Raw genomic sequence first — 72,089 nt, 5'->3', positions numbered from 1 at the left:
TATTGTTCCTTTGCTATTGACCAGGCAGTGCAGCAAGTAATGCAATGCAGCCACCCTGCTCACAGGGAAAGTTTCCATACAGATTTATAGGGCTGTGGTGGAAAGTTGTTACTATGAATACTTATGTGGTACTTCTGTACATTTTGTTTCTGCTTTCCTATTTATGAAAAAGGAAGAAAGGTGATCAAGAAATGTCTCAACAATGAAATGGCAGGCGTGAACATGAGGCAGTGTATGAGAATTTAATTTACAAGGTAAAATTGCAAAATAAAAACTGCATCTTGTTTTCCAGAGCAAAGATAGAAGCATCAGGAGAGGGAAAGCAATTTGTGGGCTAATGATCTCAAGGCTACTGCAAGACCAAACAAATGTGCCCATTAAGGAAAGCACTAGACTTTATATATAGATTGTTAACATCACTTTTGTTGCTGTTTTATTTTTATTCTTTGTCTCAATGAGAAAGTAGAGATGCAAATGTTCTGGGCCTCTGTGGGTGTTCAAAGAACAATTTGCATAATAATAAAGAATTTACTCAGTTCATTTTTAGGTGGGCAAAGAAGGTAAACACTATCAATAAAAAAGATTCCATTTTGAAGAGATATTTCCCTGTTCTCCTTCTGGATCACTTGATTTCTTTTCCATTTTTTTATTTTAAATATTTTTCCCCATTATACACGCTGTCATTTGTATCATTATTCCTTCATTTTGTCTTGATGTCACATCTGAAGTGATAATTGGCTATGGAAACAAGAGTGTAGAGCAGGAATGTGGAATCTGTGGTCCTCCATATGCTGTGGGGTTGCAAATCCCATCAGCCCCTGGCAGCCAGCATGGTCACTGGTGAAAGTTGATAGCATCTGGAGAACCATTGGCTCCCCATTCCTGGTACAGAGTCTCCACCCATTCTTGATGCAGAGGTTCCACCCACAAGGGCCTACCCTGCAGATCTGGCTCCAGCTTTGAAATGATGCTGTCAGTTGTGCCCCCTCCTACATCAATTCTAATCTGATGGATTTGCTTGCAGGCAGGCAGGAAGGCACCTGCACAAGGTGGTTATGGGAGATTCCCATCAGCATAACTGCCCACACTTAGAAATGATAGAAATCAATTTTCTCCACATTTTAATGTGAGTTTCTGGAGAAATTGCTTGCAAAAAATGCAACTGCTAAGCAGGCAAAATTGCATATCAAAATCTATTCATGAAAGTGTATTTTTTATCATTGTTGTTGTTTAGTCATTTAGTCGTGTCCGACTCTTCGTGACCCCATGGACCAGAGCATGCCAGGCACTTCTGTCTTCCACTGCCTCCCGCAGTTTGGTCAGATTTTTATCATTATTTAATCAAATCAATGGGGGGGGTAGGGAATGGGGCAGCCCTTACTTAGGACTGGAAAGATGAGAAAGGGAGAGAAACCCAAACTGACATATTTATCCATCCCTACCCACAATATCCACAATTTCTCCAGGATATGTGGAGGAATCCAGATGGTTCATTGCCCACAGTGCCCTGTATTTTCTGACTAAGTGCAGAGACTGAGGGCTATCATCTGTCCTGGTAGCTGCCTTGTCCCTATTCTGTCCCATCACTTCACAACCATATCAGGCTTTCTTTGAGCTTTAGTCTAAAAATGGTTTTGTTTGTTCGTTCTTTAATTAGAAAATACAACACTGTGCGAAGGTTGTGGTGGGATTGCATCACAATCAGGTTAGAGCATCAAGGCAACTGGGGAGTTGGGTATTAACAGGAGGGTACATCTTATGATCAAGCAGAATTGAGAAAAAGGAGCTCATGGAAAGTGCCTGTGTGACAGGAGTCTGCAGCCCATAAGAGGAAGAGCTGCACTTGTCCAGTTGAACATTGGCTCATAATGGAAAGAAGAAGAAAAATCCTCTTGTCCTTTTCAATGATCAGATAATGCCCAGAGGCATGAAAATGCAGTAACTCAGTGTCTCTGTGGGTAAAGCTATAAATGTTACGGATGATCATAAAATTACCCAGCACCTTTAAAATGCAGGTATGGTATTTGACACCTTGACCTCCTCTGCAGTGTGAATAAATGCTCAATGAAGAAGTATTTCATTTCATTTGTTTTAAATTTGCCTGCCATTAACTTGGAGTGACCTCTTGTTCTCTAATTAGGAGGAGACTGTAAAATGCAAAGGCTGGCTGGGTTATTTTATTTTATTTTTTACTGTGGCTTTCGAGAGATTCAGCACCTCAGTTGAGTCACTTCTTCTGAGGCTAAATAATCCTAAATTTCTACAAAATGTCAGGGAGCACTTTATTTGTTATGAATTAACATTTAAGCAGCTATTCAGCTCTGTGGTGGTTCACAGACCTGGTATGAGTAATGAGCTTCACTAGCTAGTACTCTTTTCTTTTCTTTTCTTTTCTTTTCTTTTCTTTTCTTTTCTTTTCTTTTCTTTTCTTTTCTTTTCCTCTTTCCTTTCCTTTCCTTTCCTTTTGCCCAATGCAAAGATTTTTATAACTAGCTGGAAAACATCCACAGTGGTTATGCAAAGTTGGTATAAACAGGTTGTGCTATTAAGAACAGAGGCATGTTGTAACACATCTCACATAACTTCTTAAAAGTTATACACTTTAATTGTTTTCCAGAGGGGGTGTCATAATGACTCAAAATATTTTTATTTTGTACTGAAACACCAAAGTGGAGGAGGATTTTCAGTGGAATTTTTAATTGTTTGATGAAGAACAGACAAATGGGACAGTTTTCCAAAGCTCTTCTTGAATTGACTCGGAATTTATCCAAGCCCCCTCCCCCAAAATGGAAAAGTAATTGTTTCAAGTGAATCCAAAACTTCAGGAATCTATTTTCCATTCTCAAAGGAACTATATGGTCATTAGCTCCCATGCAGAAAGCTTTCAGCTTCCATCCCTGATTTCACCCCTAAAAGCTTCTGTTTTCTGCCATAAAGTACCGTATTTTTTGCTCTATAACACGCACCGGACCATAACATGCATGTAGTTTTTAGAGGAGGAAAACAAGTAAAAAAATATTCTAAACGAAATAGTGGATATATGATTTTTGTGGTTCATGCTGTGGCCACAGACATGTGATCTGGCAGTGAGTTTGGAGTAGCCCAATGCAAAAATCCTGAGGATCCATGTGGATCCATGCTTTGTAACTACGGAGGAGGGAAGGAAGGGGAACCATGGATCCTCTGCTCATGACTGCAGCAGACACCCCCCCCCCCCGCCACCCGCAGGCATTCGCTCCATAACACGCACAGACATTTCTCCTTACTTTCTAGGAGGAAAAAAGTGAGTGTTATGGTGCAAAAAATATGGTAATTAGGGGGAGCATTAGAATCATAGAATTGTAGAGTTGGAAGGGAGAAAATTTGAAGGCTTGTATAGTTTACCCCAAACATGCTTGCACATTTCAGGTAAGCTATGCATGCCTTCCGATTTTTGTATATCGAGTGCAGTGTATCCATATCCAGGGCATATATATTGAATAATCCATACCTGAGCCTTAAAAAAAAAAAATCACACCTGGAAAACCTGGGATTCTCAAGAAAGACCTGGGATATGATGCAGGGGTCTATGGTGTGAAGGCGGGAATCACCAAAATTGGTAGAGGCAGCTTGCACCAAGTGGAATGAGAGCACCGTTCTCTGATTTGATTCTACTTAATATTTAAATTTTTAATCTGTAATCAGTGCTGACATAATGAAGGAAAAATAGATTGCAAACATTCAGGGTACCTGCATGAGAAATAGTCCATGGCCAAAAGTGATAGAGACTGAGAGAATCAGTTTCACCTCTCTCAGACAAAATAAGGAGTTTTAGAACAAATGCTTAAAGAGCCAAAATCCTTTCAGAAAGGCATGTTTTAAGTGCATGTGGAATATGTGGATATTTGCTTCATGCATGTCTATTACCACGGGGGGGGGGGGGTTACATTTGTAATTATAGGCAAGGAGTTCTATAATGCTTAGGGTTTCTCCTATTGTAGCTCTATTTAGGGCAATAGCATTCTCCTGTCAATCTACATATTTTCAAGAACTTACACACACTGTCACTTCATCTTGGCCTCTGTGTGTGTGTGTGTGTGTGTGTGTGTGTGTGTGTGTGTGTGGTGCTGGGAGACTGAGCATTAGCATTGCTTCATTACCATCCCATGAGACCTGGACCACATCATGATTCCAAACCATCAAATCACTTTTGGTGGTCCAGCTGCACTGCTCTCCTGCCATCTGTATACCAGCAGGAAAGTGAATATTGATGCTTTTATAATACAATATGGTGTCGAGTAATATCTTTGCTGCAGAGCAGGAGACCATTGGTCTCTAGTTGACTCTGATCCATGAACCAGCAGATGGATGAAAACCAATGAACTATAGAAAATGCCCGGTGTTTCAGCCACCCTAACCAATGTATGATTTTATGAGGCACTTGAAGACTGTGATTGTGAAACCATTTATAAGCCTGTAAGCCCTAGTGACACCAGTGTTACTTACAGTCCTGTAAATTGCAGAGCCTTTAACAATAATTATCCAATGCATCCTGAAGATAATACGGAAATATTCACTGTATTCATAAACAAGTCACGCTGGACTGGTGACAGTTTGTCAATGTACCATCTTCATATTTTATAAAATGGGGCAGCACTGTTTTCCAAATCGTTGGTTCACGGATTATTAGTGAGCTGCAAAACCATTCAGAAAGTTTAATATTCTACCATTTTCCCAAGGGGAAGCCTCCTACCAATGTTTAGATGCCTGTGTTATCAACAATAACTGTTCTGTGAATTGCCAGTTTTCCATAACGTAATTATCACTGACTACACACTCTCTGTATTTCATTTCCCTTTGATCTCCTTATTTACAATCCCCATTTCACCAATCATGTGTGAATATTCCTGTAACTCAGGATAATACTTCATGCATCTGAGGAAGTGGACAGTGAGCTACAAAAAAGTATGTCATAATTTACATAATTTATGCAAGTTACACATTTAACTTAATGATGTAATTACTCCACATTGTTCATTTCAGTGCAAAGGAAATACAATTTAAATTGTTAGGGGAGGGGATTAATCAATTACACATCGTTTTTGGAATGAAAAAAATGTGAAATCAGTATTGCTGGATCATATTGTGTTCTGGACACGGGACAAATAAGTAAATCTCTGCATTTTTGCTTCTGTTTTCATCAGAATTCTCTGACATCCCTAGCAAGAAAACAGATCAGTCTCTGCCAAAACCAACATATATCCTGGCTAATATGTCCTTGTGTGCCACCTAAGTGAAAAAGTCCAATAGAAATTCAATGAGCTTATAGAAATGGTAGGGTGCCCTGCACATGTTGCTAGACTACAGCTCCTATCATTCCTTACCATTGGCTATGATGGCTGGGGCTGATGGGAATTGGAGTCCAGCAGCTTCCTGCATCATACTTCCCACCCCTGGACTATAGAATAAAAAATGTCCTTATAGAGCAAACCAGACATATTTCTGGGCTTATTTGTCAATGACTAACTGAAAGACAGAAGACATGCTGGAACACCATCTATTAGTGGACAATAATTCACAACTATCCTGTTGCTCCATTTATTCATGCATCATCTAATAAGATGACATTTAATACAAAATAAGAATGATGAAGTTTGCCTGAATTTGCACAATTTATTATTGGTGTCAAGCCATATTAGTTTTGCCAGCACTTGACATACTTTGCTTAGGATTGCTGTCTCCCAGAGTAAAAAGTTATTATTACCTAGTGGGATTTCATTTTGCACTGAGACTAATACAATCAAGAAGACTGAGCTAGCTGCACATTTCTCTCTGAGTCTTAAGTGGAAGACTGATTGTTTCTTGAAAGGCATCCCCATTTAATGCTCCCACTTGCATCTGCAGTGCTTGATGATCACCATTACAGAAATGCAGAGACAATGGGATACTTTACACCCTAACTAGTCTCTCTGTTATCCACACTTACCTTTTGCCCCACTCTTTTCAGCCACAGATTTCCACTTAAAAGCTCAGTGTCCAAGCAATTTTAATTATTATTTAGAGCAAACATCAATTCAGTTTTTTCACAGATTGATATTTGCTCTGATTGAGCTTCAAAGAGTTGGGTTTCATGGGGAAAAGGGAAAAGGGCACCCTCTCTATCCTCCCTCCAGTCAAGCGAGAGGCTTCATCAGAGTTCAGTGACACACTGGAGCCAGGCAAGAACACTTAAAGAAGGTACAGAGTGCAGCCAGGGAGGGGTGTGGCCTCAGGAAAGAGGGTGTGGCTGAGTGGGAAGTGTAGCAGAGTCCTGAGGACCAGATAGAGAGACCTGGAGGGCCACTTGTGGCCCTGAGGCCTGATATTTCCCACTTGAGTTCTTCAAGTATCCCCATCTACTAGTGATGCAAAGCCCCTTCTTCCAAAGGGCCTTACCAAATATTAAGTGTTACTGAAAGCCATCTGAGACTCAGCCTTGGAGGGCTTACACACTCTATCATCTATCTATCTATCTATCTATCTATCTATCTATCTATCTATCTATCTTTGCCAACACCCTCCTCTAAGTATTCTGAATAAAATACAGGAAGCGTAGAACAAACTATTGGTATACTTTGGAGGGTCAGGGAATGGTTGCGTTTGCATAAGGCTGAAAACACATGCCAGAAGTGTGCCAGAGATACTTGTATAATTTATTTTACAGACATAGGAAAGATGTAACCCACAGGAGCAAAGCATTTTCAAATCACTCCTGAGAAAAGGACACATCAATTCTGAGGCTGCCACCAGGCTCTCGAGTTCAGATATTCCCAGGCTTTTTCCCCAGACAACCGCCCTACACATCCTGTCAAAATGAATCAGGATTCAGCAAGTTTATGCATGTCATGCTGTCAAGCTACAGATGCATTAGAAAGGAAGCGGGGTGACTGTTAAAAGTAGCTCTGAAAAGATGGAAAATTTGTCTGTTTGGGAGCAAAAGAGATGCAGCAGGTGGATTATTGTCACAATGCTGTGAATGGGACTCAGTGCCGGCTCTGCCATTAGGTAAAGGGAGGCAATGAATGTAAATTCTATTCTTTTATGGTAGGCTAGCTTCTACAAACACTCGCAAATCCCTTTTCAGCAAGAGGCATTATCAGAGTTTAAGAACACATTCCAGTCAGATAAAAACATTTGAGGAGTAGGCAAAGCAGGGCAGGGGAGACGTGTGGTATGGGAAGATGGGTTTGTATCTGAGGAGAGAGTTTCACTTGAGGATTGTCCCAAGGGATAAATAGAGAGGCCTGGAGTACATCCAGGCCTGAATTTCCTTGCCCTTGTGTCTAATCTTTATTCAAGAATATTGCAGTTCCACTGAATGGGATGAATGTCCCAATTTCAGATCGTAACAGTTGGACAGAAGTCTACAAATCAACAAGTCTACAGCTGTTGTTTTGCTACTGTTTTTGAAATGCTGGCCCAGTGAGGGATGAATTAATACTATATGGAGACTCTTAAGGCCAATCTAATCCATATTCCTGCTTCCCATGGTGGGTTTCCTGTTTCCAGGAAACCCATAAGAAGGGAAGCCTTCTGCTCTTGTTGGTCTCCAACAAGAGATGTTCAGCTGCATGCTGTCTACAGTGTTAGAGTTAGAATGTGCCCTTCTTCAAAGTGTGGCAAGCCAGCCCTGTTGCAATTGGAGGCCCCTCTGCTCATTCTTTTGGATGAGGCCCTTAGATGTCTGCCCCAGAGTCCTGCCCTGATGGTGCATACCCTCCAACATTCTGCTGAAGAAAATTGGGACACGTGCCTTTTAGAGCAGTGTACTCATGCAAGTCAGATGGCGCATCTTTCAGTACTGAGCTCTTGTGGGAGCCAGCGTGAGAGTGCAGCAGCACTGCAGGCACCAGTGATAGCTGCAAGCTCATCCTCCCCCAAGCTCAGTGGCATGCTGGAAGGAGAAAATGGGACATTCCAGGATCCAGTCAGAAACCTGGGTGCCTTCTGTAATTCCAGAATGTCCTGGGAATATTGGGACAGTTGCCTGGTATGATGGTGCCACTGCCAGAACTGACATGAAGCCATTATGACCTATAGGCATTGATTGACCTAAGCCGTACTTCCTTTTGCCTTATTATTTCTTTTGTTTTAATATTTTTGGAGCACTTCATTAGGATCAGTAAAATGGCTTAAGGCCCCACCTGACCCTTTGCCAGATTCCTATGGAGCCTGATGCTCAGCCAGTCATGCCTCTGTACTTCATTTTCCCACCACACAAAAGTCTGCCTTAAAAAAAGGCAAAGAGAAAGCTTTTAGAAGTCATGTCAAGATGCTTGCTGCTTGTTAATATTCTTGTTGTCTTCCATTTTTAAGCCATTGGATATGGCTGATGTTTCTCATTTACAAAGAGATGACATCTTTAATTGATTTTATCCTTTTGTCTTCCCAGTATATCCATTGCCACTTATTGATTCCCGTTAACATATTCAAACGCAAGTCTCCAGCATTAACAAGACCTTGTCAGAATACATTCACTTCCTGTTTCGTTCTAACTCCTGCCCCTGGGTATCTATTATGATGCGACTAGTGATAAGACATTTTGCTTAGATTGCTGTCCACCCACTAAATTAAACCTGCAAGGCATGCAGCAAAAAATGTAATGATTTTTTTTAAAAAAAATCTGCCCTGAAGGATGGGCAATAGGAAACAAGATAGCTGGATGAATGGTAATAGTATTCAGTATCAGTACTGGAAACATATATGGACTCAAAAAAGTGGGGGTGTCTTCTTTTCCTGCAACCCTTCCTCAAGCTGAAAATAACAGTAGCTAAATTCCAACAGCTGGCAGGCAGGATATTTCATTGTAGCTGGTGGCTGACTGATAAAAAGTGTGTGACACAGCACGCTTGAGACTTTATCACAATTTCAGATGAAGGGAAGAGCTCTTTGACAGTGGAACAACCAGCCTCATGATGGGTTGGGATCTCCTTTGCTGGAGATATTTGTGTCTCTGTCTGCATTTCTCTCCACATCTTCTAATCAATCTATTTTAAATGCAGAGGTATATTTTGGGTGGTATGAACGGTTCTGCCACACTGGGAGCTGGTCCTAGGGGGTGTCGCAAGGTGCCACAACTATAATGTAATGCATTGAACAGAACAGGAGGTGAGAGTGGGGATGGGTGGGGTGGAATTGACCTCACAAAGGGTGCCACTGAAATCTGAAAGACCAAAGTCTGCCCCTGTATAAATAAAGTTACAAAAGAAAACAGTTCCTATCAGAATTCTGTATTGTGGTTAATGAAATACAAAAACAATAAATTCAGACAGCGCTTTTCATTGTAAGATAACAAAGTGCTTGATTGAAGTAGTCTGTGCATATTGTACTTAAATGTGTTGCCAAATCATATTGATTTTAATTGTATTTTAATTGTTTCTTTTATTTCGTATTGTATTTTACTGTGTTAAAATTATTGTCTAGCACAGTGCACTACAATAGATAAACAAGAGGCAGAAATATCATTAAGCAGCCCACCAAGACCCTCGGCAATTTTCAAGTGGTCTGTGGAATGGGAGGTTGTTTGAGAAGCCCTGGACAGAAGGCACACACAATCTGTGCCTTCTTGCTGAAGCTAAGCAGGTCTGAGTCTGCTCAGATTCTGGATGGGTGACTGCCTGTAAATCACATGTATGTGGCTTCGGATTCCAAGAAAAGTGGGACATAAATATAAGAAAACAAATGGATGTAAGAATATCAGTAAATGAATGCAAGAGATAAGCCTGAGGTGATATATCTTTGTGGTTTGATTTCACACAAATAGATCATGTTGAAAACAAATATTCATTTTCACTTTGGGATGACACCAATGCAGGCAGCACATGCTGTTCAAAAACCTCTCCCCCTTTCTGTCCATAGGCTTCCAGTGAAATTTGAAATTCATTGTTCCAGTGGGTAAATACAGGAGCTAAGAATTCCCCTGTGGGGAGTTAAGTATTAGATATTCTCTGCCTGCCTTGAGCACAAGCAAAGGATTTCAGTCTCCAACTGTTGTCAGCTTGGCACCTTTTTATGAACACAAGATAAGTTTTCTTTATATATAAAAAGTATAGCTCCTTGTGCTCCTGCTGCCTCGGACTTCATAGAAATCACTGTCTCCTTGCAGAAATTGCCGTCTCCTTTTAAATAAGCCAAGGTACAAAATAATGTAGCTCAAAGACTTCAGAGCATCTCAAATCTCAAAGCCTGCTACTTTGTTACTAAATAATGCAGTGAAAGGAAAACCTTTCCTGCACAGCAAGGTAAGACAGGACTGGAGGATTTGAGCCAAAGGAGTCAATTAAGGTAAGGATGGCAGCAGTCCCATAGGATGAATTTTCAATGTGCAGCAATAGTGTCCTGCAGAGAGATATCACCAGCAAAGAAGGTCTGATGGGTCTGTGAAGGCAGCATTGCCTCACCCCCATCACAGTCCCTCTCTAGAGCAGGAGCAACTGGGCATAACCTAAGTTGATGCAGCCTCCCCACGGTTTCTGTGAGTGCTGCCTGCAAGACATCTGGCAGCCTCTTGTTAATTTAGGGCTCCGTTTTTGCAACTGATGCTCTCAAGGATGCTTTTAAGATGAGAAAAGTGGCAGCGTAGGATCTCCTATTAGGACAGCTGCTGAATCAGCATGCCACTTTCCACAGGCGATTAGGAAGGAGAAACTCAGAATGCTGTCATGCACACTTGAATCTGGCAGCCATTTGCCAGAGATGGATTGCAGGTGAACACGCACAATCTGTACGGATGGGGCTATAGCACAGTGGCAGAGCACATATTCCCATGCAGAAAGTTCCAAAGTGGTTTGGTTCTTCTGAGTTGGAAGATTCCAGGCAGCAGGGCTGGGCAAGTCAAGAGGGTTCATGGAGCTGCTGCCAGTCAGAAGACTAAGAACTGGTCTTGATGGATTAATGGTGTAATTAATTCAGCTTTGCTTATATTAGCATGTCACACAACTTGTGGCATATTTGGTTGTAAACAGATGGAAGGAAATAACAAATGGAAGGAGGGCTCGTATCTTAAGAACATAGGGAAACCTCTGCTAGATCAGGCCAAGACCCATCTAGTTCAACATCCTGTTTTTACAGTAGCCAACCAGATGCCTATAAGAATCCCTTAAGCAAGTCCTGAGTGTGACAGCCTCTGCTGCAGAGAAGGCGAGAAAGAGTTGCAGTGGCAGAGCATATGTGCTGCATACAGACCCCCCCCCATTCCCACTACCTGTCACCTGCAGGGAGGACTGAGAAAGATCCATGCCTGAAACCCTGGAAGCTGTGACCGGTTGGTGTAGTAGACAATACCTAAGATCAATGGAACAATGGTCTGATTCAGGAGCATCCCATTACAGTGGTACCTCAGGTTAAGTACTTAATTCGTTCCGGAGGTCTGTACTTAACCTGAAACTGTTCTTAACCTGAAGCACCACTTTAGCTAATGGGGCCTCATGCTGCAGCCACGCCACTGGAGCACGATTTCTGTTCTCATCCTGAAGCAAAGTTCTTAACCTGAAGCACTATTTCTGGGTTAGCAGAGTCTGTAACCTGAAGTGTATGTAACCTGAAGCATATGTAACCTGAAGTACCACTGTAATCCAATGCCTCAATGCATATCTGAATATTCCACATGCACACAATGACCTTCATATTGCGGTTTACTGTGTCTAAAAGGAATAAATCGCAGTCATTTGTTTATATGGGGGAAAGGAAAATGGGACCAATACTGTATGGAAGCAAAATTTGCCTATCTAGTAAACTCTTGACTCACTGACCAATCTCAGTGGTATTACAGACTACAGCTGTTTTCTTCTGTCCATAGACCTAAAAGGTAGCCACTAAGAACCAAGACAGCCCCAGTCTGCATAGCTTCTGGAAGTGTGATATAAGTTTAAAATATGGGGTGGATGGGTGGGTGGATGAATGGATGGTTGGCTAGATAGATAGTCCTCCAAGGAAAGTATATGCTAGCATGGTAGAATGGATTGTAGGGTGGCACTTTGGTGCAGTTTGCTGGACTGAGCAAGATATTCATTTAGAAAATGGCAGCGATAAAAATCTTTTAGTTAAAATATAAACCTTTGACTGCAAGAGACCTAAAGCAGAGCAATTTGCTTCTTCTTGGAAGGTCTTCAGCATATTGCTGTCTCTTACCTTTAATGGAATAATGAAGACTTGCCTCACAGGTTTCTTATTAAGAGAAATAAAATAAGAATATGAAAGACATGTTCCACAAATTATAAATAGAAAGTGTCCATGAACTGCGGTATATGTAATGGCTAATTGCAATAGTGTGTAGGCGACAGAGGGCTTTGGGTTTTGGACTCCACCTGCAACAGGAAATCACCAGACAGATCTCTAAAGCAGATATAAGAATGCTCAGCCTGTATTGCTCCTGCATTTGTATTATATCTTTTTTAAAAGGAAAGATTAGCTTGGATCTCCTCTTGGGTCCTATATCTGGGCATGCCTGGATGGCGGCCAAGAGCAGATGGTCTGGTTAAATTAACACATTTCCCACAGTCCACAGTGTGCCTGAGAGAAAACAAAATGGCTCTGAATGGTTACCATATCCATAAAATATGTTTCTTAATAGCAACAACAAGAGCCAAAATGACAGTGCAACCCTGCCTCACATATTTATATTGTTGATGGTTGTAGAAATTTCCTTCAAAGGCTGGGCAGATGTTTGTTAGGAGGACTGCATTTTTGTACAAGATATCTCATCTCAGTGTACACTTGGACTTGGGAGACCGCTGGGTCCCATTCAATTCAACGGTTCTGTGAACAGTGACATAGATATCTCATTCTTGGGAGTCTGAGATATAAACCACATAGCATCTCATGGGGAAATAGAGTTCTGCACATGGATGACAATGAGATTCTTCCATGCCAAATACAAGCCACATCATCAGCATTCCCATATGAATTACTTCCAAATGTGACTTTATCCTAGGGACAAGTGCATCAGTCTGTTTCTTTCTTTCTTTCTTTCTTTCTTTTTAAAAAATAGTTTTTAAAGGGTTTTTTTGTGTTACAAAGCAAACAGATAAACAGGAAGCAGTACATCTATTGTCTCCATTTTCAGTTCATATTCTTTTTCACAGTTCATTTACATTTGGTGAGAGACACTTCTGTCATAGACATCTTGCAGTTGGAGCAGAGGAACAGGGAGAGAAATGGGGGTCTTCTTTCATTTTATTGCCTATTTTTAGTGTGGGGGTTTGTGTCAGCATCACATGGGTAGGTCCTTTGTTTGCATATTTATTTATTTTTGTTGATGTTGATGTTGCGAGAGGTTAGGGGTTCCCGAGCTTAGTTGGTTGTGTTCAGTTGATGGTGGTGTGGCTTATTTATGTGAGGGGCATCAGTCAGTTTCCACCCTTCTGCAGGTATTTATCCATCAGTTCACTCTAGCTCATTTCTGCACTAATCTGCAATGTGCTTTTTAAATTTATAAACCCATGTAAAAAAAAAAATGCATTCACATGCATATTTAAACATTTTCTCTTACAATCACTTTTTAAATGTACATATTATCCCTAGAAATATAGATTTTGAAATGAATAAGGAAGTGTGAACACCCAGCGCATAACAATATTCACACATTAACCCAGATAGTGTGAATCAGGTCAGCTCATAATGGAATTTGCAATGAATGAATTCCTCCAGCAGAGGATCCTAAGAACATAGAAAGAGCCCTGCTGGATCAGACAAAAGGCCCATCTAGTCCAGAATCATGTTCTCACAGCGGCCAATCAAATGTCCATGGGAAGCCCAGAAGCAAGGTAGGAGCACAACGACATTCATTAGCATATGATCTGCAGTAGGGTACCAGGCAAGGCATGACTTTACAAATTTAACTATTCAGGTAGGTAGCCGTGTTGGTCTGACGCAGTCGAAATATATTTTTTTTAAAAAAATGTCCAGTAGCACCTTAGAGACCAACTAACTTTGTTCTTGGTATAAGCTTTGGTGTGCATGCCAAGAACAAACTTAGTTGGTCTCTAAGGTGCTACTGGACATTCCCCCCTCCTCTTTTTTTAACTATGTTCTGCTTGCTTCAGCTGCCATACTCTGAGCTGTATCAGCAGCTGTATCAGACACATCCCAACTGTCCTGCCTTTGACAACCCCAAATGCCTACTTAGGGGTGCCATATTCAAAAGAGGGTCTTGATGTGTAAAATCCAGTGCACCCCATCCCATTTTGCATAGTTGAGTTCTGGATTTTGCCTGAGATACTGACCACATGAAATGAGGCCAGGGGAAACTTGGTTGCTGCTTTTTTGCCCTGGGTGATTAACTCTCAGCTTAGTCTGCTTTCTCATATCCTCAAACATTTCTCTGATGAAAACAGGGACGTCCCATTCCATACCTTCCAACATTTCTTCAATGAAAATAGGGACTTCCTAAGGAAAAGCGGGACATTCTCGAATCAAATCAGAAACCAGGATGGCCTCTGGGACTGTCCTTGGAAAATAGGGACACTTGGAGGGTCTGCTTTCTGGAACAAAATGTCCCCATTTGTGCCTAGGCAGAAGGACCAATATGAGTGTGCTTCCTTAAGAATACTGTGTTTTGTGATAGTGAAGAGGAACGTATAAGAAGAAACGTTTGAGTAAAAAGGAGGATGCATTCTACATTGTTGCTAACATATAAAATAAATCTGATTCAAACCCTTGAAATATCCTTATAGTAACCATCTGCCTTGATGTTATGCAGGGGTCCTTTTCACAAGCGTGGCATGCTAGACAGAAGAACAGGAGCTAGTTCAATAATTTTACGAATTAGTTAACTGGGAGTAAATGATGTCAGAATGCCAGCTCCATGTTATATTTTGTCATGTGGATATTTGTGAGCGGATAACATTACCCAAGTGCCTTAGAAATGCCAATGGAAATAATATTATTCACACTGTGTTCACTGTACTTTAATTTCAAATAGTTACAGGCAAGGCTGAATCAGATTAAAAGTAAATAAATAAAAAAGCACCAAAGAGAAACAGCAAGCTGAGTGGAAAATTGGCTGGAAATTGGAAATAAAATTGCAATGGGTAATGGCTTATAGAGGCAAATAGTGGGGTTTCTTGGTTTTCTATCTCTATCAATTACATAGATGAAAGAATAACAAGCCACCTTTCAGAAATTTGCCTGTGATATTAACATGATAAGCAAAGGAAATTGGGTTTCAGATGCCAGTAGTGCCTGATGAAACCAGCAAGGCAAGAGCTCTGACACAGAAACCCTGCAAATAGAATTTTAACACAGATAAGTGGCCTTTGCGTAATGAAAGTTAAATATTAATTGTAACAGTGAACTAAAGAGCAAACAATACAAGCAACAAATACTAAAGGAGTTAATGAACTGTAATAGGCGCTTCTTGCTAACTTTCATTATAAGAGCAACGGGGAAGGTTGAACACTGGCGTACTTGGTTTGACACAAATCATAGACAAATGGCTAGGTGATAATGGAATTCTATACCTAGCTGCTACTAGAGGTTAAGCATCTTTTAAGTAACAAATTTATAGTAAACACTCACAGATGAATGTGCTAGTAATAATTGCTCCCAGATATGAGCTCCTACACATTCTGAATGGCTGTACAGAAATCTGCCATCCTCCTGACAAATTTGCACATAGAAACTGTGAATCAGGGAGTCATAATAATTGCCTCTCCTACACTTAAGATTCTACATGGTCCCACATTATTTGTTCTATAATTGTAGCCCTACTAGAATGTCCATGATGACAATTGTATAAGGGAGAGTGGGAGGGCTCTTCTAAGCTCCTCCCTTTCCAGCATGTTCCCATCTCCTTTTGGCCATCTGTCCACAAGCTGCAGGGCATAGTTGTAGAGCAGGAAGCTTCGGACCTAAGTTCCATTGTTTCTTCCTAATTTCTTCCTAGTAAGCATGTTTAAGGATGGCCTTTGACCACCTTAATATGGATAGCTCAGTTGGTTAAAGTGTGGTGCTGATAACACCAAGGTTGCAGTTTTGATCCCCGTATGAGATGGTTGCATATTCCTGTATTGTAGGGGGTTGGACTATATGAACCTCAGGGTCCCTTCCAACTGGACAATTCTATGATTCTGTTATTGCAGCTTCACAATGCAATCCTGTCTATTTATTTATCTGTCTCTACTCATAGATAAGCCACACTTAGTTCAATGGGAATAAGAGCATGTATAGGGTTGTAGCTTTGGGTTGCAAGGATTTCTGTTTGTGCAATGGAACCTCTCCCCCTCCTCTCTCTGTGCATGCCCCATGCCCCCAGCATTATGTGTTCTCACAAATTCTTGTGATACCTCTTTGCAACAAACCATCTGGATTCTCATGACACATGTCAAAATGTGCCCCCAGGCTTCTTTAACTGGTTCTTGGAAATCTACCCAAGCCTTTCCTCACAGTTTCATTGACCTGGACTGTATCCCTGTACTCTGATAAGCGTTTCTCTAACCCTGTGCTAAGCCATCTCTTCTACATCATCCAATCCTACTATATTGTCCTTAGTGTCAAAGGAACATAAACTTGCCTGAGAGTGTATCACTGTGATACAATGCAGTATTTGATAAAATATAGATTGAGGAGGGAAGGACCACATGCATCATCCATGATGCAATTTGACCATGATTCCCCCCCCCACACACACACAAAGCAGCATAAGGAGCTTTAGCCCTGGTTACAATGAAAAGGTGGGAGACAAATGTGTCTGCAAAGGGAGAGTGGACACATTGAAAACAGTGAGTTTTCCCTACCTAAAGCCAAGAAAACAACTGGTCATAGAATTCCTCCTGTGACTCACACTTGACTGCTCAACAGGCAAGCTATTAAATGCACAATACAGGTGGCACATTGCTAACAGGTTTGTTATTTCCCTCACAGCTATTTATTTGTTAAGTGTGGAAACAAAGCATATCGTTTCCCCTACTTCTCTTGTAAATTACTTCTAGATGTGTGCAGTTAGTGCTGATGAGGGGAATATTATGTGCAATAACAGTGCAGAATAGAGGTTATAAAGGAACAATGAATCTGGGAAGTTTTGTGTGTATGTGTGTGTGAGACACACACACACACACACACACACACACACACACATGCACATACATATGCAGAAAAACAGATGCATTGCATCTATGTTTGTTGCTGAGAGACCCATGGTTTCAGTGTTCCTATTGTGCTTTGACACACTGGGGTCAAGACTGCTGAAATATAGATTTGTGGACCTCATTCAGATACCTGGCCTCTGTCTCTTCAGACAGCATTAACAGGGCTCTAGCGGTGCTCTCAATGCAATATTAATGTAGCAATCCATTCCACTCACAATGGTCCATTTTCATTTTTAATAGGGACAGCTCTGTCATCCCTGTGAAACCTATTTTCCTGTCAACCTATTTATTTTCCTTACCTCCTTGCCTGTGGACTTTATTTGTTGTGCACCTATTTTTGGCTCCTTCTTTATGGCCACCCTGGAAGCCATCCCTTTTCAGACTCCTGCTGCTATTCTGCTCTGTATATGGGAGGTGGCATTTCATAGCATGGCATCGTAGGCAGAGGTGCATGAGGCAAAAGTAGGAGAGCCCAAAACTTTATAGATACAGTGGTACCTCAGGTTACATACGCTTCAGGTTACAGACTCCACTAACCCAGAAATAGTACCTCGGGTTAAGTACTTTGCTTCAGGATGAGAACAGAAATTGTGCTCCGGCAGCATGGCAGCAGCAGGAGGCCCCATTAGCTAAAGTGGTGCTTCAGGTTAAGAACAGTTTCAGGTTAAGAACGGACCTCCGGAACGAATTAAGTTCTTAACCCGAGGTACCACTGTACTCTGGTGGCAATGAAAACATTCTTATGACTCTTGAGGTGCCATTTCTCTTGACGAGGGATGGGTAGCTAACCCCATACCATTTCAGTCTCTCTGGTGCTCAATCATAGGTCTATTTTGTCCCTTTGTGCAGATTTTTTGAAAATTAGTGCAAAGTTTGCATTTAAGTTCTGCACATTTGGTATGTCCTTTTTAAAACACCTGCTTTTAAAAGTGTGCCCTTTTGAATATGGCCTGGTCCCTGGATACCTGAAATATACTTTTCAGAACAGAGCTTGCCCCCACCCTCAGCTCTTATTGGTGGGATGCTTGTCAATGACAGCTGGACCAAAACATTCTCTATTGGCATGATTGTGCATGAGGGAAATATACTTATTTACATTTGAATGGTCTCACTGTGGGCTCAGAGCAACAGGTAGAGAATAATAGAGCTTGGTGGGGGAAGAAGATGGATTGGGTCAAGCCTGGTGCCCCAAGTTGGAATCAGATAGAGTGGGATAAAACACAAACACAATTTTATTTTTATTATTATTAAATTTATTTATTATTAAATTTCTATACTGCCCTTCATCTGAAGATCACAGGCTGGTTTACAATATAAAATCACAAAAAATACATACCATCAAACAAAATAACCACTCCCCACAGTTTAAAAGGCCATAGATTATTTAATTATCCAAAGGTAAAACAGTCCCTCACCCCCAGTTCTAGTGCCTTATGTTGAGGGTTTACTCCTTCTAGTAGAAACTCTGAGAAGACTTTCTCATTTGTATTAAATACTGATAGAAGATAAACTTCAGTCCAAAGGGCCTGGAGTTCCATTTATCCTTACTTAACTTTTATTTCTCTGCTTTGATTGCATTGGATGTTTTGCTCTGATGTCACAGAATCAGGGGTCCACTTCTTTCAACAAATTAATCCTTCATATAAGTATGGCACTGGAGAACCTAATGTAGGCACCAAGTATCACAATACTGCCTACAGCCTATCTTTGAGTAGGGCTGTTGGTTTATAAGCTTGGATTCTGAATTCTGAAGTCAGGGAACTTTGCACTAACACAGAGCCGCAGATTATTTAAATTATGGAAGAGGAGCCTGTGTATCCCTCCATTCACTGGCTTACAGGTCCCATCATTCCCGTTCCCTGGCTGGTGCTGATAGGAGTTGGAATCCAGAAGCATCTGGAGGCCCACAGGTTCCCCATCCCTGATTTGCACTATGGACTTTTAGATGCAGATTGGTTGAATGGCCTTGGCTAGCCAAAAATACACATTTCCTATTTACTGAGTAGAATGTAAAATTTATTCTCATGGACTGATCTCTTTTTAAAGTTGCTCCCTTGGGACTTGATTAATTCAGTCTGATGGCAGCCCATTTCATTACAGTACAATTAGCAACATGGGGCAGTCAGTCTAAAATTGGGGATGATGCTTGAGCTTTAACAATTTTCATTTCTCATGCTGACAAGATAAGGGATTAAGAGCTTCTTAATGTGGATAGCTCACTGTCATGAATACCATGCCTAGTTGCATGAAATAATCCTACTTGGCTAAAGAAGCAAGATGTGATATATAATGAGATCTTAATGTAAATTTAAGCAACTGACATTCATACCGGAACTGAAGATCTGAGGTGCTGGTACATATCTATTGCCTTTTGCCTGGTCTTGTACACTACTACATTGTGTACATTAGGCTCAGCTTCTAGAAATCACAGTAGTAGAGAGATACATTTTCTGACATCTCTTACTGCTATCCAGCATTTCTGTAGGACTTTACATTATCCTTCAGATTATTTCACATAGTTATGGTCGATATAATCTCCACACTGTGGGCTTTTTTGCATAACAAGGTGGTACTTCTAAGTTCATAATTTTATCTCCTCTTGGTCATGGTGAAACAAAGGACTGTGGTACCATTGATTTTTTTTTTCATATATAGCAGCAATGTGCTTTACAACCACATCTTCTAAATTCATCTTCTAAATGGCCCTTGATAATAGGACAGTGTTATTTCAATTAGATGGGGAACTGAGACACAGTCACTTGCTGAACTCTTTGCAATGACTCTAGGACAGAAGTGGAGCCTGAAGTCATTGGACCACAGCCATTCTATACATATTACATGGCAGATAACCCCAGTTTGCAACTGAGTGTATACCTGACAGAGAGCTACACTCAATCCTGGCTTTCTGCTAAGTATCCATATCATTCACAGTATGTTTCCCTCATTGACAAATCACATTTTTAGGTGCTTTGGGGGCTTAACAAATTTCAATTCTTCACATTCAAATTTAATGTTTTACATATTTGAAACTATATGTGTGAAGTCACTTCTCTTAATTCATCTCTCCTCAAAACTGTACTGTGACACTTAGATCCAGTACCCTACCACAGAGGCAGCCAATGTGGTGGCCTTCAAATGCTGTTGGACTCCAGCTCTCATCATTCCTGACCATTGCCAATGCTGACTGGGGCTCGTGGGTGTTGGGGTCCAACAAGATCTGGAAGGCACCACATTGACCTGCCCTACCATAACTAAGTATAAGTATACATATGTGAAATAAACTCATATTTTCCCCTCACCTGTCTTTGTTTCCATCTTCCTGCCTTTCTTCTTTTGTCCCTCTGTGTCCAATTTTAGACAGAACAGAGACCTATCCACCTATATTTTAAAGCACCATGCACAATGATTATCAGTATTCATTGATATTGTTTAGTCGTTTAGTCGTGTCCGACTCTTCATGACCCCATGGACCAGAGCATGCCAGGCACTCCTGTCTTCCACTGCCTCCCGCAGTTTGGTCAAACTCATGCTGGTAGCTTCGAGAACACTATCCAGCCATCTCATCCTCTGTCGTCCCCTTCTCCTTGTGCCCTCCATCTTTCCCAACATCAGGGTCTTTTCCAGGGAGTCTTCTCTTCTTATGAGGTGGCCAAAGTATTGGAGTCTCAGCTTCACGATCTGTCCTTCCAGGGAGCACTCAGGGCTGATTTCCTTAAGAATGGATAGGTTTGATCTTCTTGCAGTCCATGGGACTCTCAAGAGTCTCCTCCAGCACCATAATTCAAAAATTGTATTCATTACCAGTATTATTAAACAGGCCTTTAGTTAGTTATTGAAGATGACCTTGTCCCAGAATAACAGCTTTTGTCTTTAAATTACAAGAGAAAGAGCGCACCTTACCAATAAATTATATTACATAATGCATCTAAAACAGCAGTGCATAATGTGTGGCTCTCCAAATATCGTTGGACTTCAAGTCCTATCATCCCCAGCCAGCATGGCCAATGATCAGGATTCACTGGAGTTAAAACTGGTTTCCCACCCACGATCAAAAACATGTTATAATTGCATTGTCGAGAAAATAATGTCTTCTGCTACATAGCCACACAATCTAATTTTGTGTGGCTATGTAGCATGGTGATTGCCATAATCAGTGGAGGAAGGGAACTCCATCTGCATTACCCTTCATATGTTGGTTCCTGAACTCTTTTCTTGGAATCCTTTAGAAATTGTTCCCATTTCTATTCAGAACACTTGTCGGAAAGATTATCACTTCAAGTGAAGCCCTTAACCCAGTGACTCCACTTCGGAAATAATGTTTATTCATAAAGAGAATAATGAGCAATGTTTATTTATAAGTATGAGGTGGCATGATGAGCTATATTATGCAAATTGTCATCCAGGAAATGTAGCAATATTCTCAGTAAAATGGACAAGAACACCAATTTGTGATTTTCCTCTGCAAATGGGTTCTGCCCTCGGATGGCAGGCAGAAAAATGAAGGGCAAAGTGCTTTACTTGCTAAGCAGAGTGGGCTGGGTGAACATTTATTTGGCTACAGGACCTGGAACCCAAAGAACGCTGCTCCTTCCTTTTGAATTTATGGCCTAATCTAATGCATGCTCATGTTAACATTAAGTATCATTGGATTAAATGGGACTTACTCCCAAGTTAGTGTGCATAGGATTGCAACTGTTGTTGTTGTTGTTTAGTCGTTTAATCATGTCCGACTCTTCGTGACCCCATGGACCAGAGCACCCCAGGCACTCCTGTCTTCCACTGCCTCCCGCAGTTTGGTCAAAATCATGCTGGTAGCTTCGAGAACACTGTCCAACCATCTCGTCCTCTGTGGTCCCAGCTGGCAGTAAATCACACCATTCAAAGTTGGAGTTTTAATTCTTCATTATCATAAACATAATCTTCACAGACTTGGTTGAGTCTTAGGCCTAATTAGCACAGCAGCTCATCCCTGGTAGGTCTTACTCAATGAATCAGTTGCCGAGACTGAAAGTCGCCACCTCCCCACGGTCATCTGTGTCCCCTCATCTCCAGGACTTGTTTCAGCAATCAGAGACTGCACCTGTGTGCAGCCTAGCACTGTTCCACCCCTTCAGCCCTCTTTTGGCCCTGGAAGACGGGGTGGGTGGGCACTTGTCACAGTACGAAGGGAAAATACCCATGACTCTTTACCAGCCTGACTCATCTCTGCCTCCTGCCCTCTCTCCTCCCACTTGCCATATTTTGGACTTCTCTCTGCCACAGAGTCTCCCAGCTCACTAAGTCATGTTATTTCTTCAGCTTCCAACACTTCCTCTTCTCAGTCTCACCACATTGACCTGCCCTACCATAACTAAGTATAAGTATACATATGTGAAATAAACTCATATTTTCCCCTCACCTGTCTTTGTTTCCATCTTCCTGCCTTTCTTCTTTTGTCCCTCTGTGTCCAATTTTAGACAGAACAGAGACCTATCCACCTATATTTTAAAGCACCATGCACAATGATTATCAGTATTCATTGATATTGTTTAGTCGTTTAGTCGTGTCCGACTCTTCATGACCCCATGGACCAGAGCATGCCAGGCACTCCTGTCTTCCACTGCCTCCCGCAGTTTGGTCAAAATCATGCTGGTAGCTTCGAGAACACTGTCCAACCATCTCGTCCTCTGTGGTCCCAGCTGGCAGTAAATCACACCATTCAAAGTTGGAGTTTTAATTCTTCATTATCATAAACATAATCTTCACAGACTTGGTTGAGTCTTAGGCCTAATTAGCACAGCAGCTCATCCCTGGTAGGTCTTACTCAATGAATCAGTTGCCGAGACTGAAAGTCGCCACCTCCCCACGGTCATCTGTGTCCCCTCATCTCCAGGACTTGTTTCAGCAATCAGAGACTGCACCTGTGTGCAGCCTAGCACTGTTCCACCCCTTCAGCCCTCTTTTGGCCCTGGAAGACGGGGTGGGTGGGCACTTGTCACAGTACGAAGGGAAAATACCCATGACTCTTTACCAGCCTGACTCATCTCTGCCTCCTGCCCTCTCTCCTCCCACTTGCCATATTTTGGACTTCTCTCTGCCACAGAGTCTCCCAGCTCACTAAGTCATGTTATTTCTTCAGCTTCCAACACTTCCTCTTCTCAGTCTTCTTCGTCTTCTCCCTCTGACCACTCATCATTGCCCTGCCACTACTCCCCAGGCTCTGAGCCTTCTTTCCTTGGTGGTTCCTCAGCTGGTTCCTCCCCACATTCATCTACATTCAACCAGTCAATGACACCACCATGTGTATAGACCCAATATATACTACTGAGAGGAACAGAACTTTTTGTGTGAGCTGTGAGCCACCTAATCATTGAAAACCTGACATATAAGTATCGTTTTGATGCTGACTAAGGAGAAGGGGGGGGGCTTGCTTAGTGAGGGAATAACATGGCCCCAAATCCTTTGAACTTTTTTCTGTTCCTTCTGGTTTACTATTATGTTTTGTGAGATAATTTTGAAGTAAATAGGACATGGCCTTAATTTAGGAAAGAGAACATCTTTATCTCTGTAATATCTGAATCATAAATTTACCTTAAAAGTGATCTTCACTATCTGTTTGGAGTATGGTTCCTGCTTACAGATGTATGACAAACAGTTAACTCCCTGGCAAATATGTGAATTCCTACTCTGATCTTTTATTTAACAATTAGGGTCATGATGCTAGCTGTTCTTTACAAATCTTGTAGGAGGTAGCAGCTTGTACCAGGTGACCAATGGCTCATAAGGGGTATATTTTATATTAATTCTAATGCCATGATCCATAGAAATAAACTATGTTAAAAGTCTAGGCTAGCACCTGTTACATCAGTAAGCATCCATACAGGTATCACAAAACAGATAAGGAGAAATTTAAAGGAAACAGGATAAAGAGTTGAACTGAAAGACAACTTTCACTTGGTAGAAAATAAACCACTGGGTCCCCAGAACTTTGAAACATGCTGTTTCAATATTTTCATTAGCAATGCTAAGTGGGCAACAAAAGTAAAATTGTACAAATGCTTTTGCGATAGTGCCAATAAGGAAGTGGGTTGTCTAAAAGTGTTATGAAGACGGAATCAGATTAAATTAAACAGACTAACACCATTTAGTAAAATTGATCTTATGTTTGTGCAAATTGAATGACTAAGCTTTCAATTATATGGGGCTTCTGGAGCTGTCCTTGGGCCCTATTGTTTGGCATTTTGCAGCAAGAGCTGTTTTCCACTAAAAAAAGGACTGTATAATTCACAAGACCTTGACCATGATCAACACATGAATAATGAACTCAGACTCATATGTATTTTATAGCCCATTCCTAAGTATGTTTATTAGAAGTAAGTGTCATGGTTTTTCAAGGACTGTCCACCTGGAAGTAAATCTCATTGATTTGTTTGGTGTTTACTCCTAGGTAAGTGGATAAACAACTACATTGTTAGTCTATCTAATGGCCTACAGTTTTAAAGTAGGATAATATTTAGCTTAAAAACATGTAGCTGGGGATGATGTTACTTCTTCAGTGACAAATAGAGGGTACACATTATGCTTTTTAAAATAATCACAATGTTAGTATGTTGAAAAGGAATAGAAATTTGAGTCATCCCTGACTCTGATAGGATTCCCAGCAAGCTAGCTTAAAATACAACAGGAGTGACCTAAATAAATTGGGGCCCCATCCTAATTTGCTAAATTTGACCTAGATTCCAGGTACCTGCAGTGCCAGCTGTCTCACTTTGGTACCAGATTCTAGAGTTATTAATATACTCTGAATGTTAAAATCCTAAACATTTTAGTAGATGTCAAAGAGGCATGATGTGAACTCAATGGAAATGGCTTCTCTTTCTGTGTTGCAAACCTAAGGCAGTGGAAGCAAGGTGAAATGTGTGCACTTAATGTTATGAATCAACTGTCAGACAATTACTGCTTTTCTTCTATCTGAGCCATTAGAAATAAACAGCGAAAGCCAGCAACTCGTTGCTTAAGACAGGGGCTGTAATTAAAAGTCTGATTCTTTCTGCATGTGTACGCAAGCAAGGAGCGTTAATTACTGATTAACAGGGGTTGAGATGAGCTTGGGCATGAGGCGAGACTGCCTTGTCCAGCCCAATACTGTAGAACATTTTTCACCAAGGAAACATGAAGAAGCAAGCTGAATTTATCCAACTTTCTATAGCATTGGCAACAGAAGGTAGGAATACATTTGGCAAAGTTCTTATAAACTAAGAAGCTGAATATACGAAAACACAGGGGCAGGAATTGGGACTAGCAGTAATGGAACAGAGGGAAGACAAATTCTGGGAACTGGTGGCCCAGGGTTTTAATGATGTGAGGTCATCCCAGGAAGCCTCAGTTCCTGCCTCTGATTGGGTTAAATCTTTCTCCAATATATTTGGTGGTCAAACTGAGCAATCACATGTCCCAGCAGTGCATAAGGATTTCTGAAACCTAACTGAATGGGAACCATTCTCCTGTAATGACACAAAGGCCCTTATTTCTTGCCTGAAATCAAATAAAGCTCCTGGAGAAGATATGCTCCCACCTTGTGCTCTATAATGAATACATGGCATGATGGATGCCTATCCTGGCTGGCTTATTTACCACCATAAACAACAAGCGCCAAATGCCCTCTGGATGGAAAATGGGAATCATTTTCCTGATTTATAAGAAAATATATAAGAATGATCCACAAAACTGCCAGTCAATTAACATGCTAAATATCTCCTCAAAGCTATATTCATGGTATCTCCTTCCACATTGTTCATGAAGAACAAGTGGGGTTTAGAGGACGACACAGTAACATTGAACAGTTTTTTACTCTGAACCATACTAAGAACAATAAGTCTTTATGTAGCCTTTATTGGCCTTTCTGCTGCATTTGACTCTATTATTTGAAACAGGCTGTGGAAGAAACTTCAGATTGCCAACATCAACTGAAAACTTCTGCTATTGCCATACAAGGACACAGAAAATTTTAAGCTTGTATATTAATGATAGAGTGCCATATTTAGCCAATGCAAACTCACACTTCCAGTAATTAGGAAAAGAAAGATACTAATCTTAATGTATGCGGATGATTTAGTGCTCATCTCTCTTTCTGGATTGGGCCTCACTAATCTCTTGGAGGTGTTCAGCATACTGTAAACAGGAAAGCCTATCTATAAATTACTCTAAGAATCAATATTGTGATTTTTGGCAGATACAGTCCTAGGAATGGATGGTGCTTGGATCAGCAAGCTATAGAACAGGCATAGGCAAACTCTGCCCTCCAGATGTTTTGAGACTACAATTCCCATCATCCCTGACCACTGGTCCTGTTAGCTAGGGATGATGGGAGTTGTAGTCCCAAAACATCTGGAGGGCCGAGTTTGCCTATGCCTGCTATAGAACAAACTCATTTATTTAGATATCTGGGTGTACTCTTTAATGAACCCTCTCTTGGGAGTGTCATATGGAAGCAGTGAAAGTCAAGGCACAGAAAACCTCAGGGGCACTGATGAAGTTCTATTACAATAAGGAAAGGCTCTGAAGATATTTGGTAGCAAAATGCTTACTCAAATGTTCTATGGCATTGAAATGTGGGGCTCTGATTCAAACTCCATTTAAGTGCAGAAGCTCTACTTTGTACCATCAGGAATGCCAGTGGCTCTTCTTTGTACTGAATCCAGGTGGCCAACAATTAAGGTAAGAGTGTACTGTGCTCAGTTAAAGTTTATTTTTAAAATTGCTACTATGCCTATGGGTTATGATATATGGAATTGGGTGGTAACCAACTCTGGAAAACAAAGTTGGCTGATGCTTGGTCAATTTTGTGTGGCACCCGTGTTTGTGTGTAAAACTTTTTTTTTTTTTTTACTCACTGTTACACCAGTCTGCAGAGCATCAAGGTTCTTAGGCAAAAGTCTCTCACTTCACCCACTTACCTAGAGATGCTATTCTGCAAAGCCTTCTGCATTTAGAAGGATGGCTGGGCCTGATCCTTCAAAACCACTAAGTCTAATCCCTAGCATATTTGCTTCTCACTGCAGGAAACAAAACAAAACAAAACAATCCTTTCCCATATCTGTGTTACAGTCTGATGCTCTTGAGATTCATTTGTACAATATGAAAACTTTGTGAATCTGTCCCGCAAAACTGTCAAATGTTAGGGAAATCAAACCTATTGCACAGCAGCACATTATATCTGTGAATTTTATTTTCACCGCCATTAGGTAATACACTTTTGATCAAAGAAGACAGAGGAGGGCCTTCCAAGGAAACTCAGAAGTAGCACTGGTAGATAGCTATGTGCTCTCCCTACCAGATGTTCCCCAACAGGTAGGGGATGCTGACAGATAGATGACAGCTCTAGGCAATACACAGGCTGTCAAAATTTCCTTCTGGACAGACTGTGGTGTTCTCACCTATTTATGACAGTTCTGTTAAGCATATTTTAACTTCCATTTTAAGCTGTCTCCTGCAGACTCCATTTTAAGAAGTGGAAAAATGTAAGAGCGTAAGTTTACCCCTGACAAAAGAGATAGTGGTTTGTTCCCCTCCTAAATGTCAATAGCAGTAGCTGGATAGCTCAGTCAGCAGAGCATGAGACTCTTAATCCCAGGGTTGTGGGTTCAAGCCCCACATTGGGTGAAAGATTCCTGTAATTTAGTGGCTTGGACTAGACAATCCGCATGGCCCCTTCCAACTAACTCTACATTTATCTGTATTTACCCACAGATATAATCTGCCTCAATATTTGCCTAAATAATATGTACCTCCTTTTTCCCAGTTCCAACATTTATTTCTTTGAAATCTTTATCTACACTCATGCATAGTCTACTTTGGCGCAGAAAGGACCCCTTTTCATTTTATTTCTTTTATAGAGCAAATGTCGCTAACTCATGGCAAGCACTTAAATACCTATGGCGTCTGTCCCTTCCTCTCTGACTCTGGTGAATGACATAGTCACAACATCCAGAACACTAAGGCCTTGGAGATCATGGGGAAAAGAAGGGTTCCCCTACCAAGGCATTTACGGTTGTTGTGAAGCTGAATAATATAATTTCTGCAAGAAAATACATTTTGATCTTGTATTTTTCAAAGCATAGGCTTGCCAGTATCACTTTTTTATTTTAATATTTGGGTCCCTGTTCTCTGACAGCTTCGGAAGAGGAACTTCAGCTGTGTTGCAACCACTGTAGTTTGGCCTTCCCTGAGAGCTGGTGACTGGCCCAAGATCACATAGTAAAATTGATGGCTTCCTACCCCACTCTCCCCACAAAGCATGGTTGGAAACAGAACCAATAGTCTGCTTCTGTTGTGATCCGTACATAGGCAGATTCAGTGCTGGTGCCAGGCTACTTGGTGCCCTAGGTAAGGCTAACTACGTGCACACCCACATCCTAAATAGTTAACTTCCGTTTTCAAAAACAGATGTCTTGTAGAAATGATAAACTTCTTCAAAATATAAAAGCAAAATATTACCAGAAATTTATAAGACATAACAAAAACTAATCTGTTACTTCTAAGTAAATGTGTGTAGGACTTGGTTGTGAAGCTGTTTGTTTGTTTACTTTGACCCTCTTCCAATTTTCCTCCATTAACATTTCCACAGCTGGTCTAATTCCTGGTCTAATTACCAATGTTGAATCCACATTTGTGTGTGTGTGTTTGTGTGTGTGTGTGTTTAAAGATCTGTATGGTATACTTAGAAGATTGCTTCCATTTTCATCCATGAATTTCTCCGACACTGAGACTTGATCCATAATTATGGGAGCCATCGTCAGCCACATTATTTTAATTCCCCTTTTGCTAGCCTCTTTTTAATTAGGTCTATGTCTAGCCTTTTATACTCTTTTATTCTAAATTCAGCAGTCACGTCCCCCTGCTTTTGTATGTGTTGAGCTGGATTCTATTAAATACCCCATTGATTTTAAAATCCTGACTTTTAACATTTAAAAGTTTATATGCCTTTTGCTCCCTGGTATTTAGCAGAAGTGAGAATGTGAGATTTCCTCCCCCCCTTCCATTAAAGGGCAAGTATTTCTTTTATGGTCCAAATCCCCTGGATTTTGGGAGAACCTATTTCAGCAATGTCCTTCCAGAAGTTACTGGATAAAAGAATCCCCTTCTAAGTAAAGGCTCCTTCAATGCTCTGCTGCGAGTAAAGCTCAGAAGTCCAGCTCCCAGGGCCTTTTGGTGGTTCCCTCATTGTGAGAAGTGAGGTTACAGGGAACCAGGCAGAGGGCCTTCTCAGTAGTGGCGCCTGCCCTGTGGAACGCCCTCCCATCAGATGTCAAGGAAATAAACAACAATCTGACATTTAGAAGACAGCCCTGTTTAGGGAAGTGTTTAATGTTTGATCGCATTTTTAATATTCTGTTGGGAGCTGCCCAGAGTGGTAGGGTATAAATATATTGTTGTTGTTATTATTGTTGTTGTTGTTGTTGTTGTTGTTGTTGTTGTTGTCGTCGTCATCATTATCATCATTATCATTATCATTATTTTAAATCAACCTAGCTAAGGACTTGCAGGGTAGGTTGAATGGCACACATTGCTCTATCCTCCAACACCTCAGCACCTCTGGCATCTACCAGCTAGCATCTGTCTCAGTCTGCCTAATGGTAGCACCCTCTTTCTTATTCCTTTACAAATGAAAAATATTCTCATTTGCTTAATGCTGACATTATCTAAGGCCCACCTTATGCTTTCATGCAGATGCTGTTTTTAAAAAAATGTATGTCTTTGTTGGCACTCTATACATTAGAGTGTTTGTTGTTGTTGTTGTTTAATGAAAAATACTTGCTGCTTGTACATTGGTCCATAGATGCCTGTGCTTATCAGTGCAGGCACTCCTAGGGGTATACAGACACTGCATGAGTATGGGACAACATACAGGGTAAGTGGGATTTAAAAGTTATGCTGACTGTGAAAAGTGCAAACACGGATAAGTGCATTGTGGCTGTCTCCGCAGGGAGTAGGTCATAACATTCAAGTCAGCCATCAGCCATACTGATGAGAAACAAAGGATTAGGACGCAAATGCATAAACGGGTAACTTCAAAATTACTAAAGCAATCATCAAGGAGTGAATTAGACTGTTGAGAAGGAAGGGATGGAATTGAAATGTTCAGCAGCAGTCAGGGCTGGATTTAGATGAAGAGAGCCCCTAGGCTACTCCACTTGTGAGGCCCCTCCCCTGCCGCAGGCCTGCGCAGGCCGGGTCTTCCTGTTATATACCTGCTGGGATTGACAAGGCATCTGACCCTCACTTGAATCCTTGAATCTCATAGCTCTCCTGACGAGTGCTTTGGTCTGCCCACCAGATACCAGGCACTCTACTATTCTAATTAGATCCCAGTGTTTTTGTTACAATCCCCTTCTCAATTAAGTAATCAATTTTAATCTAGAATTTAAATTCTCAAAACTTTCTTATTTGTTAATTTGAGCAAAGTAAACTACTGCTCTAACTTCATTACAAACAGTATTTCTACCTGCAACCTACTTGAACAAACCTGCTCCTCTTCCTTTCCCAGCTATTTTCTTGCCATTTGCAACTGTAACTGCCTCTGATTAGTTATCATTTAACTCTTGGGGAAAATAATTAGCATCACACGTCATGTGCATGGAGGTTGCAGAACCAATTAACCAACTAGAAGGATTCCTGTTAATAGCACCAGTTTTTCTATAACTTGAGATTGCTGGATAGTTTTGATGAACTGCAAAAGCATTTTTAGTGTTCTTTCTGTTGCCACCCTGAACTTTTCTTTATTAGTACTACTTTGTTTTGTAAGATTCCTTGCAAATGAAGGAAAAGAACTTTTCTGCTCATATGTGTTGATAATATAATTTTGGTTACTGAGGACAAACAAGATTGTACAAAAACAAGATTGGATGCAGGCCTGGCCAGGACATAGGCGTCCTGACTGTGACAAAGGTGACCTCTGTGCTTGCTTGATTAAGAGCTGTTGGGAACTTCAAGGTCCCTTCTCTCCTTTCTTATGGTCTTTGTACTGGACCTGGAGACTTCAATAGAGAGCATTCCATATCAAGAAGGAGGGCAAGTGGGCACCCAATCAAATGACAGGGCAGGAGCTACACGGAACAGGGCCTTTTCACTGGTGGTGCCCATTGTATGCCTCGCTCTTTCCAGACCTGTTCTCTTTTGGCCTGTATTTTGGAATGCTTCAGGCTGAGCTGAAGCATTCCCTGCTTTCAGAATAGGGATTGCTGTTTGGTAGTACCCAATTGGTTAGCAGTCAGATTCTAGAGCTCCCTATTGGTGGCTCTTAGGTAATTCACAAAATACAGAGTCCATTCATAAAACACAGCGTTCATTCATAAAGCAGCAACATAAATCTCCATTGCTACATATTGGGTGTGTATTTCAGCGGTTGAACGTACAGGTTTATGGCCATGCTGTAGTGCTTATGTGACTGTGAATAAAAGGTGGCTGGGCTCATTGTCTCGGGGTTTGGGGGGGCAGAGGTGACAAAACTGATTTCCAATAAGTGCCCCCCTTTATTTCCATAACAAGTCCTTGAGTCTGTACTCTGAATAGTAACACCAGGGACCTAGAACGTGCAGGGCTTGTCAGTCCAACCCTTGCACAGTCTCATCAGGGCTGATCTTATGGCAATTGGAGGAATTTGGCCAAATTGGGGCAATCTAGATGGATTTTATTTATATCTATAAGATTTTGCAGACTTTGGGGCCCTACAAAAAAAATTATTCAAGTTGTGCCCCAGTGCTTCAAATTGGGCCCCACTGGCTAGCCCTGAGTCTCTTAGTTGCTGGGCCTGAGTTGCCCTGCCCTTGCATGAAGTCTTGGGTTTACAATTTTGGGATAGGGGAGTCTGTGGCAATGGGGAGCAGGCAGGCTGGCGAGGCCCCCTAGATTTAGAGGCCCAAGTTGTCCTGCCCTCTCATGAAGCCTTGGGTTTGCAATTTTAGGAGAGGGGAGATTGCCTGCTGGGGAATTGGCTGGCCGGCGAGGCCCCCTAGATTTAGAGGCCTAGGCTTCAGCCTGCTTACCATATACATAAATCCAGCACTGGCGGCAGTTTTGCAACTCCTTCCAGCTCACTGTCAGAGCAAGTCCCCGGGGAAAAGGAAATGGATGGAATTAGACCATTAATGTCACAGAAAGGACTCAACGGCACCAGAGCCTCAGTGCAGTGAGTTGCCTGAGATCAGTGCAACTGGAGAGGCAATTGAGCTTGACAATTAGGATTGGCCAGTGAGTTTCTGACAACATGATTTTCAAAAATAGCAACGTAATCAACAATGGGACTGTTGTTTACTTTCTTTCTAGAAAACACTGGTGTTCTGATGCATGATGTGTGTCTCCCACAAGAGGTTTGTAGCACTGTGGTTGCCGTTCCATTGGAATTCTGTACCAAAAGAGTCTACATAGAAATAATACAGTGGTGCCTCGCAAGACGAAATTAATTCGTTCCGCAAGTCTCTTCGTCTTGCGAGTTTTTCGTCTTGCGATGCACGGTTTCCCATAGGAATGCATTGAAAATCAATTAATGCGTTCCTAGGGAAACCGCCTTCAGACCAGGTCCGGGGACAGTCTGTCCCCGGACCTCTTCTGAAGGCTGGGGGGGGGGAGACAAGGGCTTTTCTTCCCACCCCCAGCATTTTAAAAAACCCCGGGACAGCGGAGGACTTCTCCGCTGTCCGGGCGATCTTAAAATGCTGGCGGGCGGCATTTTAAAATCGCCCTGGGACAGCGGAGGACTTTTCTGTTGTCCGGGGCGATTTAAAAGCCCCTGGGAAGGCAGGCAGGGGTGACAAAGACTTTCGCCCCCCGCCCGCCTTCAGAAGGTGTTCCCGCCCCCCGCCCCGCTTCGGAGCAGCGTTCCGAAGCGGGGCGGCTGGGGCAGGTGTTCCCGCCCCCCACCCCGCTTCAGAGCAGCGTTCCGAAGCGGGGCGGCTGGGGCAGGTGTTCCCGCCCCCCCGCCCCGCTTCGGAGCACCGGGAGAAGCGATCTCCCCGCAGCCCCTTGCTTCAAAAGAGGTCTCTTTTGAAGCAAGGGGCTGCGGGGAGATCGCTTCTCCCCGCAAACCCTTGCTTCAAAAGAGGTCCGGGGGCAGCGGGGAAGAAGCACCCCGCCGCCCCTTGCTTCAAAAGAGAAGACCCGCTGTCCCCGGGGCAAGCTTTGTTTTGCGAAGCAAGCCCATAGGGAAATTCGTCTTGCGAGGCAACTCGAAAATGAAAAAACCTTTCGTTTTGCGAGTTTTTCGTCTCGCGAGGCATTCGTCTTGCGGGGTACCACTGTACATTTATTTGGACCCTCCACTCCTATGCCTCCCTAATAGCTTTTGGGTCTGTCCTTCACCTCCCTAGCTTGCCTGCATTTCAATAACTAAGGATTCTAGGTAGTGCTATTTTTCTAGAAAAAGAGGTGCTGGAACACTTCATGAACACTCTTATAATGGCAATGGCACCCACCTGAGAGGTGCCAGAACTGAGTTTTGGCAAGTTCCAGCTGGAAAAAAGCCCTGATTCTAGGTCAGTCAGAAGTGGGATTCTCACACAAATCCAAGCTTGCATTTTGTTAGGTTATATCATATTTAATAGCAAGAACAGAGGTCTCCATCTGCAAAAAAATAAAAGAGCCAAATAACTTTATTTATTTATTTATTTATTAGCCCTGTGCTCAGAGAAACGCTCACACACTTGGTTAGGCATGGCCATGAAACCTATAAGACAGATTTATTAGGAGCAGGTCTTTCATTATCTAATTACAACACCCAATAATTGCACATCTTCAATAGTCAGGAGCAATTGATTTCCTCTGCCCCCCCCCCCCAATCTCTTCAGCACTGCAGAGCTCTGTGCCACATATTCAAGTCAGGCACTTATTTATTTATGCATATGGCTTGCGTATCTCAAGGCTAAAGGCATACATTTTTAACAACAACATTCCCAAAGGAAGGAGGATGGGGAAAGGTTCCTTTCTGAACCTCTCCTGCGCTATCCCTTGTTTATCTGCTCATTACCATGACTGAAAATGGATTTGTCAGGAGAAATGTAATTTAAGAAATGGAAACAGGAGCATATAGAGGGCATCTTGATAACTTAGCTGCAGTCACACACCTGTTTTCCCCCCCTTGGTTTGTTGAGAATTCGTCCCCTCTCTGCTTAGTATCCCCCCTCCTTTCAAAACATGAAGAATCTTGCATGACTAGTCTGAATAAATAGTCATTCATTCCCTTATTTGGACACATTCTGATTCATGACAAAACCAGGGCACCCCTAAGGGAGTTGAACAGTTGAACAGAACCTCTTCTGGCTCTCAGCACCTTCCAGGTGATCAGCTTTCAGAGCAGTACCGATATACAGAGAAAGAAACACCACACAGCTGACTGGTCCATTGCAATAAACTATTAGGACCTCTTGAATAGCCGTTGTGTTTGTTGTAATTGATTGGTTGATTGGTTAAATTCTATTAAATTCATCTGACAATCACAGGGTGGATTACAATATAATAACAACAAATGCATATGATAATAGCAAACAAAAACTGTGACTGTGGAGACCAATTCTGAATTCACACATTCTTCCACAGTGGGGACATAGGTTTCCAGGCAGGAGTTGATCACAGTGAGGGTTTGCCAAGCATGTCTTCCTCTTAGCACGTTTCTCCCATTCGTCCTGAGTTCAAGTGTCTTCAAAGCCCATGTCACCTTTTGTAAAGACTGTTCTCCAATTGGAGCGCTCGCAGGCCAGTGTTTCCCAGTTGTCGGTGTTTATACTACATTTTTAAAAGATTTGCCTTGAGAGAGTCTTTGAACCTCTTCTGTTGACCACCAGCATGACGCTTTCCATTTTAAAGTTTGGAATAGAGTAGTTGCTTTGGAATAGTTGCCTATTCCTAGAGGTTACCTGTGCCTAGGTGGCAGAAGTTGGGCTAGTCCTGCCCAGATGATGGCACAGCTGGACTACTAGCTGAAGACACTCTGTGCCAATGAGACCACCTAAGCCTCAAGCAACAGCAGTGGCTCCAGAAGTACCGCCAAGCTGAGTACCCACTCCTTCAAAGGGAGTGTAAACCCATCAAGAACAGGCAACCTCCCATCCATCTGGTCTAGGGAACCACCCACTAACAGTGGGTCTTATCTGGACTGAGCTGCAGTTTATTGGCTCTCATCTAGTCCACTACTGAGGTCCATCACATCCATTGCCATATCTATAGATGTGAAGGAGAAATAGATCTGTGTGTTATCGTTATATAGCAGGCAATGTATTCCAAGGCTCCAGATGGCCCCCAATCAGTGGTTTCATGTAAATGACAAACAGCATCTACAGCTAAACAGCATAGGGGATAAAATTGAACCCTGAGGAACCCAACTTTGAAACCTCCACGAGACCGAAGAGCACTCCCCAAGCATCACCCTCTGGAAATGACATCCAAATAGAATTGAAAGCCCCTGAGAGGTCAAGGAGAATTTAAAAATGACACATCTCTCTATTAACAGAGGTCATCATATGAGGTGACCAAAGCAGCTTCTGTGCCCAAACCAGGCCTAAACCCTGATTGAAATGGATATAGAAAATGAGTTTCCACCAAAAGCATCTGGATCTGGTCAGTGACTACCCACTCAAAAACCTTGCCCAAGAAGGGAAGATCAGAAACCGCTCAGTATTTACGTACTTAGATTTTCTGAATCCAGTGAAGGTTTCTGGAGGAGTGGCCTTACCACTGCCTGCTTCAAGCAAGCAGGGACCATCCCCTCTTGCAAGGAAGCATTAATCACCTCCCTAGCCTAGCCTGCTATCCCCTTCCTGTTAGTTTTTATCAGCCAAGAGGAGCAAGGGTTCAGAGCTCATGTGGTCACCCTAGCAGCTGATCTAAGCACCTTGTCCCCATGTGTTTTCCCAAATCTGCCTGTCATTAAGCACTCTTATCTAGTTCTTTGAAGTGTGTTTTGTTCCTACTCCAGACTCCTGTGCAAGGTTTCTTCCCTGCTATAGAAAACACATATTAACCTCCTTCAGCAAGGCCAAATGGCCAGATACACCATAGAAAACAACCAATCCTCCATTAAGTGTGCATGACAAGCATGCTGCTGGTAAGGAAGAAACCTCTTACCTTTAATTTGCTGGAAAGGCCTTGTAAGAGGAAGGCCTATAGTTCACTGGTAGAACACCCAGTCCAAACCCCAGCATTTCCGGATAGGGCTAGAATAGAGGCTCATCTGAAAATCTGAGAGCCGTTGTCAGTCGGTGTTGACAGTACTGAGCTAGATGAACCTATGGTTTGCCTCAGTATAAAACTATAAAATGCATGTTTTGGTCTCACAATCACAGACAGGGCTACTTTCTCCATGTTTCCAGGGTATCAGATACATGAGAATTTGATACGTCAGGGGTTTTAAAAATCTCCTATTCATCCCCCCACCCCAAGTGAGCCTGTTTCTGGCTAATATAAGCTTCATAATATTTAGGCTGTTTATCACAAAATTCATGAAGTTACGTTTGGACTAAGCAAAACTTCCAGTACTTTTTAGTTCAGTTCTTTTCCCTCTTCCCCTTGACTAGCAGAAGCAGCATAAATTATGCAAAATGAGCCTATATATGTAAATATGCTAAAGATGCATAATTTAAATTAAAGAATGTGGCTTTTGTTGACATAGAATATAATCACCTTTGGAGAATAATTTGTTTTTAATTTTTTAAGGGTTCAGAACACACAGCTCTGGCCTCAATTGGAGCAGGCACTGGCTGAGATATGTACCTTTCAGTATTGAAATTTGCCTGTCACTTCTGCCTTTAAAGGTATTGGTAGAATTTCCAGCCTCAATATAAACAGAGTTCTTTCATTTTAATTTTAAGAGAAGAAGAAACGAAAGGAAAAAGGAAAGAAGGCAGGGGTCAAAGGGATGGGAGAAAAATGAACACTGAGATAAGGAAATGAAGAATGGAAGGCAAGGAAAGGTAGGAAAGGAATTCAGAGAGTGGCAAAAAAGTTTTTACTCCTATAATGCAGTCCAGAGGTATAACAAAATAATGGTGATGAAACTGATTTTTTTAAAAAATGGTGAGAACAATGCACTTAGATTAATGGCTGCCAATCTAAGAGGTGCCATTGACTTCAGTAATATGTGATGGAAAGACAGAGAAATGAAGGGAAGAATCAAAGGCGAGTATCAGAAGAAAGTGAGAATCAAAAGCAGCAAGGAAGGAAAGAAGGACTCAAAGCAAAGAACTGGAGGAGCCTTTGGAGGACATAAGCCTTTGAAGTCCCAGTATGTTTACTCAGAGCAAAGCCTGTGTGACAGTTGCTGTCTTGTGTATACTGCTCCCGGCGCTCTGGGCCTGTCACTTTGCAAACAGTCCTGTCACCAACTAACACAAAAATAGCATGTGTTGGTCCATCTCTATTCTTCACTTATCATAAAGCCAAATAACTATTTGCAAGCGATAGCCATCCTCGGTGTTGTTGGTCTGCAGATAATCTGGAAGGTGGCATATGGAAAAGGATGACATTCTCGCCAACCCTGATTTCTTTGTCACGACGCTATGGCTAAAAGAAAACCTTTCACTGAAAACAGAACTTATTCCTTGACAGTTACTCTTCAGTTTCAGAATCCTTTTTTTCATTAATGGCACAGCTTCTACAATCTTGCTACTACCATGGATTTCATGAGCATCTCATTGTTTGATCCCCAAAGGATAGATCTTTTTGTGAGACACCTTCATCCACTTCCCTCGCCTAAAAGTCCAAGAGCTATGGAGATAGAGAAGGGGAAGGTGGAAGAGGTGGAAGTAGGTGCTCTCATAGCCCTGATAGAGCATTTTTTTCCTTGCCAGGAAGGTATACGGGCAAGTGCACCAACTAGGGTAAGGACCTAGGGCAAGGACCACCTGAAAAAATTCAGTGAAGGGTCTGGGCCCACTCAAAGTTCTGTGGGGCATGCTTCCATCATCTGTGCAAGCTACAGGGTATATGCACAACATCCCAGCATGCCCCTGCAGCATGTGCGAGTAACATCAGCATGCCCTGAAGCATGTGCACATGGCACAAGCACACCACGGGACGTGATGACATCATGTGTACTTGGTGCAAGGCATGCACACGCAGCATGCTGGCATCAAGTAGCCCTGGAGAGGAGGGGAGGCAGCACACGTGTGTTTGGGAAAAAATGATGTGAATATTCAGCAACAGGGACGTTTTCTAATTGAGCCCTCAGTCTGCATCCTGACCACAGTGTGTGTGAAAGTCCATAGCCTCAATCCAAAAAAAGGTCCTGTGTGGCACTTCTTAAAAGTTCTCTTAGCCCTCCCCCCCCCCAAGAAAGGCAGGAGGCCTCTGAATACCAGTTGCTGTGAATCACAAGTTGGGAGGATGCTGCTGCATTCAGGTCTTGCTTGTGGGCTTCCCATCTGATTGCCCACAGGATGCTGGACCAGATGGCGCTTGGGTCTGATCCATAGGGGCTCTTCATGTGTACTCATTCAGAGAGAATGGGTGATATCTCTACATGTTGTGCTCCTGCTGTCTTAAGATACCAATTGTATGCTGCATGTTTCTTCTGGTTCTATCCTGCAATTCCCCACTTCAGTAGTTTTCAAGCTCCAAAATCCTGGAACTATTCAGCACTTTATAAGGCATCCTTTCCATCCATGATAAGATATAATGGCAGATGAGTATCCCTGGAAGACAGTTTGCCCATGTGCACCCCACTTTCCAGAGCAGTGTAATAATAATAATAATAATAATAATAATAATAATAATAATAATACATTATTTGTACCCCACCATCTGGCTGGGTTTCCTCAGCAACTCTGGGCGGCTCCCAACAGAAATAATAATAATAATAATAATAATAATGATGATGATGATGATGATGTGATAAAACATCAAACATTAAAAGCTTCCCTAAATAGGGCTGCCTTCAGATGTCTTCTAAAAGTCAGATAGTTAGTTATTTCCTTGACATCTGATGGGAGGGCATTCCACAAGGCGGGCGCCACTACAGAGAAGGCCCTCTGCCTGGTCTATGAGAAGTCTATGAGCAATGGTCAAGGTTTCAAATTCCTTTACTCGTTGGGGGTTGAAGGTGCTAACTAATAAACAGAATATTAGTTCTATTTAGAAATATACAAGCAAGGCATATTGGAAACAGACACTCCTACAGCAGGCAGGCAATATGCTCACCTTAGAAAGAGCACCTGCAATCCCATATTATTCAAAGAGGTTAGCTCTGTGGAGTGTCACCTTTCCTAAAGTACAGTAAATAAGTATTGAATTCCAAAAGCAAAAAAGGGCTTCCCAACAATCCAGAAAAACAACTCTGTGGTTGTGAACAACACATTTGTTGCCCAGTCATAGTGATCAAGGTGGCCAAACACATCACCACCATGAATTGTAGTTTCACTGCCTCCAGAAATCTTGCCTAGACAATAGCTCTGTAAAATGAATTGCTTTCTTGAACATTTCTGCCCATCAATCTGAGGTTTTATCACATTAACAAGAGAACATAGGAAGTCTATGGAGTTCATTTATCCATAAATAACATGATCCATAAAGCCTAATTTCTCTTACTATGACAAAAGTGATTGTTAATAAACACTTGTGATCTGATCTGTGCTTTCAGGGATATTTATGCAGATGCTCAGTATGTTGCAAAAAATCTGGTTAGGTTCATTGCAATGTTCATGAATAATACATAGGTTTAGCAAGTGAGATTTTTTTAAAAAGCCAGTCAGGAGGAAAATGCCCTGGTCTGGGATGGAACAGTGAGGAAGGCAAAGGGGGAAAGGCTGCCTTAATCCCAATGTACTTTGTCTTTCAAAGGGGGACCCTGAACAACAATACCTGTCCATGACATCTATTGCTATTTGTGGCTGTCAATCCCAGGAGATTGATGATACTGGACGTGGCTGGTGATTTCATCTTCACTCTTCATCGTTCCATTCAGCAAAGCTCTTTGAATTGGACAAACCTGGCAGCTAATCATTGAAAGGCCCTTGGAGCATCAATACTGCCCTGTCATTTGTATTGATGGCAAGTGTTACTGCTTGAAAGTGAAATCAAAGAGGGACAAGGCAGACTGGAGACTTTGGAATGATAAACCCGAGTTAGATTTAAAAAGATATGAGGTTGGAGAGCCAGGCCTCAACTACCTTGCTTCCACTTTCTCTCCCTCTCTCTCATCTCCTTTTCTCCCAGTCCCTCTCATTAGACTCCTTCTACCTGATGGCTACATCTAAGATGAGTCTGCTTCCCCAGGACCGAATGTACCTTGAAGCCATATTGTTGCATGTTGATTGCATTCAAGCAATCAATCTAACATCAAGACTATCAATGGCTACTAGCTAGGATAGACAGAATGGCTATACTCTGCCTCCATGGTCAGAGGCAATATGTTTCTGAATGCCAGTTACTGGAAACCACAGGAGGGGAAAGTTGTTTTGCTCAGGTCCTGCTTGCTGGTCTGGCTTTCTATGGGCACCTGGTTGTCAACTTTGAGAACAGGATGCTAAACTACATGGGCCACTAGCCAGATCAACCAAGGCTTGTTGTACATTCTTATGCAGTTTGGCACTGAATGGTTGTGTGTCAAAGTCTTCAGTGACTTGGCATGTGAATTTTGAGGTGGTATATGAAGGAAGAGAGGTCATAGGTGAGGGTAATTGGCACGGCAGACAGTGAGGAGCCATTTAAAAGAGAAAGAGACTTTGGATACTTGAGAGTGGTGGCGAAGGATGACCAAAGGTCATGAACAGAGCTGGGGGTGTAAGAAGGCATCATATTCCATTGCACACTATTTTTATCGCTTGCAGCACTGTCTCCTTTCCACTGCAGTTTGTGTTATACTAAAAAACTATGTTACTCATTGCACTGTCTGTTGGGGGCAAATTACAAAACTTACATAATTTATGTAATTAATTTCTTAAATTATACGTATGACATTGTCATTATGTTATTCCAATGCAAAGGAAACACAACACAAAGGGTGGCGGGGGGGACGGGACACAATCAATTACAAATCATTTGAGGACTGGAAGCAGCAACAACAGCAAATAACAAACATATTCACTGGATTGATTTCCATTCCAGACATGGGATAAATAAGCAAAAATTGGCCATTTCATATTCTGGTTTGTCAGAATTCTTCAACATCCCTAATGACATCTGAGAGATAAGTAGGGAGACACAGGCATAGAGAGATTTGAAGGGAAGCAAGTCCTCCTCATCCCTCCAGGATCCTGAAATGCCATGGAAGTCATTGTGAGAAATGAAGGAGGGGAATCGCGTGGTCTGAACAATGAGAGGAGCAAGCAAAGAACTTGTAGACCTACCTATTTCCAAGGAAAAGCTGTCCACAAAATGCAACATATTGCTCAGGGTAAGCAGCCATGATACTGTATAAATGCTCCTTTTATTTGTATTTATTCTATCTCTCCTTTTGGTCTTTTTCTGCTTTGTTTTATAAGCACTCAGCGTATTGCACGGTGTTATAGCACACTATCATTTTTAAACCATTAAATGTTAACTTCATTTTCTTGTATGAATTATGCTTCCCTCTTTTAGGTTTGTAATGAAAAATAAGTACAGGTTATGCAAGCAATAACCTCCGTGTAAGCAGCAGCTATCTTTTTTAAACGGTTTATTATGCCACAGTCTGGTACTCCATTAAATATAGATTACAGACTGTTGAATAAATGAATATCAACGAAGCAGCCCCAGCCTTCTGTACATATCAATGCAAATAATGAATCATGGCATCTCATGAAAATGTATAACAGAGGAGAGCAGGTCAAGAAGTAATTACACATTTGTCTAATCTCATGCTTCTTGCACTCAAAGCAGGCTGAAAATGCATCACTGGTGAGAAAAAGAAGCAAGAAAGCAAAGGTGCTGCTGACCTCTCTTTGCGGGGAGGAAAGGACTAAAAAAAATGAGCTAGTTCTGCTCATATATTTTTGGTGGGGTGTTGTTGTTTTTTGTAAACTCACATATTTATTTTAGTCACTACAGAAGCAGTTTGCAAGCTGATAGCTCTAGGGATGTGCCATGGGTTCATGTAGACCATGGGTGATAGATATCGAAGGCCGAGTTTAGATTTGAAATGGGATGTTTATAAAGTCAAAATTGCCAACTCTTTGGCATCAGAAGAATCTCTCAGGAGTCACTAGAAGTTTTAAAAAGCATATTCTCTTGGAAACGCTCTTTCAGAGGGAGCTACACTGGGCACAACCACAGTGTTATCGTAGACTAAAATACCAGCAAGCATATTACAGAATCTTGAGTTGGAAGGGAGCACAAAGGCATTTTGGCGGCCTTCCAGATTCTGCTTAAATAGCTCTTAGGAAGGAAAGTCTATCACCTTCCATAGTAGCCTGCTTCACAGCTCACTTAATGTTTAGCAGAAATCCCTTTTATCTTATTTGCAGACATTTGTTTGTCTTCCATCCATAGCCCATCAAATATTTGAAGATGGCATTCTATGGCCTGATGATGATGATGGTGACAATGGTGATGTTTAGGAGAAGGATTTTCCCAACCTTCACTCTAATGTCCCAGGGTGGGTTACAACAATTTTAAAATACAGTTTAAGAACTTACAATTAAAAAACACAATTACAAAGAATTGGATGGGTCCTGAAAGTGGGGTGTCAAAGGCCAGGGTAAAGAGGTCTGTCTCTAGCCTTCACCAAAAACTGTATAATAACATTTCCATATGCACATTTGTGGGGAGGGAGTTTCACGACATAGAATGTCCTCTCCTGGGCCACTGCCACCTGAGCTTCTGAAGGCAGCAGAATAACTTAGAAGTCTCTTCTGCCAATCATAGCACTGGAGAAAGTCTGTAGGGAAGGAAATGGTTTTTCAGATATTTGGGACCTAAGCAGTTTAGGGCATTAAACACAAATGTGAGGGTATTGAATTGGGCCCAGAAATGAACTGGCAACAAACGAAGTTTTTTTTAAAAAACAAAAAACAGTAGATATATGTGATGGAGTCCCAGCCAGTAATCTAGCTGATTGATTTTGAACCAGATGAAGTTTCTGAGTCTTCTTCAGGGGCAGCCTCATGCAGAGCACATTGCAGTAATCCAGTCTGAAAGTTACCAGAGCATGGAACATAGTGGCTAAGTCATTTGGGTGCAAACAGGGAGTAGCTGGCAAACCAGCTGGAGATGAAAAAGGCACTCCTAGCCACCAAGCTTCATATGCAACCATAGCTTAGTGCGACCGCTTGGCCCCTCCTTGCTTGTTCTGTTGCTGTACTGTGCTAAGCCAAGCTATGGTGTAGCTTACCATGTCACCTGAACTTGGGCTCATGGTTTAACTTCCTGGACTGACCGCAAACTACAAACCATGGGATTTTTTGTTGTTTGTTAAATGTATTGCACCCCGTTCACTAGCATTTCCCAGGGCAGATGACAATTTAAAATTCAGAATTAAAATTGGTTAAAACATATTGAAACAAATGTTCGCTACAGTTCGTGGTTAGTCTGGAGAGAGCTAAACCATGTGCCTGGGGTCAGATGGCATGGACTATATTTGCATCACCCCTGAGCATTTTTCAAGCTGGTTGGAACTGATGGGAGTTGGATTCCCGTGACATCTGGGCCAGAGGTTAGCAACCCCTGCTGCACTAGACAGATACAGAGTGGTCTGACTTTGTATATATGCTTACATTAATAAAAATATGATTTCATTAGTATATTAAAAAGTGATTTGTGATCATGTTGACAGAAGGTAATTGTGATTTTTGAAAGCAGCTGAGATAGCAGTAAAAGTAACCCATAAAAACTAAAATATAAATTAAGTTTTCTTCTTCATCTGCTACTGGACTACTGTACAGAGGTCCAGTAAAGATACACATTTGCTTAGCTGTGACTCTGCAAAAAATCACAGTAACATTAGGTATAAAAATACTTAATGTGCTCATTTCACTGGGTAGCTTATATGACTGGTTCTTCTATTTAAAATTCAGCTGTTGAATTATCTCAAAACGCAGCATGCAGCAAATCTTGGATGAGGTAAATAAGAAAATGCTGAAAGTAATGACTAAATCGATAGGGCCTGTGCCCTGAAGTATGTTTAGAGTGTCTTATGTGAAATATCAATAGTTATTTATAAAGTGCAATGACTTATTTAACTTTCAAAGAGTAGCCAGAAGATGCAGGGTGTGGGGGGAGAGAATTGAATTTCATACTGAGGCATATACTTGCCCATCGAAACTGTTCTGTAACAAGCACATGTTATTTGGGTTCAATGAAACTGGTGAACTATTTCAGATGATGTCCCTGTTTCAACAATAAAGCTGTAAGGGGACCAAGTACAAGACAATTTTATATGAGCAGCAATTGGTTTCTTGCTTGTCTGAACTCAGTTTGAGGCACATGCTGTCATAGGCTCTAATAGTGAACTCAGAGGGTGAGTGCTGAGAGAAGCAGAGCCCAAAGGGAAACACTGAGAAACAAGAGGGAGGTAAGAGCATACTGAAACCTGAGATATGCAGAAGTACAAGCAATCTTAAGTGGGTGAGGGGATGTAAGGGGATGAACTTCCTCCAAAACAGTCCACTGAGGACTGAGCAGTAGCTATGGGATATTAAATATCAGTGGGGAAATTGAAAACCAGAGGCTGGGATGCCTTCCTTATGTTCCTACAGCTTATACTATCTGAAGGAGAGTCTTCGTGGCTGGCAGGAACCCTGAACAGGTGTTTACACTTACTAGAAGTTGAGGATACAGTGGTACCTCGGGTTACATACGCTTCAGGTTACATACGCTTCAGGTTACAGACTCCGCTAACCCAGAAATAGTGCTTCAGGTTAAGAACTTTGCTTCAGGATGAGAACAGAAATTGTGCTCCAACAGCACAGCAGCAGCAAGTGGCCCCATTAGCTAAAGTGGTGCTTCAGGTTAAGAACAGTTTCAGGTTAAGTACGGACCTCCGGAACGAATTAAGTACTTAACTCGAGGTATCACTGTACATTACAGCATTTACTGACAGGTCCCACCCATGTTGTCATAAGCTGAAAAAGGATACAAAGGTCTAATCATTAATTCTGGGTTGCGTCCAAAGTAGTGCTAACATGAACATTCCACCACCATGAGCATTTATTCTTGTTCAATGGAACATTTTCCTCCTCTCCTCCCACCGTACACACCCCAAATTCTCTAGGGGTTCCAGAGCAGATTTGGCAATGATGTAGGACTCGCTTGAGGGGGAGAGAAGGAAGAGATTGGGTACCACCTTCTGCCTCTATCCTCCATGCTCTTCTCAGTGAAAGGTCCTGTGTTCTTAGGAGCACGGAGTGTTTTCTTCATCAGAGGCATTCTGGATTTAGGGAGTCAGCTTTAGGGGGAAGGGGCTTCTAGTCCATCACACAGCAATGTTCTACCAAGCAAAGTGCATATTGTGGTGGGGCACAGCCACCCTCACATCACAGGCATCACATAGCGGGAAGGGTAGGACAGTGCCAATGACAAGGCTGCACAGACAAACTAGTGGAGCCAGTCCAGTGCTCCTGCCAGTACATCTGTAAAGCCATGACCTCACTGCTGCCCTGCCTCCACCCAAGCCTGTCCTGTTCAAACAAGCTGAAGAGATGCTGCTGATGAGAGGAGGGTGGCTCTGTTCTACTGCACTGGCAACTACTGAAAAGAAAATTTTGAGTGAAAACCACAGAGCTTTTTCCATTTGTACATTAGCTTTTCCATATATATCTATATATATATATAGATATATATGTGTGTGTGTGTGTGTGTGTGTATCCCATGCTTTTCAACACTTTCTATTAACTGTATGCTTTAAACTGCAGCCTTTAAATAGTTACAGGACCAACTGACATAAATAATTAAGGGGGTGATTTCTCAAGTCAAATAATAAAAAGTTCAACATGCAATAACAGATCTGTGGGAGCCATTCCATACAACCAAGTCATAACATGCTGTCAGAGCTGCTTCCAGATCCTAGCTCACAGAGGATCACGCTAGCCAGCGGTCACTTGTAAAAGTCTTTTATTGAGTTACAGTTTCCATTCTCAAGCTGCTGCGCGCAACTCTACGTCTTAAGGGTTAGACCGGCGAAGCTCCGTCTGAGTCTCCGCCCCCTGTACACCAACTTAATACCCTAGCCTTACTCCACCTTTTCCGCCTGACTGTTCTTCTCTGGGTCCCTCTGCCCCCCGGGGTCTCTTCCTTCCGGGATTCTTCTGACGCTGACCCCCCGGACCCTCCTGTCTCCTTGCGCCGGGCTTTAGGACCTGGCTCCCTTTCCGGGCTGCTTACTGCGCCACCTTCCTGTGCATTTGAACTTGGCGCGCGCGCCCAACCTTCCACTTTCCGTCTGACCGTTTCTTCGCTCCCCGATGGAGGTGTGGCCACTCCTGACTCGTGCCCTCCCTCCTGTTGTGAGCTTCCAGCGCTTGATCCCTGGCGCCCTTCCTCTCCCCTGCTCTCTGTTGGTGACGCTGGTCCCGATTTCCAACTGCTCCCCTCTGAGCCCCCTCTGGCCCTTTCTTCCTGGGGTGTCCCCCTAGGCTCCCCCCTTGCCCTGGCCACTGGTGCTCCTTTCTGTGAATCTTCTGATTCACTGGAAAGACTCGGAGATCTCGGGTCGTCGTCATCACTCATCTTTTCTTCTGCCTCCTCCCCCTCGCTCTCTGTTTCCTCCCTTGCCCTTGCCTCTGCTCCTGAACCCCTGACACATGCCATTTCAGTTATCATTACATGATGAACTTATCTGAATTAGAACCAAAGAGTGATTTCACATAGATTCAGCATTCAATTACATTTGACAATGTCATTGACAATCTGAGTTTCAAACATTTCCATATATATCTTTAAAAAGTTAATTCTGGTTCCTTACAAAATGAGACTACACTTTCAGGGAAAAAACAAACCCTTAAATTATTAGAATATACAAGTGGAGTTTTTTTGTAAGCAAACTTGGTATAAGCTGGAGCTGGTAAATTAATTATTGGGTGGAAGAACAGAAAACCCAATTACATCCTAAGTTATGTATGATCCAGAAAACCTATCAGACCTTTTCTTTATAACAGAGAATGCCACGTACTTTGAAGAAATTCAGACTGTGTTCATAGAGTTTTATGATTAATCAAGAATTTAACATTTCAAAACACTGTTTCATTTATTTGTAATTTCCCCAAATAGCTCTTTTTTTCTACTGATCATTAGGGTTTCTTTTAATGGCTGTAAGGAAATTCTTTTATGTTTTCTTCTTCTTCCCTAATATGCTAAGAAAGGAAATGTGGGTATGCAAAAGAAAGGAAAGAACAGTGGGAGGAATGGGAGTTTAAAAGGTTGTATAATAATATACGAAACATCAATGTATGTAAGATGAAGGGTCCAATCCTTCCATAGTTCAGCACTATTAAGTCCCATTGATTTCAAATGGGGAAAAGTAAGCACATCATCAACTTTCCCATTAAAATCAATGGCATTTAAATGTGCTTAATTTTGGTGGATCTTGCTCAAAACCCCAGGATCCAAAGTCTCATTTGCAATGTTCTTCTAATGTGCAGCAGCTTTTAAGCTCAGTAAAACTTCCGCTGCCTTTCCTCTATTTGCAAGCTCCCCACATGCCTCCTAAATCTGTTCTGGGAATGGTCTAAAGCCTCAGAGGAGCGCATAGGGGCATGCAGTGCTAGGAAAGTCAGGGGAAGTTCCATCGCATTAGCATAACTACTTTGCTGGATACTACCCAAGATCTCTATATGAGAGGTCTTGTGTGGTGCATGGAACAGCCTCATAAAATGGCATTGATGTATCACTAAGGGATGCCTTCCTTCAGGTAGGTAGCCATGTTGGTCTGACACAGTCGAAATAAATAAATATAAAAATTAAAAATTTTCCAGTAGCACCTTAGAGACCAACTAAGTTTGTTATGGGTACAGTGGTACCTTGGGTTAAGTACTTAATTCATTCCAGAGGTCCGTACTCAACCTGAAACTGTTCTTAACCTGAAGCACCACTTTAGTTAATGGGGCCTCCTGCTGCCGCCGCGCCGCCGGATCATGATTTCTGTTCTCATCCTGAAGCAAAGTCCTTAACCTGAAGCACTATTTCTGGGTAAGCGGAGTCTGTAACCTGAAGCTTATGTAACCTGAAGCGTATGTAACCTGAAGTGTATGTAACCCGAGGTACCACTGTATAAGCTTTCATGTGCATGCACTTCTTCAGATGACTTCCTGTTTGTTGGGTATGAAATATGGCAACCCTAAGCATATATGAAACAGTTTGCACATCACTAAGTGAGTACCAACTTTACAGAGAGTTATTTGGTACTCCTTTCTAAGCCACCATCTACTTCTCTTGTATCATTTTAAATCATATTTTAGCCTTTTAAAGGTTAAAGTTTGGGGGTAACTGGGAGGGGAAGGAAGTGTTGATTTTTAAATGTAGACTTGAATTAACAGGCCTAATGTTAGGTTGTAGGTCTGCAGTAAAAACACACATGCAAACAAAGCTATATCTTCCGAAGCAGCAAGAAGAGCTGCATTTTGATGTGTACCTAATTTGCTATGCTTATTTTAATGCTCCAGGTTGCTCCTGTTAAATATTTCAATATATTCCATTCAAATTTAATTCATTAAAAGACAGATCTCATTACGCACGTATTCGTTACATAACATAGAAGTAATTATACTAAAAGAACAATTATATGATTTCTAGATTTTGATTATAAAAATGCTGAGGGATGATCTAATTTTATTATTCTGTTGATCCATATGTGAAAAGGAAGCAATTTTCTAGATAGAGCTAAATGGCATTCTTCCAGTGGTATTGCAGAGAAGAATGCTAGCAATGGGTTAGAAATACAAATATAGGAATTAAGCTCCAAAGAAGCAGGCATAGATTTGGCATTAGGGGTCCACAAACTGTGTGCTTGACATTGACCCCGCCTTTCCCTAAGGGAGATGATGTGGTCTTGATTGTCTTGTCATTCCACGTTTTAAAGGCCCTCCAGTCACCTCTAAATGCAAACACAAATGTGGGGGCAAGCCCTATACTTTCCTCCTGCATGCTGAAAAGGGAGGGGAATTTCCCCTGTTGTGCTGAGTCTCAGGGATGCTTTGGGATGCAGAAAGTCATCTTGCTTAAAACTCTCTAAGGTGGGTCCCCACCCTTTCTCTGACCCTGAAGCAGGGTAGAGAATCTGACCAACCTCAGGCTGATCATTGCATGCAATGCATCTTGTTTGTTCCTCTTGATTCTAAACATTTCTTTTTAAAAAATTGAAATAGAAACCTATTTAAAATATTAAGCAAAAATATAGCACCTCACCAGCCAGAGGATGTCACCACAAGCACTGAGAATCCACATTGTTCCAGGATGATGACTGGACACCTCCAGAAAGGTGTAGAGAAGTGTCTTACTGTCCACCTTCAATTCAAACAAGGTGAAAAGATTACAGATAGGTAGCCGTGTTGGTCTGCCATAGTCAGATAAGAATTATACATGACTAAGCCATTCTTCACCTTCTCACCCCTTGCCTTTTCCTGTAAGACCTATTGCAGTCGTTAAGAGTCGTCAACAGGCTCATCTCAGCTATCTGCCAATCTCCCATTCCCACCACCCTTCTGAGTAATACCCCTCCCCACCTTCTCACTATATAGAAGGATCTGGCAACTTCTATTTCAGTGTATCTGAAGAAGTGTGCATGCACACGAAAGCTCATACCAAGAACTAACTTAGTTGGTCTTTAAGGTGCTACTGGAAGGAATTTTTTTAAGGTGAAAAGATGTTGTTGAGGTCATTACTACATGTTAAATGCCAGTATTTGTGATCAAAAAATGCCTTTGGGAAGGACAACTAAGAGCCAAGAAGCAGCAGGTGGAGAAAGGGTTAAGACCCACCCCACTCCATTGCAAAGCACCTCTTTCTGGTGCTGCTTTTGCCTGAGAACAGGGGCTCTCTTTAAACATATTCAAGTGTAATGGGAAGTTAAACTCAAATATGGTTCCCCCATTTGAACTTACAGACTTCACTGGAACTTTGTCAATTTGTTTCACTTTTGACTTTCATCATTTCAGAACTTGACATTTCAGGTTAATGTTCAAACAAACAGAAAGGTTTCAAACATTTTTCAATATTTCTTCAAGCCTCAAAGCATATAAAAATGTTGACATTTCTGCATAAACCATCTATTCTTCTTCTTCTTTTTCTCCTCCTCCTCCTCCTTTCTGTCAGTGTTTGTAAAAAGCGAAAAAAAGAAGGAAAGGGTTCTGACTTCCCTTTGTCTCCTCAGCCTGATCCTCGGACCCTTGTCGGCACAAAAGAGTCCACGAGAATATCCTTGCAGAGTTTTATTCTTAAAAGTCTTTGTGCAAAACACGACTGAATAACTATACACACCAGCACCAACCAACCCGAACACCAGCCTCAGCACAAACTAACATTTCTCACTTTATATATACAACCTGCTGCAGGCCACTGAGTCATGCTGACCGAGCTTTATTCGCATTAAAGAAACAGCGGCCATTTTAGCCGTGACACTTTCTGTGTCTGATGACTGTGACTGATAGTTGATAAAAAGGCATATCTAAAAAAATTCTTCCGCTGATGGAGAGATAAATATGATGTACCTTCCAGTCATGCTCAGATATTAATTACTTTGAGAACAGGCTGAAATAGCTCACATCTATAGGGTGCTTTGATTATTCTATGCCCAAATTAGATGCCTTGTGGAAACTATATCATTAGAGGACTTCTGAAGCCTTTCCCCTGAACAGGAATGGTATTCAAGCCATCTAATACGGTATGTTTGTACATTACAATTTAATATTTCAAAAATCTCAGTTAAGGCACAGTTCCATTAAGCTGAAGCCATTTTCTGGGTATATTGATTTACTTACTTAGTCACCTTGCTGCCCGCCCAACTTGTTTGTTTTAAACATTTATATACTGTATTCTGCTTTTTGCCACACTGGATTTTTTGGCAATGCAGTAAACCCAGCCAGTTAAAACAGCATCACATTTAAACAGTAAAGCAAATAAAATGCCATAAAATCGATGTGACAATAATCCCTGTGGTTTCAGAACTATGTCACAATACTCTCCCATGATCTAGTGTGGATGTACTTAAGAACTTATTCACCAAGAACCTGGGTGAATAGATATGCTTTTATTAGGCAGCAGGAGCTCATTGTGGAGGGAGCCATCCATGCCTCCAGGTAAAGGAATTTATATAGCTGGGGTATTACTGCTGAGAACACTCTCCCCAAATTCCTACACAATGCACAACCATTTCTGGGATCCTTCTGCCAACTTCAAGGGTAGAGATGCTCCAACAGATATCTAAGTCCCAAGTGTTCAAGGGCATTAGATAGTGGCTAGCTCTATTATGCTATGACAGGCACGTGTTGAGAGAGCAAGTAGTTGCTCATATTCCTTCAAGCATCTTGTCCACATACTCAGAGCTCATTAATAGAATCTGATCCCAAATAACAAGATTAGGCAGTTACTTGGATGCCTGTACAGTGGTACCTCTGGTTACATACTTAATCCGTTCTTAACCTGAAACTGTTCTTAACCTGAAGACCACTTTAGCTAACGGGGCCTCCCGCTGCTGCCGCGCCACTGCCGCACGATTTCTGTTCTCATCCTGAAGCAAAGTTCTTAACCCGAGGTACTATTTCTGGGTTAGCGGAGGCTGTAACCTGAAGCGTATGTAACCTGAAGCGTATGTAGCCCAAGGTACCACTGTACTTATAGCAGTGTCAAGGTTGGAGTGGAGATGAGTAGTCTGTCCCTTAAGCTGCCTAGCAGGTATGTCACAGCAGGCTACGATGGTTCAGCTGTTTATAGGTTAGTGAACAAGAGTTCCTTAGTCCCCCTAACCACTATGAAGAGCTCTGCTAGAGGACTATATATGGATGCAATGGTGATGGAGAAGTAATTTTTCTTAACTGCCATCACCATCACATGATTGGCATGACTATATTTTCTAAGTTCAATTTGCATCACTTGCATCCCATCCATTGTCTGAACTGTTCTTTTGTCTGAAGCTTGCAGCACTCCAAGCTCTACAGCATCAAAGAAAGCAGCTAGGGGCAATCCAGTTGATGGAACTTTCTATCTTGCCATTGTATACCAGAGCCTCAATAGGAGCACTAGCCATGCGAGAGCATCACTGAATTCTTAAGATTTCCTAAGTCTCGGGATGAACAATTGAGGGGGAGGAGGACAGAGGAGGACTGCTATCATCAAATCAATCCTCACCAGGAAATTGCCCATCCATGACATAGATATAAGAGCATCCTCAACTACAGGGCCACTCTGGCAAAAAAAACAGGGTATGACTTATAATATGTCTTGGCCCAAATATCTATTGAGACAGTCTTTTGGGTTGCCATGGAGACCATGAAACACTGATCTGACCCTGATAAGACTGTTTTTATGTAGCTATTGAAGTCCTCAAATGCAATTGTCAGCGGGTGTTCCAACCTCAGGATGGTGAGTGAACTTTTCATGCCACACGTCAGCCCCTCTCACACCACATGAGTGACTCAGGAACAACTAAACCAGAAAAAGAGGATTAGTTTGGACTTCAGTCCATTTTTCCCCATGCCAGGTTCAGCCACCCCATCCCTTATAATGGCCAGCAGCCTTTTATTCATTACCTTCAATGAGGCGACAGCAGGGACTAAAGTTACAATGCCTACTCAGAATTCATTTGAACTTGACTGACCTTCCTTTTTTGTCATTGTCCTCCAAATCTTCAATCTGCTTTGACAAAAAGCAGTGTGGGTGCCTGTCGTTCAGGTGATCTCACTGAAAGCCAACAAACGGCAAAGGCCTTTTCAGGCAGGTATCAGATTATCCTTTACAATCCACAACATCCCAGGGTCTGCTGGCTTTTCATAGGAAAAGGCAAGCATTCTCTTCCCTATCCCCACCACTCATTGGATGGGCAAATATATTTTTAAAAGATATATATATATATATTTCAAGAGATGAGTATCAGGCTCTCCACACAATTGGTTCTAAAGATTTGTCAAAAAGCAATAAGAGAAAATAGAATTTATTTGCCAGGCTAGCTCTTAAATCTGGAAGGAGTTGGTGTGCTACCCCTCCATTAAATCTATTACTGTCCCTTCCCCATGCTGTTTAATTCTAATACAGATGTTGCTCACAAGGCACAGCTGGCAGTCATGCCCTTTCAAGTTTTTAATCAAGGAGGATTTGCCAATACTCGACAAGCCTGGACAAAGCAAATCTGATAATGACTTCTCACTCTCCAGCAGGATTGAAGTGACAGCAGCACCCTATGATGCCTTTCAATTCCTGCCTGTTTCTTTTGCAGGCTACTGTCCAAAGAACTGTCTGTGCGGATTGACAAAGGAGATCACTGGGCAGGACCAATCCATGGCATCTTGGTGTCTGAGACGGCATATACAAATTGTGCTCCCTTGTGGCACATGTGCACATACATGCTAATAAGTTATATAATGGACAATTTGCAGATCTTGAGCACCATCCAGAATCTGTTAGCTGAAGTGCTCGTGCTATTCTGTTGCACTGTCAAACACAGAGCTATTGTTTCTTGGGCAAAAAGGCTCCCTTCTGCAATAGCTTGTACAACAGTTTGGTGAAATCCTGCTTGTTATATCTTGGGCTTACTTCAGTGATGTCAGTAGGAAGATGAAGTCCGGCTGCAATAATCTAGAACAGGGGTCTGCAACCTTTATGACAAAAAGAGCCACTTGGACCCGTTTCCAAAGAAAAAAAAACTGGGAGCCGCAAAACCATTGCAACATTTAAAACAAATATCTCTCCGGAGCCGCGATCTGACAGTGGGTGGGAAGGTGATGTTGGGACGGTGCGTGACTAACGCACGCACCGCCCCCATGCGACATCACAGCCAGTACAGTGCCCGCCACAGTGGGGAGTGTCGGGGCACACAATGCGCCTCCTCCCCTCACTAGTATCCACCCCGGAGCTGCGGCAAAGGTATAAAAGAGCCACATGCGGCTCCGGAGCCGCGGGTTGCAGACCCCCTGATCTAGAAGTTGCATCTAAAGGTTCTCTGCAGATGCTTAGAAACCGTCTTCAAGTGGGCAGATTGGCTCGTGATTATGGTTTTTCTTGGGTTTCTTTTCTTTATTGCCCCATGAGCAGTTGTGAAAATGGTTGCCAATAATAGCAAGTAACCCAAGAGTTCTGATAGTAGATGAATAAATGGGAAAATATCTTCTCCTATCCTTCCTGGCCTGGAGAGTGTTGATGTTATTGTTGTCCTGTGCTTCCTCCAATGAGCTCAGGGTGGTTTGTGTCACCCGCCTTCATTTCATCATCACAGCAACCATGAGGTATGCCATGCTGAGAAATAGCAACTGGCACAAGGTCACCCAGTACACTCATGGATGAGTGGGGATTTGAACCAGGTCTCTCTTTACATGTTCAAAGCAAACAATTCTCATCTATGAAGCTCATTCAACCCTCAGAGGAAGGAGCGAATTGTCATATATGAGAAAGCAAATAAAAACAGATTTAATTGAATCGGACCTTGAATAATCATTTTTGTGAGCAGGAAAAACAATTTAGGATATATTAGTGGCATTCTAAACTGCAGCCTCAGGAAGCATTGCTTCTTTTTCTGCAAATATATTCCATAGTGGTAAATGTTGCGGTCATGACAAATGCACCTAAACTGGGTAAGCCACATCGGCCCAGCAATCTAGTGACGGAGAGAAATCCTTTCCACACAGCCAATGAACCTTCTAGTTCATAAAGAGATCAACTACAGCTAGATTCATTCCTGTGGCTCGTGGATCTTCTGGATTAATGTAACTTCACCATATTAATTAAATATCAGTGGTACCCAAAGTGAAGTTGTTCGACATAACTGTTTTGAACAGCATTTTCTGCAGGAGGAGTACCATTAATCTTTCTGAATCTATGAGACCATATTTTTCTGACATGTGTTACACAGAGCAAAGCTGCAACTCTACCTGAGTGAAAACCCACCGGCAAGGCTTAAAGATGATCAATTGGATAAAATGTTTTGCATTTCTCATTCCTCCCTGTCTTGTCAATAAATACTGTTTTTAATGCACTTGATTCGCTCCCACTTTTCTTCCTTATCCATCACTATGCTGAAAAGCAGCATGCTGGAAAGTAAAGTCCAGTGACTGATGAGAGTGGGGGTTCTTTTTAGGGCAGCTGCTAAGGAGAAGCATTGGGATTTGCTCCCCAAATCAGTGCTACTCACTTCTTTAAACTTCCCATAGGAAAGAGAAAAGGGAAGGGCCCTATACTTTTTGTGGGGCTTGTAGAGGCACTTTAATGAGCCTCTTTTGGAAAGGAATTACAATCCATTGGATTTTTGCTTGAACACTTTTTTTAAAAAAAAGTCATATACAACCACATGGCTTATCAAAAAATGTTTCATGCAGTCACATTCTCTCTGAATTGAAGTCCTTTCCAACTTCTGGTGATTTATTCTATTTTCATCACTTGGAGCCTCTAGCTTTTTGCTTCCACTTTAATTAAGCAAATGGCTATAGATCTGAACTATATTTAACGAAATGGCATAAAAGGTGGAGGAGTATTTCTGACATTCTTTTATTCACTCACTTTCAAATGTCCATTCCAATTACTTCTTTCGGATTCAATATTTTGACAGAGGCAATGCAGTTTCATTCTTTTTCAATAATTTTCAACATTTTTTACTGGAAGCATATTAAGTGTCTTAAACTGAATTCTAGAATGTTTCCTACCTGCCCCTCCAAAAAAATAATAATTAATTAGATAAAATGCAGAGGAATCATTAAATTATGCCCTGAGTTCTGACTGAACATTTGTCATTGCTGTCATTAGAGGGGGAAATCTCTTTTTCTTGTAAGCAGTTGTGACTCTGTTTTCAGAGAGTTGTATTTATGATTTGTATTCTTTTAAAATCTCTGAAGGTTTGCTAAAGAATCACAGCAATACTACAAGAAAAAAGCAATGGATACCTCAGACTCACGACACCACATGGCTTTGTAGATGATGGTGGAGGATCCCTGAATTATGTCACCTTGAGGTCAGATGAGGAACTGCTGATGACTCAGCTGGAACATTCCAGACAACAACTTATCTGACAACAGGTTCAAAAAGGCAGCAGGTAACTGAGGAAGATATTCGTGTGTGCGATCTCTACTGCGAGAATGCTGATAGCCAAATGGTGGAAGAGAGATAAAATACCAACTAAAACGGAATGGCAAGCGAAATTATTTGAATATGTAGAACTGGCAAAGATGACAGGAAAAATTAAGAACCAGGCAAACCAAAAGTTTTACAAAGAATGGGATATATACAGATTGTACTTAAGAGAACGTTGTCGGTGGAGAAAGTAGTCTGTTTGTAATATTTTTGTGTTTCAGTGTTGTCTTTCTTTCTTTCTTTTTCAAGTTATGTTTTAATTTTTTTTGTGTGTACTGTTTATAAACTAATAAAGACTGAACTGGGGTGGAAAGACCATTGTTCACATATGAAACCTTTGGCATGCTTTGGTTAACTTCTGCAATGTTATATGCTACAAAGATTATAGACAATTTATGATAAGTTAAAGGTCATACAATATGCAGTCAACAAGGAAACAAAGGACCCATACTGAGGAAGATGGAAGACTCAACGTATGGAATAACTTTATTTTATATGTAACATTTTCTGTGCATTTGATGTGATTTGTTTGTTTGTTTTTGTGATGAATGGATTCAATATTAAGTGTGTAAAGGGCTGCATATCTCTTTGCTGTTCTTCAGAACAAGCCATGTGCTAGGGCCAGTGAAAATGTTATACCACACAAAGGCTACCGAAGGAGACTTCTGTACATGATAATCCACTCTGTTGGCCACAGTGAGCCAGCACATTCTTGTGCAGCTTTGCACTAGGAGAAGCTTTTATGGGGTCCTCTTCTCTGCTCTATGAATTATGAATATTATCTAGTAAATTCATTGTTACAATGGTATGGAAGAACATTACCATATATTACTAAAAAGGGTGGGTGTTGTAATATTACAGTAATATTTCCACTGTGAAATATCTCTGCTTGAGATAATACCCTCTCCACATAAGAAAACACAATCTGGGTTCCTCTTGCATTCCATCTGCGTGCTAATTTTATACACTAGCGTTATTTGAAATATTTACTCTCTAGCTCTTCCTTCAGCCATCCCAAGAATTCTATTTGAATCTAACCAAATCATTTCCAGTGTTTTCCAACCTGTATATCAGGGGCGGGCAGACTTCAGATTTGTGAGCTCTGCTTTGGTTTTCACTAGAACCTCAAGAACACCAATTGGAGTTGCTTCCATTGTACTTTTGATTTTATTGTTAAAGAACTGAGAGTCAGAAATCCTTGCCGATCTCCTCCTGGGATCTACCAACAGGTTGAGAAGGTTTCCCCCCACCCCCTTCTCTAAAGGACTCCATTTAAAAGAACACAAATTCTTTTTTTCAAGAGATTATAGCCTTGTCAGGAAACGATAATGATGAATAGTAAATATTGAATATATGAATAATAAAGTCAAATGCTGAAATTTCAAATTTTTGCCAGAGCATGACATTAAGTTTGCTGGGATTTTTTATGTTAATTGGAATGTGAAAATTCTGTAATTGAACGTAGATAAGGTCACCACCCTTTTTTAAGGTCTGTGGGCACATATAAATTGTTTAGGGAGTGTCATTTCTCTCTCTCCTCCCCTACAAGAAGAGAAAGAGATGCACCTCTACATTCCATTAGACAGGCCACAGTTGCGCTATCACAGAATCTTCCACTACTACCACTATTTAGGATTGCTGTACAACTACTTATTGGGATCCCATTTTCCATCTTTTCCATTTGTAGCAAACTCTCTGTGCTTAAACTTAATGCAAACACCATCTCCTTCTACCTGCTAACCAAGCCCCAGCTCCAATTTTACTGCCTATTTCAGCTTCTTGCCAAGTTCAAGTCTCAATAGCTAATATAACAGCAGTCCCTCACCATCTGCACAGCCCTCTCTCTTATGCTGTGTAATTTATTTCCTCTTTTCTCAGGAGCAGCCCTTCGAAACAGTTCCAACTCACCCTTCCCTGAGCCTAAACCGACTTTGACTAGAACGGTCTTCCTGACTGAATTCATTATAGATGGCCTACTTTTCTAATTGAAACAACAAGATATTTTTCTCTCCCCCTTAATTAAAAATGAACTATAATTGTGAAATACAGCTGGTGGGAACTTTTATTTATTTATTTATTTTGCAAATCAACATATAAACTTCTTTTCATGGGTTTTGAATTATTTGAAGAAAAGTAGAGTTCTGCTGAAATGGTTTTTTAAAAATGTATGAACATATATATTGCAATCCTAGGGCAGTCAACTCAGGAGTAAGTGCTAATGAGTTTAATGAGACAAGCTCTCAGACAAGTGTGTATACAGAATTGCAACATTCGGCAATTATGATTGATGTAAATCTACATAAGCAGTCAATGCTTAAGTTTTTTGGTTAGTTGTTTTAAAAGAGTAGTGTCAATATATAATATTGTAAGATTCACAGGCATCCTGTTGAGTAAGTTGAGAGCCCATAAGGCTGCAAACAAGACTCTGTTCCAGCTAAGTGAATGCACCCCAATATTAAATTTAAGTGTTATAAATTTATTTTATGTTGTGAACAGTTGCAGATTATGCTTTATGATTTTAGATTAAAGTTTCCCTTTTATTCTCTGTCATCAATTGCAAAGGCCTTTGGCTACATACAATAAAATTGACTGACTTGGCTGGGACTTGGCTAGACTCACCCGTTAGTATTATGTATCAAGTCACATAAATATCTAGACAGACAGAGATAGATAGCAGGAGAGGTCAAACTCTTCAGGACCTTGGATAGCTCCCAGATATCACTTCAACGGGGATCAGAGCACTAGTGAGCACCTCTAAATAAGATGGAATGTGCAAGCAGTTTGGAATGAGTTTGTACTTCCCCTGAAATAACTGGTACATAGTCTGGATGTTCTCCTGGATCCAATGCTCTCTATTGAGATACAGAAGGCTTGCAAATCCAGGAGTGTTTTTAAACTAGTTCAGCTGCTACGACTGTATCTGAAGAAAGAACACCCAGTTTTAGTGATACACACCAAGGGTATAACAGACAAGACTACTGTAATACTTTCTAGTCTGTAAACATGAACTGGTGCAGAATACAACCTGAATCTGTCTTGGCCTTGAGATTATTAGAAAGATATCAGAGTGGGAATTACCAGAGACAGGGCCTTTTTAGCAGTGGCCCCTCAATTGTAGAATTCATTTCCCCATTTGATTGTTTTAAGTGGTTAAAAGTGGACTTCCTGATTCATGTGTCAATATAAATTGACTTACCCATTCTGTGAGCTCACCTCCAGAGCTGCCTTCCCAGTTTCAGAGTTGGACTTATTAGTAATAACAAGTAATAGGTAGGTAATAACATTGTTACCTGCCAAGAGAATGGAATAGGATAATTTTATTTTTGTAAAGTGCAATAAAAAGGTGTGGGTTTTTTTAAAAAAATGCAGCTTGTCAAAGCTTGAAAGTAATTATTTTTCCTTGATTAACAGAACAACCCTATAAATACAACAGGTTTATAGCCTAAAATGAGTATTTATATATGTTTGACACACACACACAATTTCTGACAATGTGTTATATTCATATAATTTATGTATACTGTTAATTAATATTTTATTAATATTAATATTTTATGGGCTATCTTACAATTTCAAGAAGGATTTTTTTAAAGTAAGCATCCACTAGCTAAAGTTGAATAAGTGCCTTTACCTCATTATATTTAGTTGAATAGATTTACAATGCAAACCTATACATGTCTACTCAGAAATAAGCCATGTTGAGCTCAATGGGGCTAGCTCCCAGGTATAGCATTTCAGCTTAAAATGGATTTGCAGTAAATCTTTTGCATGCTGACCTGGGAGTAAGTCTCATTATGTGCAATGGAGCTTATTCCAAGATTAGTGTGCATAGGATTCCACTATAAATCTCCCACTGGAATGAATAAATCCACTTAGGTTTAGTTGGATCACGGTTGTCAAAATAAATACATATACTTAGACTGGAGTGATCAAAATAAATACATATACTCAGTCTCCTCCCATTGTACACACAGTCAGGAATTCCTGTAAATATAAGGCAGAAAGGTTCAACAGTGTTCAATTATAGCCCCTGAACTTGCTAATCAGTATCAAATCAAGACTATAACCTTGTCAAGGGTTAAAACCTATCTGTGAGCAGGAAGAGTGGGAATGAGCATGCTAAACTCTGTCCCCTGTCACTGTGCCTGTCACATTTCAATTTATGAAGGTCTGAAGTGGAGGCTTCCAGTGCAATTTAGAATGCTGCATAACCATGGTTATAAATTGCACAGGGAGGCGCCATTCAGATCTATGCCCTTTATGAGCTGGAGGGTGATGGCAATGGCAACAAGGGGCAGAGTGTAACATGTTCACTGCCCTGCCCTCCCATGTGGGTTTCACACATGAACAAAGCACCCAAATAGGGCTTCTCTGCCCCATCCATCCAAAATTTATCAATTTATCAAGAAATGAATTGAATGACATGTACTGTAGGTTGCCTAATTAGAAATGGCTGAAATACTGTTTAAAGACTTCCATTTGGAGTGAAATGATCACCTCTGGAGAACCATGTTTGAAAAATCTTAGGCAAGGGTAATTTGCATGGCAAAGCGTTGCCCCTACGCTTCGGTCATCCCCAATACCAAGATTAAGAGACATGGCAACCAATATTTAGGTGAAATCAGGCCACAACTTTATTGACAACAGATGTAAGAGGTTTGATTTAGACATTAGGTAGACTCTACCCCTTCTAGCCTGCCTACCAGTAGAACTTGCATTCCAGGGCCAGATTGACTTCCCTGAGTGAAAGTCCCAATCCTGCACCCCTGACACAAGGAGATTTGCTGGTGCTGAAATCAGTAGGTTGAGGAAAGAGGGATTGTGTTATTTGTTCTTGAGTGTGGTTCTGTGGGTTAATGTATTAATGTTCAGTATTTGTACGTGTGCAAAAAGTTTGTTGTTGAATTGGCTTCAGCTAAGTAGACAAATTGATATTAATGAACCTGAGTCACGTCTATGAACTTCAACTGATCTTCTGTGAGTAAAACTAGCACTGAATACCACCCAGTATTTACAAACCACTAAATAATTAAGGTTCTCTGGGTGAGCTACTGTAAAAATTTAAATCATGCAAAACCTGTTGCAGCAGAAAATAATAAAAATGCTTCCAAAAGATATACTTTGCAAGTGGTTGGTTATCTTGATTAAGAGTTTAGAATTTAGAAGCATATAGTGGTACGGATAGGATCTGTTGTGTGGTTTGGACACGTGTGTAAAGTCTAATACAGCCAGCTAAATTCACATTGAAGACTGCTCAACTTAGACATTGCCATGTGGCCTCCCTTGAGAGTTAAGATTTTGGGTTTTGTTTTTTACATTTGTTTGCTTTTTATTCTTATTTATAATTCTTATGTATATTTTATGTTCATATGTTTCTCTTTGGCTACAACCTGTATTGAGTTGCCTTATTAATAGATTTGAATATAAATATTTGACATTTAGAAGTATATGTCCAATTAAATACTGAGTTTCCCTCAACCTGAAGAGAACCAGGATTGGGGCTGAAAACCCAAGGAAAAGTGTGGAATCTGGAAGGCAAATTTTTAAGCGACTCCTGATATTGTGTCATTTTCAGAAACAGAATGGACATTGTTGTGTCTCTGTGAAAACCATGAGTGTATTCTAGCTGTCCTCAAATTAGACAGTTTGCCACTGAGTTTGATGGGATGCAAACTTCCTCCACTGTGAGAAAGCATCAGGCATGCATCAAGATCATCCATAGTCATGAAAGCTGTTTCTAGGGCTTTGGAACTCTCTGGTCTGTCATGTCTCAGACATAGATATAATGGACTCTCAGGGTGCTTTGTGATTGCTCTGCAGAAACAATAATGCTTGTTGCAGGCTTCCCAAATGCAAGAGGTCCATGCTTCTCAAGAGGCTTAATGAGAAATGGAAGTGAAACAGACCAAGACAGCAAAGCATTTCTACAATAATAACACGAGGAAGGTGTTGCTATAAAAGGCAAGAATGTAATGTGATCTGCTTCCAAGCCTGCTATTTTAATGTTGCACTTCAATTGAGGTATCTCATATGGAATCCCGTAGGACACAGACTACATTTCCTCTCTAATAAGCAGCAAACGACCTCACCCTCCTTCCATCTGCCAGCGTACATATAGATTTTTTGCACCGTGAACTGATAATGAGCCTGTAAAATTCAATGCAACTCATAGCAAGCGGGAGCTCCACAAAGGGAATGATAACCAAGTTTACTTGGGGTTGAAGCCAAACATTTCCCAGAATGGTTCATGCTGGTTGCATCCATGCTAACAGTCACGTATTTTTAATTATCAGCTTTAAAGAAATGATGGCCCTTGACTCCAAATATTAGTGGTAAAATCGCATGCTTCCATTCTGGTTTCTAGTTGTTGTTATCAACATCCCATACGATACTTTTATACCAGCCTTCAGTTCAAAATTTCCATGGTGCTTTAAAATAACTTTCATTGAGTGGCCGTCTTCCCTCCTCCTACATTGCTGTGAAGGGCAGGCTACAAGTACAAATAATTTGTTTGTGTGTTTTCAAATGTATAATCCACTCTTTCTTCCCAAATGGAGCTGGAGGTGGGTCAAAGTAATATAATTACATTGACTGTAAACCATAGCTGTCAATGTTTTCCTTTTTTAAAAGGGTAGTTCCCTTATTCTTAATAGGATTCCTCACAAGAAAGGGGGAAAGTTGACAGCTATGCTGTAAACTGGCAGGCACCAGGCAGGCACCTTTAATGTATTCTTTTGGGTCTACTTCTTAAAACTTTTTGTTTCAGCTAGCCTATCCAGACATGTAGGTGTCAACATGTTTTAATCTCCTTTATGGTTAATGTTAGTTGTGGGCCCATGACCCGTGTGTCCTGGAGAGGGGTGTGGCAGCAGCAAACAGGAATGAAAAATCATAGAACAATGTTTTGGGACTGAAAAATGACCGCCACTTTGTCAGGAGTACATGCAGGAGCCAGGCCCTGTGACTGGTAGGGCCTCGCAGGACTGGGGCCTTCCTGAGTTTGGCCTGGAAGGGCAAGGCACGACCACACAGGTGAGGCCTGACAGAAGATTCGTAGCACTTGGTGGCAAGGGCCGGGAGGAGTATATAAGACCAGCATTTCCCCCTGGCTCTTTGCCACAGCAATGTGCTAGCCACCTAGCTGTGATTTGGCTTCCTGACTCCTGGTTTCCTGACCCTCGGACTCTTGGCTTTCTGACTCTTGGTTTCCTGATTCGTAGATTCTTGGCTTCCTGACCCCTGGACTGCTGTTTGCTGCTTCCCAACCTCTACCCCGGTCCCAATGTACCAAGCTGGGACTCCGACTGCCTGCAACCTGGACTGTGACACACTCTGACTAAAAATGTTGGTAGGGTATGTATGTAGGCTCAGGCATTGTGTATGTATCCTGAATCAGCCTCCTGTCCAAAGGCTGGTGTTGAACAGTCATGCTTGGGTTAAGGTCACCTCAAGATGTGGGTCAACTGAGCTGACCCCAAGTCCACCATCTGAGAGTTCTATGGCCTGCCAGCTCTCTATTTGTGCTGCTGGACAGAATTTTACAACCAGACCCCTTGACCAGGGTACCCTGAGATATCACCATGCTCCGTTGACAGTGTTGTTGGCACCCAGCACAGCTAGCTTAAATATCCCAGTAGTGGACCAGAGTGAAGCCTTGCTTCTTCCTGTTCACCACCAAAGCCCAGCCCTGCAGGAAGGCCTTCATTGGCCAATATAAATTTAAACTTTTGATAGCCTCTTCCATCTTTCCCTGCAGCTGGCTGGAGTCAAAGCAAAATAGCTGGCCACAAGGGAGGTTGGGGGCAGCCCCACCCCCCACCCCAAGGAATTTGCTGGGTTGCAAGCGTTGCTTCCCTTAAAAAGTAAGCAGAACCGTATTTTTCGCCCTATAGGACACACTTTTCCCCCTCCAAAAATGAAGGCGAAATGTGTGTGTGTCCTATGGGGTGAATGCAGGCTTTCGCTGAAGCCTGGAGAGCGAGAGGGGTCGGTGCGCACCGACCCCTCTCACTCTCCAGGCTTCGCAGACCTCTCTGCAAGCAGCGGGAGCGCTCCCGCTGCTTGCGGAGAGTTGCCTGCATGCCGAAGCCTGCGCGCGCTGAGATCAGCGCGTCCAGGCTTCGCGGACCTCTCCACAAGCAGCGGGAGCCAGCGCTGGGCTCCCACGGCTTGCAGAGAGCTGCCTGTTTGGGGGCTGGGGTTGGGGGAAGCTCGGGCCTCCCCCGCCCCAGCCCCGCACCTTGGGGGGAAATAATTTTTTTCCCTTTATTCCCCCCCCCAAAAAAAAAACTAGGTGCGCCTTATGGGACGGTGCGTCCTATAGGGCGAAAAATACGGTATTTATTTAAAATATTTTGATGTGCAAATTTAATATTTCTTTTAAGGTTTTACTACTACCAAGTAGTATATAAGTTTTGTTCAATAAGTATAAAACAATTAAAGGTATAACATATTGCAGACGTTAAAACCTGTTAGGATATTTCCGTTCCACCTTAAAGGGAGCAGGCTTTTGTGAGTCACAGAGTCTGCGCATGTCCTGTTAACAGGATGTTTTTATGTTGCTGATATTCCTTTCGTTTTCAGTTGGCCAGAGATGCTGACACAGAACGGTCACGTTTTCTTTTGTTCTGTTAAACGCTAATAAAGTCTGTAAATTATGCTCTTCTGCGGTGCAAGCTTTTGGCTGTGCTTCTGCTTCTGCTGATAAACAGTGTACACAAGCCTGGAATGATGCTAGGAATTTCCAGAGGCTTCGTGTCGCTAACTGTTGGATCTGCCTGAGCTACGGGAGGCCGATGGAATCTCCGAACTCCGGCTTGGGGGCCATGATGGACGTTATCTCCCTGGCAGTTTCCCAACAACAAGGTTATGGGCCCAGATTCACGGCACCTACAGGAGAGTAAAGCTGCAACAGACTGCGTTTGAGAGGTATGAAGGTGGGAAAAGCGAAAGAAATGAGGGAGGCATTTGGCTTTTCTGTTTTACCTCTTTGATCTCCGGCAGATTAATTGGCCTGGGAGCCGAGCCAGAAAGGCTTCGTGATTAATGAGCTGCCAAGATAAGGAGTCTTTGAAGGCATAGGGCTCAGGGCTCAAGTAAAAAGCTGGAATGGAATTTTTCCAAGCTTATGGAAATGCTGAATGCCCTAAGTTGGATGGGCAGAATTATGAACCCTGGGCAAACTGGTGTGAGAGTTTACTGCGTCAGTTTGGGGTGTGGCATGTTGTTTGTGAAGCCCCCCCCCCCCAGTTCCTCTGACAGAGAAATGGAGATCAGCTGATTCGAGGGCGATTGACATAATAGTCCTATCCGTATCTCTTGAGGAAATTAAGACGCTGGCTGGCAACACCACTGCACGTGGAATGTGGTCTGCTTTAAAAAAAGCTCACAAGCCAATAATCCCAGCCCAGAGTTTGACTGCATCGGAGGTCCTAGCTGTTTCCCAGAATGCGAATGAGTGCAGGGATGCTGAGGGCACCGGTTGCAAGCTGCAGGGGGAGCTGACCGTCACGTCATCCCAGGCAGCATTCCAGCCTCCAGGGGGAGCCAAGGAGTCGGCAGCTGAGAGCTCTGTTTCTCATGGGAACCAAGGCCATCGCCTTTGCAGAGGCCGGAAAGGCAAAGGTAAACAGATGCCTGCAGATGGCCAGGAGCAGAGGGAGGGTGAAGAGCCCGCGCAAGAGAAAAACAAAGCATTGTTTGCTGGCACAGCTTCACCAAAGGCTAAAGGCACGTCTGCTGACCAGAAGCAGGGGGGCAAGCTGCAAAAGCCCACGCCAGTGGAAAGCAAGGTTTTGCTTGCTGGCACAGCTTCACCAAAGGCTAAAGGCACGTCTGCTGGCCAGGAGCAGCGGGGGGGCAAGCTGCAAAAGCCCAAACCGCTGGAAAACAAGGGTTTGCTTGCTGTAAAGACTGCTCCAACTGCCAAAGGCAGGTTTATTGTGGATTCAGGTGCCAGCCGCCATGTTTCCAAGGACAGGCATCTCTTTATCTCCTTCAAGCCCCAAGAAGGTGAGATCCACCTGGCTGATGGAAGGACGTTGCAAATTGCTGGAGAAGGGACTGTGAAACTTGCAAGTTTGCACACTACCATCAGTAATGTACTTTTTGTTCCAGGAGCGGCGAGCAACTTGCTGAGCGTCCCACAGCTTACTGGGCGTGGTTTTCAGATTTCCTTCAAGAGGAGCGTCTGTGTCATCAGTAAAGGCAAAGAGGACTATTTGCATGCAAAGTTTATGGATGGTTTGTTCCATATAACTTATGATGACACTGTTGTTGTGAATAATGCTGATTCTTGTTGTGTTGCACAAACTAACAAAGTTCTTCATGCAGGTTGCATTCACGATGCGCATCGAAGGTTTTGTCACCTCTCTTGGAAGGCATTGGCCAAGATGCCAGAGGTGGTTGAAGGTTTGAACATCAAACCTTGTAAATTTCACATGAAATGTGTATCTTGTGCAGAGAACAAGGTGAAGGTTGCTCCAAAAGGCAAGGAGTCTAGCAGGCAGGCTTCCAAGCCCTACCAGCTAGTGCATGCGGACCTGGTTGGGCCACTTGCGCCCTCTATAGGAGGAGCAAGGTACTTCATGATTCTGATTGATTCTTTTTCCAGGTACATTCATGTGTATTTGCTCGAACAGAAATCACAAGCGTTTCCGAAGTTTAAGGAATTCTGTGCTTGGTTGGAAAATGTGCACGGTAAACGTATTTCTTGTTTTTTTACTGATCGGGGCGGGGAGTTTACTTCTCAGCAGTTTGAAGCTTTCCTGACTGAGAAGGGAATCCAGCATGACATGTCAACGCCCAGATCGCCATGGATGAATGGTCTTGCGGAGAGAGCAAATCAGACATTGCTGCAAGGAATCAAAACCTTGTTGCATGATGCCAATCTCCCTGATAAGTTTTGGGGGGAGGCTTTGGGGAATTTGGTTTACAGTTATAATCGCAGATTGTCATCACCCATTGGTTGTACCCCCTATGAGAAGATGTTTGGTAAGAAACCCAACACCAAACACATGAGAATTTTTGGTTCGGACATGTGGGTACGCACACAACAAACCAACAAGCTTGGGAAGCGTGGGGCACATGGTTTGTTCATGGGGTACGAAAAAGGTGCATACAGGGTATGGATGACTAACTCTAAGTCCATTAAGTTCACAAGGAGTGTTGAGTACAATCCTAAGTGGGGGGAAAATGTGGGAATTTTCCAGAGTTACCCAGAGGAGGATGAAGGTGATGTCAAGCAAGCAGCTAAAGCTGAGGAAGCTGCTGAGGATGATGATGATGAGGATGATGATGATGATGATGATGATGATCAGAGTTCGGATTCCAGTTCAGTGGGCGGCGCGGCTGCTGGTGTCAGTGACAGTGATGACACAGCAGACTACAAGAGCGCACAGGCCTCAGTCAGACCATCTGATGCGTCTGACAATGAACTGGAAGAACCACTGTTCACCATTGGTCACTTTTCTCCTAAGAAAGAGGAGATGAGTCCAGAAGACTTGCGTCTAGTACGTAGGTCTGAAAGGGCGACCAAAGGCAGACCTCCAAAGAGGTATGCTGATGAGTTTGCTAAGACAGCAACAGCTGTTCTTAGTAGCTCAGAGAAGGTGTGGGAACCTTCAAGCTTCAAAGAGGTTCAGGAGTTGACCTCTAAAGATGCTGAGCCTTGGCTTAATGCCATGAAGGCTGAAGTTGATTCCTTGAACAGGAACCAAACTTGGGAATTGGTACCGGTAGTCCCAGGAATGAGACTGCTTGGCAGCAAATGGGTCTTCAAGGCCAAGACAGACCAGAATGGCAAGGTAGTCAGACACAAAGCCAGATTGGTTGCCAGAGGTTTTTCACAGGTACCAGGACAGGATTACCACGAGACCTACTCACCCACAGTCAAATATGAGAGCATTCGGCTGATGCTTAAGGTCGCTGCGGAGGAGAAACTGCATGTTTCCCACCACGACATTAATACAGTTTTTTTGTACGGGATTTTGAATGAACAGCTGTTCATGCTTCCACCTGATGGGATGGAGATACAGAAGGGTATGGTCTGTAAACTGCGGAAATCCTTATATGGTCTTAAGCAGAGTGCCAGGTGTTGGAACACAAAACTCACTGAGACATTGCTTTCTCTAGGTTTTCACCAGGGCAAAGCTGATCCATGTGTGTTTGTCAAGGAGGAGGGGCAAAACAAACTGTATTGTTTATGTTTTGTTGATGATCTTCTGATGTTTTGGAAGAATCAGGCTTTTTACCAAAGCACCTGTGATGGCCTGGGATTCCGATTCGGAGGATGAAACAGAGGAATCCTAGCCTGCACAAGAGTCCCCGCCTCCAGGGCCGGCTGAACTGGGGCAAGGCCTAGATGCTGAAGAACCTGCACCTGTGGCAGTGCATCAGGAGCTGGCCCCAGGTGAAACCCTTCTGGCCCCAGAGAGGCTTGACGACTCAGTGGCCACAGGTGAGCCTCCTCCAGGGCCCAGTAACCCTTCGGCCTCTCCTGATCTGCAGAGGCTTAGGGCAGAGAGGCGAAGGGAACTGGTTGCCCCCAGGAGGAGTGCTCGCCTTAAGGCCAGAGGAGGCGGGGCTCCTGGGGGCCGGGACCGCCCCTGGCCTTAGAAGAGGATAAAAGCCCAGTCAGCCCGGCCCCAGGTTGCGGGAGCAACGTCGTTGTTGGCTTCGGACCTTCCTGTGTTCCTGATCCCTGCTCGGCTTCCTGTTCCTGACTAACCGGTACTCCTGTTCCCTGCTCGGCTTCCTGTTCCTGACTATCCGGTACTCCTGTTCCCTGCTCGGCCTCCTGTTCCCGACCATCCGGTGTTCCTGTTCCCTGCACAGCCTCCTGTTCCAGCGTTCCTGTTCCTCGCCCGGCTCTCTGCCTCGGACCTTGCCCCTCTTCGTGTGGACTCTGCTACACCCAAGGTACCTTACCCCCGGGACCAGCACAGTTTGCTCCCGCCACACCCGCACTCCCCCTTCGTAGGGGTGCGTTCGGGAAGAGCCAGAGGCCATGGCTGAACAGGCGGCTGCACTGGTGGCTTTGGCCCAGGAGAACCAGGCCTTGACTCACACCGTGCAGCAGCTCAGCGACGCGGTTGTGGCACTTCAGCAACGCTTGGAAGCCCTACCGGCTCCTGGGGCCGACGCCCCGGCTCCGGGCAAGTACCCAGTGGCTTTGCCTGAGAAATTTGATGGAGCCCCGGCCAGCTTTCCCATGTTCCTGGCCCAGGCCAAGCTGTATATTCAGGGGCGAGCCCGGAACTTTCCTGACGACCGCACCAAGGTGCACTTTTTGATTAGTTTGTTAAAGGACCAGGCGGCCAAGTGGGCGTTGCCGCTACTCAGGCAAGACTCCCCCTTGCTGGCAGACTATACGGGGTTTTGCAATCGTTTGGAGGCCGCGTTCGGCAACCCCCAGAAAGAGAGTCAAGCCAACCGGGCGATTCGGCGTTTGAAACAGGGCAAGTCCACGGTGGCCGCATATACCACGGAGTTTCGGCTGTTGGCACAGGACTTGACCTGGAATGACTCGGCACTGCGGGACCAGTATCTCGAAGGGCTTTCGGACGAGGTACTGGACCAGTTGGCCACAATGGAACGCCCCACCACGCTGGACACTCTCATTCAACGGAGTCTACAAATAGACGACCGGTTGGAGGATCGTCGTCAGGCCCGGGGTCGCCGACACTTCCAGTTCACGGCACCAGCTTTTTCCGGCAGCCCCACGGTCACAACTGATTTAACGGAGGAGCCTATGCAGCTCGGGGCAGTGCGGCCACGCCTTTCCCCCGCAGAGAAGGCGCGGCGTCGGGAGGGAAATCTCTGTCTTTACTGTGGCGGAAGTGGACACTTCGCTCGGTCCTGCCCTGAGAAACGCCAGCCGCAGGGAAACCGCCAACCCCAGTAGCTGATGGCCCTAGCTACCGGGGGTCCCAAACCGTACAGAATGGGCCCGCACCAATGGACTTGCAACATCTTATGGTTTCGGTACGTTTATACCCTCCAGGTGGGCCCTGGATCCTCACCCATGCTTTGGTAGATTCAGGGGCAACCCGCTCCTATATGGACGCTGCTTTTGCCGCCCATCATCAGGTGCCACTTCGGAACAAGCCAGTACCGGTCCAGGTGGAAGCGATTGATGGACGACTTCTGCGTTCAGGTGCCGTTACTCAGGAGACCCAGCCCCTGGTCCTGTGTCTCCAGCAGCACCGGGAGTTGCGAACTTTGGACATTGCCTCTATGCCCCGCTTCCCCCTGGTGCTCGGGATGGACTGGCTGGAAGCCCACAACGTTCAGATTGACTGGGTCAAACGGACCGTGCACTTCCCAGACCCATGTTCCCATGCTCAATCCGGAACACTGGCGGCCGCGCCCTCAGAGGAGGCAGCACCCACGCTCCCAGCCGTGTACCAGGACTACCAGGACGTGTTCGAGGAACGGGGGGCAGACCAGCTGCCGCCGCATCGGCCTTTTGACTGCGGCATAGACCTCCAACCCGGAGCGCCTTTACCAGTGAGTCGCTTATATTCCCTAACAGAGCCAGAGCGCGAGGCTTTGCAGGACTTCTTGCGCAAGAACCTGGAGCGTGGGTTCATTAGGCCTTCCACCTCGCCTACCGCGGCACCAGTGCTTTTCGTTAAGAAGAAATGTGGGGAACTCCGCCCTTGCCATGATTACCGAGCCCTGAACAAAATTACCGTCCCAGACCGGTACCCCTTGCCCCTTATCTCGGAGCTGCTGGAGCGGGTGCAAGGGGCACAGGTGTTCACCAAGCTGGACCTCCGGGGGGCCTACAACTTGATTCGGATCCGAGCCGGGGATGAGTGGAAGACAGCGTTTGGGACCCGGTACGGGCAGTTTGAATATTTGGTTATGCCTTTCGGTTTGTGCAACGCGCCTGCTGTGTTTCAACGCTACATCAACCACGTGTTTCAGGACTTGTTAGACAAGTACGTGGTGGTGTATTTGGATGACATACTGATTTACTCCCGTGACCCGGCTCGCCATGAGGGACATGTCCGGACCGTGCTGCAGCGCTTGCGTGAGCACCGTTTGTACGCAAAGCTCAGCAAGTGCGAGTTCCATCAGCGGACTGTGGACTTCCTTGGTCACCGGCTCTCTCCAGATGGGGTGCAAATGGACCCGGGGAAGGTGACAGCGGTTCAAGAATGGGCGGCACCCCGGAACCGCAAGGACCTACAGCGTTTCCTGGGGTTCGCCAATTACTACCGGACCTTCATCGCTGATTATGCTCATCGCACCACCCCGTTGACCCGGCTACTGCACCCAAAGACGCCGTTTTCCTGGGACAAGGAGGCAGAGGAGGCGTTTCAGGGGTTGAAGGCCTGTTTCCAGAGGGCACCAATCTTACAACATCCTGACCCCTCTCGACCCTTTGTGGTGGAGACCGACGCTTCCAGTACGGCTCTCGGTGCCGTCTTGTCTCAACAGATTGGTCCTGAAGCGCCACTCTTACCCTGTGCCTTCTATTCCCGCCAGCTCCTACCAGCGGAGCGTAACTATACTGTGTGGGAGCGGGAACTACTGGCCATCAAGGTAGCCTTTGAGGTCTGGCGCCACCATCTTGAGGGGGCACGACATCCGGTGGAGGTGAGAACCGACCACCGGAACCTGGAGTACCTCCAGACCACCCGCAAGCTGAACCAAAGACAGATCCGGTGGGCGTTGTTCTTTTCCCGGTTCCAGTTCCGGATCCGCTACATCCCTAGCTCTCAGAATCAGAAGGCGGATGCCCTGTCCCGGAAACCTGAAGACAACGCAGACACGGTACAGCAAGCAGAACCCACCACGATCCTACCTCCGGCTGCATTCCTGGCCACCCAGGAGGCGCAGCCA

At 42.9% G+C, this 72,089-nt stretch overlaps 1 long non-coding RNA gene across 1 annotated transcript; it reads left to right on the top strand.

The window, feature by feature from the left end:
* The first annotated feature begins 25,235 nt into the window (after positions 1 to 25,235).
* Positions 25,236 to 58,252, top strand: LOC310701324. The gene is made up of 3 exons (XR_014523004.1): positions 25,236 to 25,305; positions 41,219 to 41,457; positions 58,116 to 58,252. It is a non-coding gene; the product is annotated as an uncharacterized lncRNA (long non-coding RNA).
* The last annotated feature ends 13,837 nt before the right edge of the window (positions 58,253 to 72,089 follow it).

Source organism: Podarcis liolepis (assembly GCF_965112155.1).
Source record: "Podarcis liolepis genome assembly, chromosome: 1".
Lineage (NCBI taxonomy): Eukaryota > Metazoa > Chordata > Lepidosauria > Squamata > Lacertidae > Podarcis > Podarcis liolepis.
Note: the sequence above shows the minus strand (reverse complement) of the source record. Positions and strands in the feature narration are given on the sequence as shown.